This window comes from Cryptomeria japonica, chromosome 1, assembly GCF_030272615.1.
Source record: "Cryptomeria japonica chromosome 1, Sugi_1.0, whole genome shotgun sequence".
In the NCBI taxonomy this organism is placed as follows: Eukaryota; Viridiplantae; Streptophyta; class Pinopsida; order Cupressales; family Cupressaceae; genus Cryptomeria; species Cryptomeria japonica.
The window spans coordinates 400,109,761-400,181,849 of NC_081405.1; positions in this window are offsets into that span (position 1 = coordinate 400,109,761).

Genomic DNA, 72,089 nt, shown 5'->3' on the forward strand with positions numbered 1-72,089 from the left:
CCCTTTAATCCAACCCCCTTTGCCATCCTCCTCCAATTTAACCATTGATATCTTTAGATCAATCTTGACCGTTGATTCTTGCCACATCACCCCTAACCTTGGAAATCCTATAAATAGACCTCATTTTGGAGCACAAAGGGTCCCAAATTTCATATCATGATATGCATCCCATCTCATTCGTATCTTAAACATTGTTACTATACGCATCTAGCTTCTAGTTTATCATTTCTTAGCAATGTTATTATGCTCAATTTTAGCTTAAATCTTAGCTTAATCATGCTAGATCAATCATTCATGTAGCTTAATCATGCTATTTTTGCTAGATCATGCATTTTCATCATTCAAATCCTCCATCTAAGTGTAGTCAAGTCACTGGAATATGCATAATCATATCTAAGAGCATTTTCATACTTGCATTTACTTGCAGGTATAGGTACACTTCACAAAGCACGACATTTTACATGTGGGCAATAGAGACACATAGAAGCTCATTGTCCTTAGTGTGTATCATAGACTATAGGACAATAGAGGGAAGCCCCAACAAAGCCCACTATTGGAGATTCAGGCAAGTCCCACCGAGTATTTGCGGTGATAGATAACCGTCAGGCTAAGCACCAGGCCACTATAGTGGAGACATCAAGTGTGATAGGTGGTATCCTTTGTTCTATGTTATTTGATTCAAGAGAGTAAGATTCATTTATTTCTCCTTATTTAGTAGAGAGATGTGGGCCTGCTACAACAAAGAAGGATGATATGTGATAGGTAGAGCTAGCCACGAGAGCCAGAGCCATAGTGGATTCCCTTGTCTTAGGTGTCCTCTAGTATTGGGAGATTTTCATACCTCAGTGGATGTACGTATTATGCCCTTGGGTTCCTATGATATGGTTCTTGGTATGGATTGGCTTGGGTTACACCAGGCACAGATAGATTGTAGGAGTAAGAGGGTACAGTGTGTAGATGACAATAGGAAGAGTGTGCAGGTTGTAGGTATTCAGAGGCCTATCTCTCTTTGCATGATTTATACCATGTGGATGAAGAGATGTGCTCATAAGGGTTGTCAGCTTTTTACAGTTAGGATGAGGGATATGGATGAGCAGGATAGTACAGAGAAGTTATTGGAGCAGCATCTTATCCTTCAAGAGTTTGCAGATGTGTTCTCGAGTGAGATTCCAAGTATGCCCCCACAATGAGATATAGATTTTAGGATTGATCTTGCATCAGGAGCTGAGCCTAACTCTAGGGCTCCATACAGGATGACCACTCAAAAGTTGAGTGAGCTGAGAGTGTAGCTTAAGGAGTTGTTAGAAAATGGTTTTATCCATCCTAGTGTATCCCTGTGGGGTGCACCGGTGTTATTTTTGAAGAAGAAGGATGGTTCCCTTCGATTGTGCATTGACTATAGGCAGCTGAATAAGGTAATGGTGAAGAACAGGTATCCGTTACCTTGGATAGATGACTTATTTGACCATATTAAGGATACAAAGGTCTTTTCTAAAATAGACCTTTAGTCTGGATATCATCAGTTGAGGATCCATGAGGCAGACATACATTGTACAACTTTTTGCACCAGGTGGGCACGATGAGTTTACAGTCATTTTATTCGGTTCTCACAAATGTACCATGTCTTCATGAGCCTAATCAATGTGTTGGAAACCAATAACACTAAGAGGGGCGTGAATCGGTGTTATATCAGAATAGTAGATTTTATCTTTGACAAAACATTCAGACAACAATCGGTTTACCAGTATAAATAGAATTGAAAGAAGTAAAGAAACCAATAAGCCAAACACATAAATGAGAACCATAACACACAGATTTATACGTGGAAAACCTCAAAGAGGAAAAACCACGATGGGATTTGTGACCCACAATATCAGTCCCTTGGCCATATGAAGATATATTACAATATATGATGGGCCTACGATTGCAGGAAGGCTTACATCCTAGAGCACACTGCTCAATCACAATAGGAGCCTCACTGATTACATAAAATTCTAGACATCAATCCGGAGAGGTATGAACTGCTAAGATAGCATCTTCTATGCCAGAATACAGTTTCGGTTTAAGCTCTGTGTGTTCCGGTCTGAAATGCTAAACTTTTTACCAGAATAACCCTTACAATAAATTCCTTGCCTACATAATCTCTCTGAGTAATTTCACATTAAATTATATTCGCATCATGATCCATTACATCCATATCCTTATTCTATCAAAATGATCTAATCAATCTGACCTATATACCTTATACAAATTTATGCCTTATGTCGGCTTACAAAGATATCTACAATATCAGATTACATGTTGGCTAGATATCACAAATGTATAAACATTAAAACAAATTGCCGATACTGGATCCAAGATATGTTGGCCTCCAATATCAATAACATTTATTATACCATGTTGGCCTGCATTGTCGATGACCAAAGAAATCTTTCTGACTTGTTGGTGCTGGTGTAGAATCTGTGAAGTGCCTATCGGTGCACCATATGAAGTCGGAACACAAAATCATGTTGCCATCAATGACAACATAGTGAAACCAACCAATAGAGTGTCAATTGCCAACAATCTCCCCCTTTGGCATTGATGGCAACACTCATGTGAAAAATGATCAAGGTTTCATCTTGCCCTGCTCCCCTTGAGTTGAATATGCAAAATACTTCATATCTCCAAAAACTCCACAACTCTATAAGTCCCACTAATGTATGCAACTCTTTTATTCTTTTTCACATATATACTACTCCCCCTTTGACATCAATGCCCAAAAAATTGTTAAAATAATGTCAAAGAATAAGAACTGTACACTAAATACCTCCAAAAAAGTCTTATCAGAGCTTGACCAATTTAAAAATTTCTGGATAAGCCTTCCCTAGTAACTCCACATAAGTATCCCAGCTGGTTTTGAATATGCCGAAAATAGATACAAGAGCACTCAATAATCCCTTTTCCTTTCCCTTCAACCGAGGTATCTACATTATCTATCTTTGTCTTTGGTGAAGTAAATAATCCTTCGTGTTCTCCAAAAAGTTAATCCATGCCTTCTAAGTTTCCTTTATTACTTCATTCACTCTCCCTAGCATCATACTAGTTATCCTATGTTTTCTATTGAAGACCTTTATGTCTGCCACCTCAATTGTCTTATCCATTTTATCTGGAGTTATAGTAACACATATAGCTAAGAGTTCTTTCATTTTAATGTGTTTATCCTCTTGCATAGTAGATAATCTTCTAGCATCCAACATGTTATATAACACAACCGATATTTGATTTTCTATCTCTATTAAGGCTTTCTTATAGATATCCAAGTATAGCAGGACTGCTTCCTCTACCTCTCTCTGTTTATCATCCTCTAAGTTTTCATAATAAAATTTAACATTCTTCAACATGTCATCTTTTGTAATTTCATCTACAATTTCTGCACAAGTTTTGGGTGGTATGGTAATTACATTACCAATTTCAAGTGATAAATCAATGTCACTCTTCTTCTTCCTCTTGACAGTACCAAATGTAGCTATAGGTGTGGCTTTAGGTTCTTACTTCTGTGTCGGTAGCTTGATTGTGACCTTCCTAACCAATTGCTTCTTTGCTTCCACTTTTGTTTCCTCCAGTTTCTTCCTAACAACCCTCTTGAATGCTAATGGAGTGTCATCCTCTAATTCAGATTCAGCAGTAACAGTTTCAATATGAACTTTTGGATCCTTCCTCTTCCTACATTTCTCCAAGACAACATCAATTAGTGCTTGAATATCCTTTGAGACCTTTTTTACAAATTTACTTGCTTTTCCTTCTTGTTTCTCCCTTTTCTTCTAGTTGAACTTTGTTTCAACCTCTAGAGTCTTCTATTGTGTAGTTCCATAGGGATTCTTTGCCTCATCTATTGGTGCATCAATTAGCATTTTTGCGTAGGCATCAAGAATCTGTGCATCTACCTCATAGCCCATTTCCTCAATCCAAATCTTCTGGGGCTTAACTGCTTTCATTAGAGTCTCATCCTTCTTTACCATGAAGAAAATGTCGGTAGAATATTTCTCTACTATATGCTTAGGTACCCTTACCCTATACCTCATAGATTTTTGAAATGCCTTGGAATACCCCCATATCTTATCATCTCTTTGGCTTCCTAATGTAGCAATTGACTATTTTAATTGTCTTCCTACAGGAATGTCAAAAGCCCTTTATTTCCTACTAGAACCGAGTGTATCATTCAAAAAATATAGCATCAAGAGACTAACAAATTCCCATACTGGAAAGTGCCCTTCTTCTCACCCTTAATCTTTCCTAAGTTGATTAACAACTCATCAAGCATCCAACCGCAAAGATCTAACTTTACATTGTCTCTCATCATTTTATATGCAACCAAAATGTAGAAACTAGAAACAGAATTCAGTCAATTTGACTGAGTTACCTTATATCCAATAATCATGCTTCCAAATTTGATGTTCATGTCGGTGATGGTGCTCACTTTCATGGATCTCTTGTTAGATGTAGCACTGGTGATCTTCCTCATGAAATCATTTGAAACTTTCTTATTTGGATGTTTCCCTATTGATGACAAACTAGTAATTGCCCGAATGGCTTCCTTAGTGATTTAATAAGGTCTGTTCAACCATATGAATTCCCCATATACTATGCTCAATACATATCTAATTATCTCATCCTCAAACTCCAGAATATCCAGAATGTTTGTAAACCCTAGTTCTTCAATATGTTGATATGTCGATTTAATCTTTCCACATTCTCCCATTAGCTCACTCATATACATTCCCCTGATTTATGAAGTTCCTAAGTCCTCTATATGATAGTGGATGTATACCCTAACATCCTCTGCATACACAACTCCCTCCAGAATGCAAGAAAATGCTCCAACTGAATCTTCCTGGGTAGCCACATGTGGATACCTCTTGAAAATTAGCTTGGGGTGGTCCTTGACCTCCACAACAGTTGGGTTTGCAACAAAAATAGGAATAGAAGTTGATCCCACTTTCATGTTTAAAGATAAATACCTTTTGATTTCTCTCAGTGAAAACCTTCAACAAATTCTTCTAGACACTGGTGAAATCACTCAAGAAGAAGTTTGATTGCCTCTAAATATCCTGAGATCACACTTAGTCACTCCGAATCACTCTGAAATTGCTCTGAATGCAAGATGATTAAAAATGAAGTGTATTAGACCTTTTATCCTTCAAGAGAAAAACCCTAATATTCCATTGACATAAATGACTGCCAGTGAAAGATACTGGATCCCACTCAGGACATATCCATGCTAGATAATCCTCTCCAATATCTAGAACATCTTCCAGAACCTCTTCCCGGGGCATATGCAACATCTTCATGAATTTTTCCTACCCCTAGGGCATCTGCCTTAGTTACCAGATGAGCTCACTGTCGAGGCAGGAGCAACCTTTTCTACCAGATAAGTAACTGGGACATTCCCAATAGATGATTGTTCTTCATTCTTCCTCACCCATCTCTCAGTATGATCTTGCCGGATTTCACTAACCTTATCTTTCCCTTTTTCATTTGATCCTCCATTACTGACCGGTGGATTTCTACTTCTACAAAACTTAGCAATATGTCCAATTTCATTACATGCATAACATGTAACATTGTTCTTTTAAATTTCTTTGCTAAAACCAGTGAAATTGCTTGACCTGCACTGATTAGCCATATGTCCAAATTTTCCACAAGCATAGCATTTAACATTCATTCTGCAATCTTATGTCTTATGACCAATTTTATTGCATTTAGAACAATTATCAAGAGCAGAATCAGGGTTCTGATTTGATCTGTTTCTATATTGCCTAGCCATGTGACCAAATATATTGCAAACAAAACATCTACCATTGAATTTATAAGCATTGAATTGTCTTACCAATGCCTTATGGTTTTTATCTTCATTAGCAGTACTGAAATGTTGTCCTTGCTCAAATTTAAGTCCACTGGAATCTCCAATCTGCCCTGTCTCTTCAGTAACTCATCAAGTTGTGCTGTGTTGATCTTGAATTTTTCTTTATACTCACTTGCAGTAGTTAAATCTTCTCTTAGTATTATCATTTGTCTCTCAAGATCTTCCTCATTACTCTAGGATTGTACCAAATCAGTTCTCAACATATCACTTTCATGAACCAACCTACCACATTCTTCAAAATTGTTCTTTGGGATACAACAAGATTTTCTTCCTTTTTCTTTTTTTCCTCAATCTCCTTAGAAATCCTCATAGTCATAACCATGTTCTCCTAACTCAATTTCTGACATTGTTCCTTAAGTGCATTTTTCTCTTCATCATCCTGATTTTGTAAAAGTTCCTTTCTCCTAGCTTGAATAGATGATAGCCTCTATTTTAGGACAAGAATGAATTCCTTATCATAATTCAATTCATCTTGTAGCTTTAAGTTCTTCAACCTTTCAGCATCATAATATTCAAGTGTCATCTCTAGCTGCTTCTCCAAAGCCATATTCAATGATTCTAGTTTCAGGATCTTCCTCAAGCAATTAAACTTCCTCCAAGGCACAAGGCTCTGATACCAATTATTGGAAACCAATAACACTGAGAGGGGGGGATGAATCAGTGTTATACCAGAATAGTAGATTTTAGCCTTAACAAAACATTCATACACCAACTGGTATACCGATATAAATAGAACTGAAAGAAGTAAAGCAACCAATAAGCCAAACACATAAATGAGAACCATAATATGTGGAAAACCTCAAAGAGGAAAAACCACGATGGGATTTGTGAACCACAATATCAATCCACTGGCCATATGAAGAGATATTACAATATATGATGGGCCTACACTTGCAGGAAGGCTTACAGCCTAGATCACACTACTCAATCACAATAGGAGCCTCACTAACTACATAAAATTCCAGACAACAATCCAGAGAAGTGTGAACTACTAAGATAGCATCTTTTATGCCAAACTATAGTTCTGGTTTAAGATTTGTCTGCTCTAGTTTGAAACCCTAAACCCTTTACCGGAATAACCCTTCCAATAAATTCCTCACATACATGATCTCTCTGAGTAATTTTGCATTACATTACATTTGCATCATGATCCATTACATCCATATCCTTAATCTATCAAAATGATCTAATCAATCTGACCTATATACCCTATATGAATTTATGCCTTATGTCGGCTTACAAAGATATATACAATATTAGATTACATGTCAGCCAGATATCACAAATGTATAAACATTAAAACAAATTGTTGATGTCGGATCCAAGATATGTCAGCCTCCAATACTGATAACCTATACTATATCATGTTGGCCTACATTTCTGGTGACCAAAGAAATCTTTCTGACCTGTCGGTGCTGGTGTATAATCTGTGAAGTGCCTGTCTATACACCATATGAAGCTAGAAGACAAAATCATCTTGTCATCAATGACAACATAGTGAAACTAGCCAATAGAGTGTCAATTGCCAACAGAATGGTGTGTTCAAGACATACTTGGATAGATTTGTACTACTTTTCTTGGATGACATTTTGACTTATTCCAGGTCAGTGGAGGAGCATGATGATGAATACTAAGAGGGGGGGGTGAATTAGTATGCCAAAAATCTTTGCACTTAAACACTTTGCAAGACTAATAGTAAATTGGTAAAACAGTTTAGCAGACAAACTGGTTAATGCACATGCAAACTAAATAGCTAATAATGCATTCACCCACAGAAGAAAAAACACCATAACACAAGAGATTTTGATGTGGAAACCCAAATGGGAAAAACCACAGTGAGATGGAACTCACAAGTAACTATCTGCAGAATAGGAACTAGACCAGTTAAGGTCTTACAATGTTCTTTACCAGAATAGATCCTGTTAGGAATCTCAATCTCTGTTAGGAGATAATTCTGATTAAAGACTACCTTGCTAGAGGGTTTTAGATCCACAGATGTGAATCACCTTGTTAGAGGATTTACAAAAGGCTTTTGGGCCTACTGGTTAAGGGTACAGACTTGTCAAAGATGTGAGTAATCAACAAGTGTTTGATCTAGCTAATAGCACAGACTGCTCGGTTAGATCCTTGATAGCTCGTTCCTAATGCACTCTAGCATTACTTTAGTCTTCTACACATTCATATTCTTTCCAACTCCTCAACCACCTTAAACCCTAGCAACAACATAAACTTTCACTACAACCACATCAACAACCTAAAACCCTAGACATGATGTCCTTATAAAGGAATCTGATTTCATGTCGATCCAATAGGATTACATTACAATGTCCTAGGTTAAATGAACCTGGACATACTTGGTAACACGACACAAAAAGCACCATTAATGTGTCAGCACCATCAAACAATCGGTGGATGGTAACCCATCATAGAGTATAACCGGTTCATACAAAATGTCGGTTGTCGGTTTGACAAAAAATGAAGACTGGTAAAAATGTGTTATGCCGCTTTAATCCCTCATACCGCTTGGGATCCACGAACCACTTGGGGTTAGCATGTCGCTTCAGACCGAGAAACACATTCTGCAAAACATCAATATTCTAAAGACTATAATACAACATACCGATTGGAACAAATACCAGTTGTGCTTTAACTCATACTTATAAAGAGGATCTCAATGCAAGTGTGTGTCCATCAATGACAATCACAACATAAACATCAAAAATGCCAACAATCTCCCCCTTTGGCATTGATGGCAACACTTAGGAAAATAAAATTTTGACATCTAAGTGTTTTACAACAAAATCATGCCATTAGCAAAATTGCTCCCCCTAAGCATATACACTATCCCTTTGGCAATACAATATATGACGATTTTGCATAAAGAGCATAAACATTGAGATATTCAGAGCATATATCAAAATTTAGATTACTAAATACTTCTCCCAAATAGAATTCTTCTCCCCCTTTGCCAACAATGACAAAGTACAGCTGAACTACCCTATTTTCATTTGATATAAAAATAATAAAAGTTTATGACAATAAGGAATAATACTTGTTAAAAATAGATTTAAAGTCTTGCAAGAATTGTTTCATTGACAAAGACCAGGACTCAAGTAGGGAGGTGGCTACTTCTTTTTCTGTCTGCATCTGGGAGACCTCTTCCATGGCATAAATTGTGCTCATCTCCTGTGTAACTGTTAAGGCATCCAGGTTCAGATAGCACTTCTGAAGAATTTACAATCGTGGGAGTAGAACCAGTTGTAGTTCCTGCAAATCTCTTGCTCCATTTTTGTTGACTGGATGTGAAACTGGTGAATGGTTTGCCCATAAGTTGTAAAGGAATCATAAGTTGGCTTGAATGTGCTCATGTAGGACTGCAAGTCCATTTGAAGCTTTTGCTTCTAAGCTAGCACATCATCATAGAATAGATGGGGTTGGCAGATCTTGCTAAGTAGTAGATTCCCCTCATCTAGAGCATCCCTTATATCCTTTTGTTCTTTCTTCAGTTTAGATTGGAGCTCATTCAACTTCTTCACCAGAGCTATATTAAGAGGTTTTTGATGCTCCTTGACATTTGCCTCTACTGCCTCTTCTAGGCTCTACACCTGATCATCCACTACTGTGCATAGGAGCTTAAGTTTAGCTAGTGATGAATTGGTGTTGGGAAGATTTGTACTGGGTATCAAACCGGTAAGAGTTTCCACAGCCGCTTGAATTACATCCTGCTTCTTCTTCCTTTGAATGATTTCAAGGTGCTCTTGAGAAACCTTGATGCTCTGCATTAGTTTTGTTTCACTTGTAGACTAGAGATCTATAGGACTGGTAAGATCAGCTAGTTTGGCTTGACTCTCGGTTGCCTTTAGAGTCTCCATCTAGGTGCTCTTCTCTGTTTCTCTTGCCTTGTCCTCTTCCACTTTCTTCTTCTCCGCTTCTCTCCTCTTCTCCACTTCCTTATCCTCCTCTACTTTTTTCTTCTATGCTTCTTTCCTTTTCTCCTCTTCCTTGTCTTCCTCATCCTTTTTCTTTTCTACTTCCTTTCACTTCTCCTCTTCTTTCTCTTCCTCTTCCTTCTTCTTTTTCTCTGTTTCTCTCCTCTTTTCCTCTGCTTTGTCTTCCTCTGCCTTCTTCCTCTTTGCTTCCTTGTTTTTCTCCTGTTCCTTATCATCCTCTTCTTTCTTTTTTTTTTCATCTTTTTGCTTCTTTTTCTCTTCTTCATCCTTCATCTTTCTTCTCCTCTTCATCCTTTTTCTTCTTCTCTTCTTCATCCTTTTTCTTCTTCTCTTCTTAATCCTTTTTCCTTTTCTTGGTCTGTTCCTTTGTTGCTTCTTGATTGTCCTCAGCTTGCTTGTCAACCTTTTCAGCCTGTTGCTCCTGTCCCGTTGCCTCAGATGGTGTTTCCTGAGTAACATCTTCTATGTCTAGGGCATCGACATCAATAGTGTCGACCGGTTCATCAACCGGGTTTCCTTCATCATCAAATGCTTCATCCGGTTTTGTTATAACTGGTTCTTTCTTAGGTTATCAGTTGGATTCAGCCACTCGATGCATCTTCAAAGCTTGTAGAGCACGAGTGTGTGTATCCTCAAGCACTTCCTTACCCTTCCCTTCCAGTAATAGGAGTCTTCTTCTTCTTATGAAGAAAAGACCTTTGAATTTGTTCATTACATCAAACAGTTCCGAATTTGACACATCAAGAAAATGTTCAGCAAAAACTTTTTCTCTCATTTCCTGTTCCTGCTCTATGGCAATGCGCCATTTATTGTCTAAGGACTTATACAAAGAATCCAGTGTTTCAGATCTAATTTTTGAAGGTGACCGGTCATTAACACATAAATAATGAATTATTTCCTTTTCAATTGCTTCCTTTTCATCATCATTAAAGTCATCAAAATACTCATTTAAATCATGTAGCAATTTTCTCCTAATATTCTTTATTGTTCTTTGACAATGTGTCAAAGGTTTATAGGAGGAGATGTCAATATTTACCGATGCAGATGATGTCGGTTCATTCTTTGTCTATTTTCTTGTCTGTCTCACCTTCTTGGGTTGCTCCTCAAACATCGTTTCTTCTAAGTTTGGTGTATTTATTTTAGTCTTCTTTTTTCTCTCAAAGACTTTAGCCAGTGCTATTTCTGGTTTCTTCTTGGCTGGTGACTGCTTGGTCACTTTTGGAGTTGCAGTAGTAACCGATGTTGATGTTGCAGGCACTGCCTTTGCCTTCTTTACTGCAGGTTCTTTTCCTTTCTTTGTAGAGGGTTCCTCAACCGATGTAACCCTTTCCATATAGGTTTCGGTCCTCTTCGACTTAGGATCAAGAGGTGAGGCAATAAGGGTAGAGGCATACCCTTCCAGCATATCATACATGACCTCATAGCCCATTGGCTCCACTTCTTCCTATCTGGGCTCAACAACCTCCATTATGCATTGATCCACCTTGATGGTGAAACAAATATCATCCTCATATTTCTTGACGATGTCACCTAATATTCTCAATTATTTGGCTCATTTTCCATCTAAACTCATCAAAATACTTGTTCAGAACATCCGGGTAACCGGTTCCAATTGCTTCAATGCTTTCCTTGATTTGCCTGGTTACCAATTGGTCAGCAGACCACTGGACATCTCCTACTCTTGGAAAGCAACCTTGGAAATAGAAGAACAACCTAACCAATAGTTGTTTAAACTTGAACCTTAGTGCATTATCCTGTTTGATCGACTTTAGATTCAACAGGAGTTGTCTCTGCATACCAGTGCACAAGTCAAATGATGCATCCTCCTTTATCATCCAGTAAGTGGCATTTACCACTACAACAAATACAGAGTTAATTCTACTGGCAAAGAATGTCCGGTAGCCTATCACCATACAGGCATACTTAACCAGATCATCCTTGATAGAATTGACTGCCATGCCTCATGAGTCTCTCACTGAACTGGTGAGCTTGAACATTTTAGTTTTTCTTACTGTCCTTAGGGCTGGCACTTCCCCTATGTTGTAGAATCTGGCGACTGCATGAATTGCCTATGGCATGATATCATGTGTTCTCTCTAGGTACATCTTGTCACCATGGACTCTACTAAGAATGATCCTTATATGATCCTCTGTGAAATCCTCCAGAAAGTAAAAAACATTGTGGAGCTTCTTCTTCTCCAAAATATCATACTCCGGTTTGATCTTCTTATCATTTCCACAAAATAAACCTAACTAGGAGTGGATGGATAGAGACCCTAGGTCTTCAATCTTGCAATCTATGTAGTCATAAATTCCCTCTTCTACTATCACACCAGCCGAGACTTGTGATAGGGCATTATACCTAGACTTTCATTGAATAAAACTTGTAGACTCGACAGATGCACTAGAACTGGTATGAGATGCAGAAGCCATGATAGAAATTTTAAGAACTCAAGAAATACCTTTTGAAACATGTGAATTTAGGGCTTGCAGATTCTCCTTCACTTCACACTCCATCGATTGATGAATCACCGCTTTGTGTTCTCCACTTGACCATTTGCAGTTTGAATTTGAATCTCCTTCGCGGTTTCTCAATTTCTCAAAATCTCAGCTCAAATCACCTTTTCGTCGCTCTGCTCTTTGAAAAACTTTTCCTCGCTTGAAAACTGATAGTGAGAAATGATTTGAAAAATCCTTTTAAGCATATTTCTTACCTACCACAATTAATGCTCCTCCATTAGGGCGTAAACCCTAATTTGCCTTTTTATCATTTCTGGTCTTCTGCCAAATGACAGGTATCACATACCGATTAAAGTCTTTTATCGGTGTAAACCAGGGGTTTGAAACATTTTGCCATTTGCTCCCCCTAAGCTTTTCTGAAGCTTAGTTTGCCGGTTCCGTGATTTCCACACTAGGTGTAGAAACTGGTTCCTCTTGTACCACCGCTGGTTTCTTCTTCTAGGTTTTGTTCATGTCCACTTGAACAGTGTCAACATCAATGTTTCCTTCCAGAGTGACTGGTATATTATCAGATATGTCCTTTCTTGATCTACAAAATCTGACAATGTGACCCGATTTGTTGCAGTGATAGCAGACCAATCCAGGTGCTCTCCAAGGTCCATTGTTCATGTTTCCATTCTTCCTTCTGCATGTTGCAGTAGTGTGACCATAACCATGACAGACCATACAGTTAGCTCTCCATCCAGTTGCTTCTTGATAGCCACCACTTCTTTGCTGATGATTGAAGGCATTAAACCAGTTGTGATTCTGATTCACAAAAGGTTTAAGACCAGCTCTTTGGGTCCTCTGAGGATATCTATCAATGTTGTTCATAACTGACCTGCATTTAGATGCTCTATGCCCATACTTGTTGCATGCATAATAGTTACCATTGAATCTAAAGGATCTAGGCTTATCATTTAGGAAATAAGGAAAATTGTTGTAAGCCTTACTCCTACACACATTTGCAGTATGTCCTTCTTTAAGAAAATTGAAGCAAACAGGTTTAAACTTTTGCTTACCTTTATCCTTTGATGTTGATTGTTTCTTTGGCGTTCCAACATTTGTACCAAAGGTCTCACCTTCCTCGTGACTAGAATAACCAAGTCCATTGGTATTCTTGACTGGTTTGGCAGATTCAAGCTTTTGCTCTAGCTTGAGAGTACTCTTGTTGAACTTAGCAAGTATTTCCTTTAACTCAGAGAGTTCTTTGGAAATAGAAGCATTTGTTTCCAATAGGTTTTCATTCTCAGAGATGGCAATGATCAGTTCTCCTTGCATGTCTTCCTTTTCCACTTTGCTTGCATGGATTTGAGCAGTTAGGGCACCGATCTCTTGTTTCAACTTGGAGATCTCATGATCTCTTTCTTTCACTAGATAGTCAGTCCTTCCAACTCCTTTCTCAGGTTGGAGTTTGATTCATTCAACTTATTTAATTCTGCAATTAGGGCTTCCATGTCTGCTTCATCTAAAGAACTATTTTTCAGATAGCTCCATCAACTTTTCTACATGTTCTCTCCTTTTTACTTAAGATGCCTTGTATTTGACCATAAGATCATCATAGGCTTGCTCAGATTGAGTGAGCCAATGAGTAAGTTCCCTTATAGAGTATTCCCCCATATCTCTTTCCAAGTGGTTAAAATTATAGAAAGGTAGGCTCTGATACCAATTGATGAATACTAAGAGGGGGGGTGAATTAGTATGCCAAAAATCTTTGCACTTAAACACTTTGCAAGACTAATAGTAAACCCTTTAAAATAGTTTAGCAGACAAACCGGTTAACACACATGCAAACCAAATAGCTAATAATGCATTCACCCACAGAAGAAAAAACACCATAACACAAGAGATTTTGACGTCGAAACTCAAATGGAAAAAACCACAGTGAGATGGAACTCACAAGTAACTATCTGCAGAATAGGAACCAAACCGGTTAAGGTTAGACCGGTTAAGGTCTTACAATGTTCTTTACCAGAACAGATCCTGTTAGGAATCTCAATCTTTGTTAGGAGATAAGTCTGATTAAAGACTACCTTGCTAGAGGGTTTTAGATCCACATATGTGAATCACCTTGTTAGAGGATTTACAAAAGGCTTTTGGGCCTACCCAGTTAAGGGCTACAGACTTGTCAAAGATGTGAGTAATCAGCAAGTGTTTGATCTAGCTAATAGCATAGACTACTCAGTTAGATCCTTGATAGCTCATTCCTAATGCACTCTAGCATTACTTCAGTCTTCTACACATTCATATTCTTTCCAACTCCTCAACCACCTTAAACCCTAGCAACAATATAAACTTTCGCTACAACCACATCAACAACCTAAACCCTAGATATGATGTCCTTATAAAGGAATCTGATTTCATGTCGGTCCAATAGGATTACATTACAATTTCCTAGGTTTAGTGAACCTAGACATACTTGGTAACACGACACAAAAAACACCGTTAATGTGTCGGCACCATCAAACAATTGGTGGATGATAACTCATCACAAAATGTCGGTTGGTAACTCATCACAGAGTATTACCAGTTCATACAAAATGCTGGTTGCCAGTTTGACAAAAAATGAAGACTGGTAAAAATGTGTTATGCCGCTTTAATCCCTCATACCGCTTGGGATCCACTAACCACTTGGGGTCAATGTGCCGCTTCAAACCGAGAAACACATTCTACAAAACATCAATAGTCTAAAGACTATAATACAACATACCGATTGGAACAAATACCGATTGTGCTTTAACTCATACATATAAAGAGGATCTCAATGCAAGTGTGTGTCCATCAATGACAATCACAACATAAACATCAAAAATGCCAACACATGAGGATCATGTTAGACAGGTCTTGTAGTGTCTTAAGAAGAAGTTGACCAGTGCACCAATTCTTGCAGTTCTAGATCCATTAGGTGACTTTTGGTTTGTATGGATGCTTTGTTGGAAAGTCTAGGAGTAGTATTGATGTAGAATGGTAGGGTGATAGCCTATGAGTCATGGAAACTCAAAGATCATGAGCTAAACTACCCCACTCATGATCTTGAGTTAGTGGCAGTAGTACATGCATTAGTTCCTTGGAGGCATTTATTTTTAAGGCATCGGTTTGAGGTGCACATGGATCACCGCAGCTTATAATGTATATTTACACAATCAAATCTGAATGCTAGGTAGAGGTGTTGGATGAATTTTTTGTGTATGACTTCGAGGTGAAGTACATCCAGGGTAAGGAGAATGTGGTAGCAGATGCACTAAGCCGCAGGAGACATGGGATATCAACAATGACTTTGGAGGTGGGTTTGAGGAGTCACATTCTTAGTGAACTACCAACAGATTCATGGTACCAAGAAGTCAGATCAAAGATAGCATCAAGTAGAGCCTTGGAAGGAAGGTATATAGGATATTTCATGGACATAGATGTCATTCTTAGACACATGGGATGCATTTATGATCTACCATCCAATGGACTTCAAAAATTGATCATGACGGAGGCCCATCGTGCACCTTACTTGGCACATCCTGGTGTCAAGAAGATGCATGCAAACTTTAGATGACTCTACCTTTGGGTAGGAATGATGAGAGACATAGAAGATTTTATGTCATGTTGTCTTGAGTGTTAGCGAGTTAAGGGAGAGCATCAATATCTGATAGGATTTTTGCAGTCACATGCAGTCCTGGAGTGGAAATTGGATATCATTTCCATGGATTTTGTAGTTGGATTACCTATATCTTCTTGTTGACATGATGCCATTATGGTCATCGTTGATCGGTTGACCAAGGTTGCACACTTTTCACTAGTGAGATCCTCTTATACAACAGCCACAATGGCACAAATCTTTGTTAGATACATCATTAGGTTGCATGGTATTCCACATAAGATTATATCAAATAAAGATCTTGTGTTCACTTCTGCATTTTGGATAGCACGATTTAGGGACCCAACTGAACTATAGTACAACATATCACCCAAAAATAGATGGTCAGAGAGAGTGAGTGAACTAGGTTTTGGAGGATATGTTGAGGATGTATGTTATGGATCAGCAGTCCAGGTGGGAGGATTACCTATACTTAGTGGATTTTTCTTATAATAATGGATACCATAGCTCCATTGGTATGTCCCCCTACCAGGCATTATATGGGAGACTGTGTCATACTCCCTTGAGTTGGGACAGGTTAGAGGATAGGGAACACATTGGTTTAGAGATGCTACAGGATATGGAGGAGCAGGTTACCTGAATCAAAGAACATTTGATAGCTGCACAGGATAGATATAAGAATTATGTAGATTCTCATAGGATAGATAGATAGTTCTTTGTTGGAGACATGCTATTTTTGCAAGTTTTCCCACGAAAGAGTCTGATCTGTTATAGAAAGGGCTCTAAGTTGGTGCCTCGGTTTGTAGGACCCTTTGAGATCTTGGAGAGGATTACCCCTATAGCTTATTGCCTTGTATTGTCACCTAGCTTTTCCCGCATCCATGATGTATTTCATGTATCTGTTTTGAGACTATACCATTCTAGCATATCGCATGTTCTCAATTAGAATGCTTTGTAGGTCGTGGATGGGCAACTTTCTTTGGAGCTCGTGTGCATTCTTCAATGCAAAGAGATGCCCCTCAGAGGTTGGGGAATAAAGCACGTAAGGGTCCAGTAGGACACAAATGATGATACATTAGCTACCTAGGAGGATGCAACATGGATTAGAGAGTTGTACCCCTACTTGGTCTTAGGCTTCCAGGAGTAAAACTAGGCAAGGGGGGGAGGATGTAATGCTCACTCTTGAGAAGAATCTTGTTTCATTTTAGATTGACTTGATCGGACCTTCATTTCGTGCGATGGATATGATTTGACTTATATGATGCATGGATATTGATTATGACTACTTACATTTTTAGTTGATGATTTTAATGGTAGACATTACATGATCTTATACTATTGATGTTATTGACTGTACTCATGACTAGATATGATTTCTAGATGGTTAGTAATAGTATTTTGGTTATCATGTGCTTTGATAGATTTCATGGATCATGCCTCATTTTGGAATGGATATACTAGCCCTAGTTTGATTTACTTATGATGTGATGTTACATGATGTGTATGCTCGTTGTATGGATACTATTTCACTATCTTCATGGGGGATCAACGCCACATCACTCATTGCAAGCAGGATGTGTCATTGCAATATCCCTCCATTTGCCTATTGTGTATGTATATATATGCACATGTATCTTTGTTATGGTTGCAGGGTATTAGGTACCTAGACATTCATTCCTCCTAGGCAACTGAGTGCGAACTCCCCTGGCTTTACAGGTGCGAGCATGTCTTTCCTGATGGCAAATATGTGGTTCGAAGATGCCGTTGGTTCCCTACCCACACTCTAGGTCCAGGTTGTCACAAGTCATTGTCGTCAGTCTTGGTGAAGTTCACCATGTCAAGTCGGTTGTCGTAAGTTGTGATTTTGTGGCATGGTGAGTTTGATTGTTTAGTTTATTTAATTTATGATTTATTGACTATAGTAATAGATTAATTATTTAATCTATTTAATCACAATTTTTATTTAGTGATGGATTGATTAGTTAATTTATTTAAATATCAGCGATAAATAATTTATCATAATTATGTGATTATTTAGTAATAAATTATGACTTTTTCTAGTGGTAGTATTATTTTAATTTATTATGATTTAGCGATTTTTGTTTATTTAATTATTTTCCCTATTGAATTTAAACTAATGTTTAATTGAGATCTTATTTAATATTTAATGTTTCAGTTGATTTGAATTGTTGCATTTATTTAATTATTTCGCTTTAATTACTTTATTTATTTAATGTTGATTTTTATTTTTATTTATCTATTATGAATTCATTATTTAATGTTTAAATAATATTTTGATTTGTATGAGATGAGAGCAATATGTTTCTATCTTTGATTTATAATTTTTAAATAGATTTTCGAAATCCCATACAAGAAATGGGAAGTATAGATTATTATATTATATCGTTATAAAGGGAGTAATATTTCAAAATGAAATAATTCTATTGGTCGAATAGAAGGCTAGGGTTTCTCAATTTCTCCTCTGGATTTTTATATGTTGTCATGAATTTCTTTTTGGGGGTTCTTTTGGTTCTTCTTCTTTTTCTTCTCTTTTGCAATTATTTTCTGGGAGCATTTTTGGAGAATTTGGAATTCATGGATTGAAGTTTTTGTGTTGGAAAGGTTTGTGTTGTAGCTGGGAACGGTGGTCAAGATTCTTCATCAGAGGCTCTCTTCCATAACACAGGAAAGAGGTTGTCCTCTTGTTTTCCCTCTTTTCTTTTGTCGTGTTATCTGATCTTATTGTTGTGTGTCTTCATTTTGTTTGAAATTGTTGAATGAGGGAATGAAGATTGTATTTTTACGAAATCTAAATGCTATTAGAGAGAATGCTTGCTGTTTGAAATCCATGATTATATTTATCAGTCTTTCTTTGTTAAAACCCTCTTTATGTATTATGAAATTTACAAATTGGGTGTATTGCCTTTTGTTATCATAGTATTTCTTTTTTATTTCAGAGGCAAATTTATTTACAACAACCTTATTTTGAATGGGTTTCTAGCTATGTGCTACCCCATATCCATTTTTTCTTCCTGCGGCAATTTTCCCTGTCACCCCTTTCTTTTATCTTTTATGTTGTTGTTGTTTTGGTTTCCCCCACATAGTGGGTTTGGTGCCTAGCACCACCCACTATGTGGTGGTGTGTTGTTGCACCATCACCATGTGATGGTGGGTGCTTTGTACCCCCTCACAACATGGAAGGTGTGGAAGCACCAACCATGTCATGGTGGTTCCTAGCACCACTCACGACAGGGTGAGTGTTGCGGCACCTCCCATGTCATGGAGGGTGCAAGCACTAGTCCACGACATGGTGAGTGCAGCTGCACCACCATGTCGTGGTAGGTCTAGCAACACCACCACAACTTGGTGGGTGTAGCAGCACCATCACAACGTGGTGGGTTCTCTACACCATGTTTCATGTGTCGTGTCTAGCAGAGGATGAATGCTTGCTGCTGGGTAATATACTTGCCCAGTCAACAGTGAGTATTTTTTATTTATTTTTTCTATTCTTCTCTATTTGTATTTGTCAAATGAGTTTCCATTCGACACACTTGTAATAAAATTGTTGTTTATCTTATCCCAATTTGATTTTAGAACTATTGAAACAAAACATCAATTTGATGAGTCTGAAAATGAGTTTGCATATTGTAATTTATGCTGCCAGTTTAGTGTGTTTTCAGATTTGTATTGGGCAATAGAAGGTGTTGTGGTTTTAGTGTTGTAGCTATTTGGTGGTTAATTTTGTTGTGTGAATTTACGCATTTTGTTGTCCATGAGTTCTTGATGATCAAATGTTAAGTCTAGTTGTGACTTCGAATGAAGCCTGTGATATATAGCATGGGTGAAGCGTATTGCAAACACTGCCCCATTTTATGTATTTTTTCCTTTGTGAATGCCATATTTTGTAATGTGTTATGTTGCATTTTAATACCAGAGGTTGTTTTGCGTATGTTGCATTTTAGATTGATTTTTATTTCTAGATTTGATGTCATTGCTTGGATGTAAGATTTGAAGGGTTATTTGAATTTGTCTCATGATGTTTTACCATGGGAGTTAATTTGTTATGCTGCTGATTTTTAAGACAGCAAGTGTGAAGACCTTGTTGGATTTTGTTGATTTGGTTGCAGCGGTTTTATGACTTGGTTTATGTACTTTATTTGGTCAAGAGGCTCAACTCTCTTGTATATTGATGTCCATTTATCATGAGTATGTGTCTATACATGATCTGGCATTGTATGATATTGCATTTCATATTTATTTGTGTAACTTAGAGCCTCTTGTGATGCTGATTTTTGGGTCCATGTAAGGGAGTGGGCTCCTTTGCGACACCTGGGGTCACAAGAGATGGACTATCATGAGGTTCCTTGTAAGAATGCATGAAGTCTAGACCTCTTGGGCATAAGGGAGTTTACCTTATTTAATTAAGTGATAATTAATTAATGAATGGGATTGGGTAGTTAGATAATTAAAAATATAATAAATGATGGTGCCTTGAGACTCAGTCCCAGGGAGGATGTTTTAGGATAAGCATGAGAAGATCATGGAGATGGTAAGCTAGTCTCCCTTGGTCTCTCATAGGTTGAGATGGCTTTGCATGCCCTTAGGATAGAGCCTTGTTTTTGTTATGACATGTGATGACACTCCCTTGTACATGAGTTCCCTTGTATTTTTACATTTGCATTTATGCCTTGATGTTTGGTCGGCCTCTAGGAATTTTTTTGATGTTATTTTATTGTTGTTGGTCCATGAGTATGTAATTCTTTCTTGGTGTTAGTCCCTTTGGTATTAACATCAACCTAGGCTTAGTGTGTGTGTTGGGACCTAGCGAAATCTTGTAGCTTGGGAGGTGGTTCCTTGTAGGTTCCATATTGGTCAGGTGGTTGGAGCTTTTTGCCATTGGGGTTTTTCCATTCTTCTTGTTCTTCTTCTTGTGCATGGATTTGGATGTTCTTCGTGATGGATATGAACTCTTTGGAGTAGATTTACGTATAGAACTTCTTGTCATTTTGTAATGCCCCTACCCTAGTTGGCCTTGTAAAACCCATTTGACCTTGGTTGACTTCCTATGTGGCATTCTTGAATGGTTGATTAACCGTGATGTAGTGTTGTAGATTAGATAATATAAATAATTGTGCATACCTATTATTGTGCTTTTGCATCGATTCTTGTGTAAATGTAATTGTTCCCTAATTCTTGTTATAAATCTCAAGCTAACGCCTTCATTGAATATGTATATATATGTATGCTTGCGTGACTCATGGTTGCAGGAGATTGCAGGCACTATACTGCCTAGGTGCGGGGTTCATCTCCATCAAGATTCGCAGGGTTGAGTATACCTCCTTCATCCTTAGAATTCGGATTAGGTGGTCATAAAACTCTCAGCTTGCCTTAGCCATGATCAAGTGAGCGTCATGTGTGGTTTGTCAGACTCTTTTTTCATTTGGGTTGTGTGTCGTGTGATTGGTGGACTTTCTTGGTTTGTGTGCCTTGCGTGTGGTAAATGGAGTATTCTATCCTAAGTATTTAATTTAATTTAATGTGTTCATTTATGCATTAGTAATTGAGAAATCAAAATAAATAGGTTTATTTTAGGTAATTAACCATTAATTAAAAAGATCGCTTTATTTATGTTGTAGCGAATTTAATTTAATGGTTAAATTTTAAATAATGAATTTAATTAGTTTATGCATTTTAAAAAAGGAATATTTAAAGTTATTTGAAATATAATTAATTTAACCTCTTTTGCATTTTAGAAAAGAAAGGTTAATTTTACTTATTTAAGAAAATCATTTTTTATTAGAAAAGCAAGTTTAATTTATAAGTAAAATTGATTTTGGGAATTAATTTAATTAAAATATTTTACCCTTGTCAATATTGTGAAATATAAATGTTGGCTTAATTAATATCTAGAAATTAAAATTAAATAAGAGAGAAGCTTTTTGATTAGAAAATCAAGTTAAATTAATTGAATAGTTGAAAAGAATTATTATTTCCTTTTTATTTAAAAGTGCTTAAATTTCGAAATTAGAAATTACATGAGGGAGAGAAAAGCATTTTAGATTTAGTTAAAACAAAATAAAACAAAATGCTCTTTTATTAAATATTTTATGATTGGAAAATATTTTTGGGGGAAAACCTAGAAAAGTTTAGGTTTCATATATATTTTTCTATTTTATTTTATTTGGGAGTTCACGGGAGGCAGTTTGTGGGAAGAAGAAATTTTGGGCTCTCCTTCAAGATCTTGCCAGGAATGCGAAGAGAGGTAGGATTCTTGGTTATTCTTTTCTATTTCGTTGTTAAAACCAAAAATGATGTTTTGTTTCAGCTTTGAAAAAAAAATGGGTTTCCATTGCTTTGTATTGGGGAAAGTTATTGGGTATATTGAAAACAAATCATGTTCTTGCAATAAAATTTCTCATATTGTTGTTTTAAACATTCTAGAAAAATATATTTCAATGACTGTGAATGAAAGAAAATTTGGGGGTTTTTAGTTTATTATTGTTTTACTTTTATGATGTTTTGATATTAAATCTCAAGATAAACTGAAAATCGAAATTTATTCTCAAAGAATTCTGAGTCTGTGATTGTAGAAGTGGGGTTGTTTTATTTTATATTTTGGAAAGCCATGAGCATTCTGGAAATGTATTTTAAATCTCTGTTTGAATCTGTGTAGAAATAAAAATAATAAAAATAATTCCTTTTGTTTTCGCTACTTTGATCTGTATATTTTTAACAGTGAATGTTTTAAAAAAAAATAAATTAATTTTTAAAGTCTCTGGGAGACTGGCGTTTTTAGACTGTGTTTTACACTGTAAATATTTTAAAATAAAAATTAAAAAAAATAAAAATAAATAAATTAAAAAATTAATATAAAATAAATGGGGGGGGCAGCATGCTACCCTATGGTAACAAAGCTACCAGGCAATATTAAATTGCCTTAATTTTTTTTTTACATGCCTCCAGTATGTGGTGTTTTGTATTTTTAATTTATATATATATATATATATATATATATATATATATATATATATATATATATATATATATATATATATATATATATATATATATATATATATATATATATATATATATATATATATATATATATAGTTTGTTATTTATTTCATTATGTGGGGAAAGGATAAAGTAATATTTTATTTGGAAGATCTTGGAAATAAAAGGATAAGGTAATATTTTATTTGGAAGATCTTGGAAATAAAAGGATAAAGTAATATTTTATTTGGAAGATTTTGGAAATAAAAGGATAAAGTACTTTTTGTTTAAAAAAGTCCATTTTATTTTTAGTGTTAAATATTATTATTATTATATAGCTATTAACAAAGGTTAATAAACATATACTATTTAATATTAAGTTTGAAATCTATGATTTATTCAATTCATTTATTAATATATATATATATATATTAAATGAGATTAATATATATATTTTAATAATAATAATTAAGTGAAAATCGTGTATTATTAAATTATTAATTGATTATATTTTATTATCCAAGGGCTAATAATTATATAATGATTAATATTGAAGTTGGGAACTTGTTTAAATGAGGAAATACTCCTTTGGGAATAATAGAGTAACTCTCTTTCATTGGAGATGTATGAAATAAATCATATTTATTATTCGGAGATGTTTAAATTTAAATATTATCCAAGTGCATATTATTTTTGAATTTAGATGTTATAGGACATATGGGAAATTGTCATAGTTGGTCAAGTCCCTAGTTAGAGTACCGTCTGATAAGAAACCCCTTGTAATTGATTTAGATGTGTTCAGATGGATCCGCTTCTATGAAGGGATCATTTATGTATTTATTGGCTGAAGTGGTCGTTGTATAGTGGTTGTGTTCGCCTATAAGGCTGAGATGTAAATGACATGAACCTTATGTAATCTTAACTTAAATAATTGCCAGAGGGGTCTTGTAGTTGAGCAGACCCAGAGATGTAGCCCTCTAGGGGTGAACTCCGAGATCATATATGTGTTATGTGATGCTTTTGTCTCTCATGTTTCATACTTAGTGCTAGCATGTATGGATGCATTTTGTAAGTGTATAATGGGGATTTAATGAAGTTAATTTTTGAATGCATAAATATAGTCATCTTGTTAAATGCAATAAATGGATCAGGAAGGAATGAACTCTGTTAATGTTAATGAAAATATGTATGCATGAAAAGACCTCCTAGTTATGATGATGTTAATAGAGAATTTTGGGACAAGGTGCATGAAATGAGTTTAATACAAAATTGAACTTAATGAATGGCTTAAAAGTTATTGGATGAACTCTTCACATCACCTAAATTGTATTTCTAATGGATGAACTTCATGTTGTTTTCTACATTTTAATCTTAATAAAAGTACATCTTAATAGTTATATTTTACTAAATAGGATGGATTCATTTATTTATTTACGTTTTATTCTAAATAAATGATCTTCATCAAATTAGCTTCATTTTAACTATAATTGGATGAACTCAATTGGTTATCCATATTGTAACCTTAATAAATGAACCTCATCATATGAACTTTATTTTAGCTTTAACGAGGACTCATCAAGTAGTTATGTTTGATCCTACTGGATGAACTTCATTATGATAATTACATTTTAACCTTAAGGAATGAATTTTCATCCTATTAACTATATTTTAACTATAATGGATGAACACTTTGGTTAGGTACATTTGAACCTTAATAATGAATTTCATTATATTAGCTATATTGTAACTAAAATGGATGGACTCGCCATGTTAACCATATTTAAACCTTAATGGGTTAATTCTTAAGCTATCTATGTTTTAAATTCATTGGGCAAATATCCTCATGTTAGCCTCATCTTCAACCATAATAGATGAATGCTTCCTAATCCCTTTAATGTTAATTCACTGAACAAATTTTATCCATGTTCCAAGTAATAACATGTAATTAAGATATCTCGTTAAATTGGATCAAGATGTTGCGAGTTGAGTTAGGTGTTAAGCTACGTAATCACATTGGGAAAACTCCTTAGGTTCGTTTAGTCTTCCACTGTGTTATCTAAGCTTTAGATAACTCCAAAGTATCTTAATGTCATGTCTTATTAAAACTCCTTAAAAAAAATATATTTACACTCCGTTGAGTGTTTTAGCTTAATCCCTTCGGGGTTTCCTGGCGGAGCATTACACATTTGAACTGTAATAATTTGTAATAGTGTAGGAATCAGTTGTAAGGCTGAGTAAGCCTCATGTACATATATGATTATGTAATAATAGCATGTAGGTTTATATTTATCATTATCTAGAAATTGTCATGCCATCTTTTGGGAAGCATTGTAATTATGTGAAAGAGTATAGAATTTTGGATGTTTCATTATTAGATCAGCGTATTGAAGTGTGTATAGAGATCCAATACTTATGCTGTAAATTTCCATATGTTGTATTATATTCAACAAGTTGTATGTATGTATTCATTATGAAAATAGATTTGGGTAGCAAGTTAAATATTTATGTGGTATTATCTTGAAGTGTAATGGACACTTGTATATGTAGATAGATCTATGTTGTAATGTAGAAAGATGTAATGGTGTACTTTCATGTATATGTGAATGCAATGTAGTTAATTGTAGAATTCTGAAAATGTATAGACCACACTTGATTAAGAACTCATGAGTATCATGGTTGTAACAAACAATTGATGCATGGTTGGTACTATAATCATTAAAGAGTATAAGTGGATTTTGTATACATTATGTGGAAGGGCAGCAATAGTATAGTTGTCATCATAATAGCTCAGGGTTATATGTCATTTAAGTGTTGCATTCTTGTTTGAGGGTAGCAATAGGAACATTATATTCATGGTAGTAGCAACTCATCCTTAGTATGTAAGGATCAAGTATCTTGTAGCATGTAAGCATGTAGATTTGTAGGATTGTTGGTTTGGACTTCTAGATGGAGCTAGTGTATAAGAGGTTTACTTCCTCTTTTAGCTAGGTAGTTGCTCAACATTGTGAATATAATGTATGGATTAAGAATCATAAAGTTAGTAAGTATTTGGTGACATCAATATACCCTAGGGAGATTTATGAGACTTTGTAAACATGTTTCCACTTGTGTCAAAAACATAATTGGATATTAAATGTAAGATTCAACTAAGATAAATTAATTATATTAATTTGTACTCTCACTGCCTAGATAAGATTAAATTAAAACTTATTAGTTAAACAAAAAAAAAATTACTCCATTTCTAAGTTGTTAGTGTGAGTTCCCTGGGGTTGTTGGTGGGCACGTCACACGATTACTAACTTGGGATTTTTTGTGGACACCATCTATGATGCATTGGTTAAAATTCAACAAGGTGGCACCACTATAACTTTAAAGTGGGTATTCCTTATTGATGCACATGTTATTATGTCAGGGACAACAATATAATATGTGGGGGTCTGAGCTCCATGTAAAGGTTCTTGACCCCAATGGCATTAAGAAGCTAGTCCAACTATGGACTTCAATTTGGGAATATAGATATGACTATTCTCAACCCCCTTTCTTTGAGAAACATTTTTTTAAAAGGTGTTATGTTGCATGTGGTATAGAGCTCCCGAGGCTACCAAAACAAGTGATGAATTTCTTAAGGACAAAGGGAAAGGAGTGGGAACTCAAAGTCAATATTGACCACAACTGGGTAGACTGGTATGTGGCTAAGGATTACACATATATCAGAGGTTATGGCTTTAGTGGGAAGACCCATTTATTACCTTTTATTGTGCCAAATAGGTTGGCTACTCTGGAGATAGATTGGAAAATGTTTGAATCTTTTGCCCCCTTTAGGATTCGGGAGAAAGGGTCTTTTATTATGTATTTGGATATTGGTGACTACACATGGTAAATACTACAAAAAGCTATGAGTAGGCTGGTGAACTGCTAAAATCTTTCCATATACTAGTAGGGTTAACAACAAGGCAATTTGACTCGGAGGGGTACTATTATGTTGCTAAAAGGGCAATTACATTAGGAAATTATGAGCATGAGTTTTTGTTGGGTGAATAACTAATGAGGAACTACCACTCTTATGAAGAAGTGTAGGTGAGAAGGTCTGCCTATTTTAAAGTGTAGAAGATTTAAAGCAAAAGAAGGTTGGAGGTTCCATCCTACCATGGTATATTTCTAAATGAATTTGATGGAGTCAAAAAGGTGAATTTGTTCATTCAAAATGCCCCAAATATTTTGGCTAACTTTTTCATTCCTCCACCTCCATCCCCAAGTCCTTCAGCATTTGCAATAGGAGGGCCAGTGGTAGACCCACCATTAGCTGAAATGTCTTTAGCCCCACCTTTCAATGTTGCAATATCACAATGGATTGATGAAAGAGTAGAGAAACAAGAAGGAGAGGAGGTGGAACAAGAGGTGAGGTTTCAATTGTATATACCCCCTAGTGATCAAAATGATGACATTGTTGAAATAAGTAATTACTTGGTTGAAGATGTAAGAAGAAAGGCTTCATAAGAATTTTTATTTGATGATGAGTTTATTCATTCCAAGGAATTCAAATTATTTTTATACAAGAGGAAAGGGAGAGAGTTAATTGGAAAACAAGTTGACATCCCTATAGAGAAACGTAAATAATACAATAGAAAATTTAATGAAGGTGTAAAAGAAGAGTTCAAGAACATGATACATGAGAAGGGGAGAGAATTGTTAAAGGAAGTTGGTTGTTTAATGATTCCAGGGATGAATATTTCTTCTTGTATTGTTTTTGATAATTTTAAAAGAAGCCAAGGAATTTATTACCACCTTATAGATGAAGGACTAGACAAATTATGGTTGGATCGAAGTTCAGGCCCTCAAGCAAAAATCTATCAATGTGGTCCTTATATCTAGAAGGAAAGAGACAAACAAAAATCACTGACCCACAACAAATCTTGGGGAAATTTATATTTTATAGACTAAAATATATTTTAGCTACTAAGATTGTAGAGTTGAATGTGAATACAACTCTTTTCAACAAGGCAAAAGTGGAAGAGCAGGATGAAATAATTGCATAACTCATGAAGGAGAATAATGACTTGAGAAAGATATTGGGAGTGTCTTTAGGTAAAGGCCTTTTATTGGCAACAAAGGCTACAACCTTAAAACTACAAATATATGTTATCCTTAAGAAGGGTAAAAGGGAAGAAGAAGAGAGACAGTTTGTAAAGGTGCAACAAGAAGTTGTATCCTTGAAGAGAGAGCTTAAGATGAATAAATTTAAGCTGGTTCAAAATCTCATTAAAAATAAAAATGAAAGAATGTTACCTCATTTGTAGATATTATGGACAAGGCATCAAGAGATTCACCCATTTATTGAAAAATAAATAAAAAATTAAAATTTATTTGAAGCTTGTAATGAAACACTTGTCTAAGAAGCAGCAATTGCTCTACTATCTACACAAGTCTTTTGAAAATGTTGAAGATGAAATGGAGAGGCCACAGGAATATATGGCTAATGGATTGGAAATCACAATGTTATAAATGGACAAGTTGCTAACAAAGAACCACAGGTTTCATGGATAGATAGAAAAGGCTCTAGGCAAGTTTGATAAATTGTAGGGTACTACTGCCCCACCATTTATGAAAGACAATGGAGAGTACAAAACTAAAAAATGAGTGGAGGGTAGCGATTGGAAAATTTATTTTGCATAATGTGCTTAATAAAATCATAGATGATGGTAATAATATATAAGAGAATTTGCAAAAGCAACTGGATGGGTTTTATGAATGTGACTACAGTTAAAATTTTTAAATAGACACAATGTAGCCATTGTGAATCCTACATATAGCGCTCAACTTGACTCTTGTAATCAGTTTTTGATGAAGGAGAAACGAAGAATAAAGAAGAGGAAAATTCCAGTGCCTTGCTCATTCTAGCCAAAGAAATTTTGTCCTATTCACATATCATCTCTAGGATGACTTGCAAATGCTAACTTAACATCAAATTTGATTTCTTTTCCAACTTGACAGAAAAATATATCAACCAAGGAATCTTTTTAGGAGTAATTATTATAAGCCATGAGATGAGTTGTCTCCTTTCATGTTTTTTTGAGTCATGTATTATTCTCTAAATATTTTTTAGTTAGGAAGTAAAACTTTGACGTATGGCAGAATAACCGAAGGCTTGTTGCTCCCTTGTTTTTTATAAAAGGGAATTCAAGTTTATTTTGAGGGTGTTCTGAAAATTTTGTATGAGAGAGAAAAACTAGAAAATTCCTTGAGTATTGAATCATATAGAGTTTGCTTTCTGAATGAATTGTATGTTTGTAGACCAAACAAATTAATGAAAACACCATCATGGATTGTCTCTAATGTTATTCTCTTTTTATTGTATGATTTCATTTATCGAGGACATGTGAATTTGTCTTTATGATTTTTTCATGAATGTGTGATGAATAAATTTGGTTTTCTTCAAGAAATAAATGAAATATTGTTTATGTATTACAACACTCTAAGAGGATAATGAAAATTTGATAAGAATGATCTAGGTGTGTGGTAATAGAGTGCAATTTGTAAGGCATTTGTATCTAGTATTATTTATGCAGTTTCATGCTATATTCATAAAGTATATAGCTATGTTCCAATAGACAAGACATTGGTCTCACTATATACATTTTCAGTACCTAATTCAGGATTAAAGCATCATTTTTTATTAGTTTAGTAAGTTAGTTTTTTAGTAGGTAGTTTCACTCTCGGGGATGAATGTAATGATCTAAACCTAGAATAAAGCCTATTTTGAATGAATTTATACATATTTTATATTATTCTATTGGGATTCATCTATTTACAAGAAATATGTGTTATTATGTGGTCTATATTTAATAATATTGCAAAGGTTTACCCATATGGGTCATGCAGAGCCCAAAGAGTAGAAGAATTACTTATATAATAAGTTTCTGGTTAATTGGCCACTTCTCTCAGATTCCTATTGATAGAAGAAGGCAGATTCTTAAGAAAATTTAATGAAGCAAGTGGAGGAACCATAAAAAATGGTGACTTTGCTGAGGTATGCATCTTAATTTGGTTTTTGTTTTTAAATTTGAAGGTTTTTTGTTCTCCTTTCTGAATCATGTATCACATTTTGTAACTAGTGGTTTTTCTTGGCTACTAAGAGTTTTATTTGTATACATTGTCTATTAAGAGATATTATGCGAGAATGTGCATGATTAACACTATTTGAAAAGGTTTCTCTTATTTGTAACTATTCCCTTGAAAGGTTGGCAACTCTAATAAATTCTGAATTAGTTCTGAGTTGTGTATCACTAGAGAAAAGGTGGTGTGAAAGCCTACATCAACAAGTTTCAGAACTAGAAGATTATAGTTCTCCATTGAAAGATCTCAGAGTAAGATGCACGAGAGAAGATATTTGCATTAGGGGCATCCAAATTCACCTCTTTGAGAAGGCAACCAACATTGGAAGCCAAAAGGCAATAGAGGTAATCATACTTCTTCCTCAAATAATTTGTCCTCAATAGATTTGAATATAGATATGATTGATGTTAGACAATGTTCTTTTACCCTATTAATGTCTAATCATCAAAGGTCATCTTTAAATGAGCAATCCCCTAGATCTCATAAGTACTACTCTGAAATTCCTAAAAGAACTGGGCATTATTACTATAATTGTTAGGATTCCCAAAGATATTGAGAGGGGGGGTGAATTAGTATCTAACTGGTTATAAGATTTTCTTAACTTAAAACATGTAAAGCATATCAATACTGTATACCGATAAACAAGAAATAATGCAATAAACAGAGATAACATCAACCACATGAAAAACACACCATAACACAGTAGTTTAACGAGGAAACCCAGTGTGGGAAAAACCTCAGTGGGATTTGTGACCCACAATATTCACTTATTGGCCAATAAGAGAATATTACTGCTACAAGAGGGGCCTACACATGCAGAAAGGCCAAGTGCCTAGAGCTCACTGCTCAATTACAAAACGGGAAGTCTCACTAACTTACAAAAATGGATTATATAAATCCAATGTCTTGTACTGCTTCAAAATAGCATCTACTATGCCAGATCCAATACCAGTTTAAGCTCTGCTTTATACATAAACCCTTAACCTATAATTCGCATAATAGGTCTGCCTTATTTCGCCTATCTTCTTCCTTACAAAATGTTCTATAGTGATCTCATACATATATGAGTCATTTTACAACTTGCCAAGTCGGCTTATAATGATTTTACAATTAATTACAAAATATATTATAAACAAAATTTTTGTCGACTTTTGTGCCAGTATACTTCCTTTCATTGTCGGTGATATGTGTGCTTGTGTAGAGTTTGACCTTGCTGGGCCGGTAAATTGTCTTGCCGGTGTCATAGGATTGTAAGGTTGCCATCAATGACAAAACCTTCAATCACCTACAATATGTCATTGGAGTGTGCATTTGCCAACAATCTCCCCCTTTGGCATTGATGTCAACACTCATGAGAAAAATACAATAAGTGTCATCAAAAAGAGTCTGCTAGAGTTGTCTTACCAAAAATTGTGTACCAAAAAAAATGTGTGCTCCCCCTAAGCTGATGATCCATTTGCTGATTATTTTTCTCATTACCACTACTCCCCCTTTGGCATCAATGACAAAGATTGTCAAAGTGTCAACTGAGTGTGGTTTCCAACTTTATCCTTGTAACCGGTTGGTTACAATCTGAAAAAGGTCTGCCAATAATAGATTCAGGCTCTTAGTGAACCGTTTGCTATCTTTTAATGCGACCTCTATCCTCTGAATTGTACCGGTGAGGTGTTGCATTTGCTCTACTGGTGTTTTCTATCCTTGAATTAAAGCATCAGATATTTCTTTTCTTTAGGAGGCGAGGTAGTCTGATTTTGGATTTAGTCTCCATTTTAGATCTTTAGCCTTTCCTTTTATTCTCTCCTTTTCTCTTTCCAACTTTAGAAGTTCCTCCTCGAAACCTGTTATTTTCTGCTCAAAAACTGATAATGGTTCAGATGAATTAATGAAATTATCAGCTAGTTGATTTATTTCTTCCTGTATCTTGTTGATCTTTCGGTCTATATCTACTGTCAAAAAGTTAGTTTTACATGTATCTTTGTACAAATTTTTAAATTCTTTTAGTGTACAACATAGTGCCGGTAAAAGAGTGTCAAATTGTCTCATGCACTTTTTTATTTCTTCTTCAAAGAATTTGTGTTTTTCCTTCTCTAGTTTCTCCTTTAATGCTTCCTCATTTATTTGTTCAACTGTCACAGTGTTGTCAGTAATATACTTAGACAATGTGTCAAGTTGATTCAAAGAATCTTTATTATCTATATTACACTTGGGTGCTATCATTTTCAAAATTGGAATTGTGTCATCAATTGCTTTGTATGCTTGTGAACTACACTATGTTATCTTCTTGATAGAATCCAAAAGAACTTCTGTCACACTTGTCAGTTTGAATTCTGCATTTGAAGAGTCAACAATCTGTATTCCACCTGTGGGAAAAATTTCTTTGCTTGTGGTGACCTCGGGTAGGTCAGTTTGTGTTTGCATCTATTTAAACAAAGGTTTGGATTTCTCAGTTGTTGCCAGTGGCACTGTCTCTGCATGAACCTGTTTACTTTCTGTGCTATCTATTGCCGGTGGCTCATTTTCTATATCTGTATTCCCTGTTGAATCCTTATCTACCATAATATTGACTTTCTGAGTATCAATGTTCATTGTATATAACACCTCAGAATCTAGATTTGTGTCCTCATGTGATACATCCATACTCTCACTAGTCGGTTGATTGACAGTGGTAACTATCGGTGGAGTATCTAGAGGTGGTGGGGATAAGTTATTTGTTATTTTTATGTTGGGTGGACCACCAACCTTACCTTTTCCCTTATCCTTATCTTTTTGGTATACTTTGATGGGTTTAGGGTTTCGATATTCTTCCTATTTTTCCTTCTCTACAAGGAATATGTTCCATGCATTAGCTATTTCCTCTGCAACCTCATTCACTCTACAAACCATAAGTGCTACATGTCAGTGTACAGTTGAAAATACTAACTGGTTAGCCTTAGAGATCAAATCATCTATCTCTTTTGGTGAGTTGACTGGATATATAGAAAGTAGTTTTTCAATTTTTATTTTCTTATCAAGCTCTACAACAGCTTGCCTTCTAGCTTCAAGTCTTTTGAACAATTCTGCAGGTAATTCATCCACAACTTGTATCAAAAATTTCTTGTAAATATCCAAGTGTAGGATTACACTATTTTCAACTTTTTCCTTGTCATCAGTTGATAATGAGTCATATAATTTGTTGATGTTTTTCAGCTTTCCATCCTCTGTTATTTCATTGAGAAGTTTGTCAATTGGAGCAATGGTTTGTTGAGTCTTCTTCTTTTTTCTTGTAATGATAATATTTTCTTGAAGTTCTTGAATAATATCCTGTGCAGCCTTTAGATCATCTTCAAGTTTGATATTTTTTAACTTTTCTGCATCATAGTCTAAGAGAGCTACTTCTAATTGCTTCATCAAGTTTTCCATCTCTACCGGTGTCAAGATCTTCCTCAAGTTGTTAGGCTTCTAAAAATAGAGGGCAAAGCTCTGATACCAATTGTTAGGATTCCCATAGATACTTAGAGCGTGGGTGAATCAGTATCGAACCGGTTATAAGATTTTCTTAACTTAAAACATGTAAAGCATATCAATAATGTATATCGGTAAACAAGAAATAATGCAATAAATGGAGATAACAACAACCACATGAAAACCACACCATAACACAGTAGTTTAACGAGGAAACCCGGTGTGGGAAAAACCTTGGTGGGATTTGTGACCCACAATATTCACTTACTAGCCAATAAGAGAATATTACTACTACAAGAGGGGCCTGCACATGCAGGAAGGCCAAGTGCCTAGAGCTCACTGCTCAATTACAAAATGGGAAGTCTCACTGACTTACAAAAATGGATTATATAAATCCAATGTCTTGTACTGCTTCAAAATAGCATCTACTATGCCAGATATAGTATCGGTTTAAGCTCTGCTTTATACATAAACCCTTAACCTATAATTCGCATAATAGGTCTGCCTTATTTTGCCTATCTTCTTCCTTACAAAATGTTCTATAGTGATCTCATACATATATGAGTCATTTTACAACTTTCCAAGTCGGCTTATAATGATTTTACAATTAATTATAAAATATATTATAAACAAAATTCATGTCGGCTTCTGTGCCAGTATACTTCCTTTCACTGTCGGTGGTCTGTGTGCTGGTGTAGAGTCTGACCTTGTTGGTGCCAGTAAATTGTCTTGACGGTGTCATAGGATTGTAAGGTTGCCATCAATGAAAAAACCTTCAATCACCTACAATATCTCATTGGAGTGTGCATTTGCCAACAATAATAGTAATGGGGATCAGATCTATTATGATGAAGAGGGGGGTATCAATATCACATCCTATAGTGAACCTCCTAAAGGATAATTCAAAGGTCAAGATAGATAGGATGATAGTGTACAGGAATTAAATGCTAGACTAGAAAAAATGGCAAAAGAGTTCCAAGTAGAACTTGAAGAGGAAATACATAAAGGTCAATTAGCAAGAGAATTTGAAGAAAAGCAGAAGCAGGAGGATGATCTCTTTGCTAGGATGTTTATAAATACTAACATTAAATATATTTATTCAATAGATCCTTTGGTGAATGTTTCGTTACCCCAAGACAAGAATAAGGCAATTCTAATTGATGAAAATGTATGATCTACTTCAAAAGTGATGTCTAGAGAACTCACTGACCAATAATTGTGAGAAGAAATCGAGGAGTTGAAATAAAATTAAACTAGTCAAGAAATATTGATAAGAAAATCTGAATTGCTTAGGAGGTTACAAGATCTAGACAGTTTATCACGTAAGAGTTGAAACTTCACGGTTGCCAAGTGTGCCAAAGCCCAACTTAAATAATTTTAATAGCTCCCCTGTTATTGATCTATTAACTAGTGGTGAAAGCAAATAGCCTTCAAATGTGACTCATGTGACTACATGTGCATCTACATTTATTGCATATCCTTCTATTAGCATTCCCATTTTTCTATACCTTTGAGTCGGTCAATATCTCACATGGGCAATAAAAATACTTTGGTAATGAGGCAAAACCACCCAATTGTCAATTCTATAGTTTTTAAAAATTTCATAAGTGTCTCAGTTCCTCAAATACCCCAACCCTTAATACCTCCTCAAATGAATGTCCAACAAAATCAACTCTTTCAACAATTATTATAACAATAACAACAATATCAATAGATATTGCAGCAATTTCAAAATCTACAATTTCAACAATGAAATGCATCTGTTAATCGACAAGATCCAAATGCTATTGTTAATCCCACAACCAAATGCTGCTAATGTACCATAGAACATCCTAGCTCCATAACCCCATGTTTCTCCAAATGTGAGGGAATTCCCTTTGCTAGACCCCCACTCCATATGGACAAATATAGGTAATTGGATTTTATTGGTAATCTTGGATACCCAAATCCAATGAACAATGACATAAGGTTAAAATTACCAAAGTTTTTAGGAAGCAATGGGATGCTAAGATATGATCATATTAAAGATTTCATGAATGTCATGGATAACTTTGAAGTTAAACGTGAAGATGTATTGATGAAGTTGTTTATGCAGTCATTAGTAGATGATGCAAGAGATTGGTATAGGAATCTTCCAAATACACACATTGCTAGTTGTCATGATTTTGAAAGGGGTTTTAGGGAGAAATATGGAGATCACATTGATGCAAGATTCAAATTAGGAGAAATAACCACAATCAAAAGAATCGGAATGAGATGGTTGCTTACTTCAATGCAAGATTTATCAAGATCTTAAATATGATACCACACAATTTGAGGCCAAATGATCAAATGTGTTTGATCTTTTATATGAAGGCATGTGACCCTAAATTTGGGTATGAGTTGAGTTCAAGAGAACCCCCTACTCTCAGAGATGCCTTTAAAGTTATAACTAGGAATTTGGGGGGGAGATTCATAACATAAAATAAGCTAACCATGAAAGCCTAAATGTTATGAAAAGACTCCTAATTCAATCAATATAAGAATGAAAGACAAAATATCAAAAGAAAATGCAAACCAAAAAACAAATGTTGCCCCCATTGACCTCCATTGTTATTCTTTCACCTTCAAATGTGATGTTTGTGGATCTCCTTACAAGTGAAAATGCAAGTGGAGAGAAAGATTGCAAAGTTAAATTCACAACATAAAGATACTAGAAGTATGGTTGAAAATCATTGATAAAGGGGCTCAATTTATAAATAAATAGATTAGGGCATAAAATTGGAATGAGAAAATCAAAACAGGCAATCGAATTCGAAATTGGCAATGATTATGACAAAATTATGACAAATTTCTATGTTGAATTTATGACAAATTGCTATGCAACAACTATGAAAAATTGTTATGCAAGGAATTATGACAAAATGAGTGAAAAGTGGAGGGAAATTTGCCATTTGAAAATGAGGAAAATGGAAGGCTAGAAAAGAGGAGGGGAAGATAGAAAAGAGGAGGGAAGCTAAAAAAAGAGGAGGAGAAGCTAAAAAAGAGGACGAGAAGTTGGGGATAAATTAATAATATTTTTTTATTCATTTCTCCCACAAATCTCATAATTAGGCAGCTAAATAAATAATATTTAATTACAAAATAGGGAAAAGGGAATTATGATAGTGAACTAATTCATAAATCCTAAAACAAATTAGTTAGGATAAAGGGATAAATAATTGAAGAATTATTAAACCCTAGATAGGAAAAGAGATAAAAGGGAGAAATAATTAAAGAATTATTAAACTTGAAGTAGAATGCAAAAATGAATTAGGTTAAATGATGCCATGATAGGATTGACTTGATTAACAATGATGATAATGAACATGATCAACAAAACAATTGATAAGGACTAAAAATCAACCAAATTGATAATGATAGGGACTGATGACAAATCGACCAAAATTGACAAGGATTGATGAAAATTGACAAATATTGATAATGAGGAATGATATTTTATAATTGATAGGGATCGATGATGAATCAATAAATATTGATAGAAATTGATAATGATTAAAATGATAAATGATGCTTGATTAACATTAAAAGTTGGTCATGGTCATGAAACAACAATTGAGATTGACATCAAGAAGAACTAAATCAAATTTGAGAAAATGGGTTTGAATAGGAAGAGAATGTAGGACACGATATTAACAGATGATAAAGATCAAATGTGTAACATAGAAGAAATGTTAGTAAGATGTGAAAAACTAAAAGAAGGTAACATGAACATGTTAAAGTATGACACCACAAGCGTTAACCATTTTTTAGTGTCCACATTTTGCCTATCTTTAAGACAATGCAATTCTAAGTGTTATTTCAAAGAACGATCAAGAATAATGCCCCAAACAACAATAAGGTATAAGGATGCCCCCTTGAGAAATTGGCCATAACAATCTAGAAAAGAGGCCAATTGATTGACAATAATTCCAGAATTAGACCAACATGATTGCAAGGACTAACAGAAGAAATGCTAGTAGGATGTGAAAATTAGACACTAGTACATTTGGGGCTGATTTTCAATGGCCTATCGTTAGAATTTTGATTATTTTTTGTCAGATTGCTGACAAATTAAGTCATCAAAAACTCATCGTCAGGAATTCTGACAGTGCCATCTAATGTTGGAATTCTGATGATAATCTGAACTCTTCCGACGGTGACCATGATTGCTCATCCAGCCAAAGAATGTTGTCATGTGTAAAGCATCCTCATCGGATGGACGTCAAAATTCTGACGCTTACCAGGAATTTGCAATGACGATGACTACAACGAGCATCCAACAATAAAGTGTCATCGGACATACAACATCCTCATCGGATGTTTCTTCAATTGGTGTCAAAATTCTAACGCTTGCCAGGAACTATGCATCGATGAGGATGTTGTTTGTCTGATGGTTTGGCCGTCGATGCAAAGTTGGGTTGATGTCGGAATTCTGACGATAATTTATTTATAAAAAAAAAGAATACGCATGCCAATTACAATGGTGCTTGTTGGTTCCCTTTTAGCATGTAGGGTATGATTCAGGCCTTGACCTCAATTTTGAGGCCTCGGGTATTAGAGGCTATTAAGCCTATTAGATGGGGTCTTCAACCTACCCATTCCCAAACAACTCACCTTCTATTGTTTTTGGTACAAGTTGATAAGCATTGGGTCTATCTGGCGTGTATGCATCTCTAAATAACCAACATGGTGTACTCTCATCTCCAAAAGGTCTATGCTACAAATGTGAAGTGGATGTCGATGCCTTGTGAGACCGCATACCCATAAAAACCTTTTCTATATATGCTGGAGTTGAACGAGCATCATCACAAACCTACAACATGTGCCATTATATCCAATATGCCAAAAAATGAATAAATAAATACTGTCAATAGGATGATTTATCATTCTTGAATGGGGGTTGGAAGATAATGAAATACACATTAAACTATACAATAGATAACACAGGAAAAATGTGTTGACTTACATTTCCAGTAATAGAGGGAGACAATGCATCAGAAAACAAGCCATTGCCACAAGAATGGTTATCTTTCTCTTCCCTTGCCTTCTTCCTCTCATCTTGCTATCTCTAAGTCTTTGCAAATTGCACTCTATTTGGTTCATTTCTACCATTAAGGTCTTCTCTCATTTTTACATCATAGTTTTCCATCCCAGGAGAATTATCTACAACTCATGACTATAATAAACCTATCAAGCGATTGAACTTCTCCCTGAATATTACAAAATCAAGTCCTTGTCAATAACATTTTCAAAAATATCCATGGAACATAACAAAAATCCTAGCTGTTAATATATGCAATATGCCTCCTCCAATGACGAGCTAGCATTTCTTACGCTCAATAAGCCTAAAGTAGTTCAGCAACCTCCCTCCTAAGGCATTAATTTTTTTGTTTGCTAAATTAGCTAAGAGTAATCCTTGGCTTGCTGGAAGAAGAGAGGAGTTTCAGGACTCAAATGGGCAAACAATCTTAAATCTCTACAGATCTAGAAACTTAACCAATTATCTAATTGATGACTAGTTTTGATCAAAGTTCTCTAAATTGTGATTGAGGATTGGAAAAACATTTCTTGAGAAAGTGACTCCCAAACCATTACCAATACCATGAAAGATGGTTGAATTAAAGCTTGGAAGAAGGTGAAGGTGGATGTTGAAGAGACTAAGTTGATTTCATCCAAATTTTAATCAGTTGTAGTCTCACATGAGAATCATAAAGGTATTAGCAACAAACAAAAAGGTTGATATCCAGTCATTCAGACACCATTCGTAAGATTTGCAAAAAATACAACATTTGCAAAATGATTAGAAATTTAGAACTAGTCCCATGTAACATGAATGACAATAACTTCTTAGTTCTTACCTAATGATGAGTGTATTAGTGAAGCTCAAAACATTGGGAAAAAGTTATTGTGCAGTTGGATCCAAAAATCCATCCTACAGTGTAATTTTACTTTCCATGGAAATGCAACACTGTGACTCACTATGAAGTTAACATAGACAAGAGAAGTGAATCATAGATAAAATTTATATTTTGCATTTTAGATTTAAACTTATTTAAACATACAATTGAAACTGAGATTGTATTAAAGTGATTCACCTCCTTTCCATTATAACTACATTGATAAAAGTTGCAAAAAGAAAAAACAATGAGTGAAAAGAAACAATCAAATAAGCATGATAATGGAAGATAGAAAAGAATGAACCTTATGAAGATTTACTAGAATAAAACAAACTTAAAACAATAAAAATTGTATTAAAAATAATTGCCCACCTCAAGAGTGTTTTATTTTTCAAGAGCTGCTCAAGTCCAGCAATTTCAGACTCATTTCTTTGACTTTCCACTGGGCTGACTTCTCCCTCTTTATCAATCAAATTTGTTAGCACATCATTTTGCAGACATATAACAATTAATCAAACCAATTAAGAATGAAATACAATGAAAAACAAACTCAGAAAATATAATTTCATTGCAAACCATTCCAGTACTCTAGCCAATAGTATTGTAATTGACAACTCATCTAATGCTGAAGTGTTGTAGCTGTATGGGATGCTACTCTAAAAGTTGAACATCAGAGTTGATTGGATTACAGAATTGAATAATACCTTCCAGTTGAATAAGACATTACTTTACACAAGCTCCAATATTACAATTTATTGCTTTACAAAGTTGAGTAAGACCCTCCAGCTTCCAAAACTGCAGACAGTCAACTATACATGATGTTGTCCAATTAAAGGATTCAATATTTTAAGTGAGTTGGGGAGCTATGCCAATAAAATTTTCAAACCAACCTCAACAAATGAAATTTTGGCACCATGCAAATTTAGTTACATTGTCAACCACTCTCCCATTCAAGTTGATCTTGAGAAAATCAAGGTGACATGATACTAGCATACCCATGCAAACTCAAATAATTGCACAGCAACATGAGTATGCATTAGGGAGGACCATACATCCATGAAGTAATCATGTTGAAAGCACAACAACATGAGTCAACCCCGTAAAGGATGAAGTATTTACATAAAGTATGAAATATACCTTTGACACATATAGTGCGCAAGACACATGAATACACATAAGATATCGATCAAACGTAAATCTTGGATCATACCAATAAAGAAGTACATATAAATACATGAATATATTTAAGGCATGATTTGAATAAGGATCATACATGTGAATATATGTATCTTATAAAGCATGGGATGTTCATTGTAACACGTAGAGTGTCCATGAATTCACTTAAGCACACATGTTGTGCATGGAGCATGAAGAATACACTCAAAACATGAGGAATACAAATGAATACACATGAGTCATAAGGCATACAAATGAATAACTTGAAGCATGAAGCATACAATGAGCACTTAAAGAATGGAGCATACAAACGAATACACTTGAATTATGAAGCATAGAATGAATACTTAAATCATGAAGCATACTCGTGAATATACTTAACGCATAAAGAATGAGGCATCTAGATGAATCCACTAAAGTCATAAATCATACACTTGAATATAAGTCGAGCATTAATTCTCTTAAGTCATGAAACATACATATTGTTACACACAAGGCAGGAGCATGAAGCATCCATGCAAGACATGAAGTAATACACACAAATACCCCCTAAGATACAATGCATATATGAAAAAGTACATGTATAAATCATACAATGAGGAAATCATGTTGAAGACACAACAGACACATTAATATCCATAATTTATCATGTATCTATACATAGAACATGCATTTAAGAGAAATATACATGAGGCACATGGATGCACTTTAAGCATGAAGTATGCACATAAAACATAAAGAATTAATATAGAGAATACACATGAATATACTATTCGCATATGAACACTCCAATGAGACATTGTAGGTGATTGAAGGTTTTGTCATTGATGGAAACCTTACAATCCTATGGCACCGGTAAGGCATTACACCAGCAAGGCATTACACTGGCACGATAGTTCACCGGCATCAATGATCAGACTCTACACTGGCACTCAGGACACTGGAACTGGCATAAAGAAAGGAAATATATTGGCACAAAGGCCAACAAGATTTTGTTATATTATATTTTGTTTATTATTGTAAAAACTTTGTAAGCCAACTTTGCATGATGTAAAATGACTCTTATATATAAGAGAGATCATTGTAGACATTTTTAAAAAGTTAAGAAAGTGATGTAAGCGAAAAGGAAAAATATTAAGGCAGACCTATTATGCGAAATATAGGTTAAAGGGTTTATGTAAGAAGCAGAGCAGCAACCGGTACTGGATCAGGCATTATAGATGTTATTGTAAAGTAGTACAAGATATTGGATTTGTATAAATCCACATTGTAAGTCAGTGAGACTTCCCATTGAGTAGTGAGCTCTAGGTAGTTGGCCTTCTTGCATATGCAGGCCGCTCTTGTAAGTAATATTCTCTTATTGGCCAGTAAGTGGATATTATGGGTCACAAATCCCACCGAGGTTTTTCCTACACCAAATTTCCTTGTTAAATCCTTGTGTCATGGTGTACTTTTCATGTGGATGTTTTTAATTCTGTTTATTGCATTATTTCTTGCATACCGGTACACTGTTGTAATATGTTCTCCATGTTTTAAGATAAGAAATTCTACTCACTGGTTAGATACTAATTCACCCGCCCTCTCAGTATCTGTGGGAATCCTAACAATTGGTATCAGAGCTTGGTCCTCTATTTTCATAAGCCTAACAGCTTGAGGAAGATCTTGACACCGGTAAAGATGGAAAATCTGATGAAGCAACTTGAAGCAGCTCTCTCAGACTATGATACAAAAAAATTGAAAAATATCAAACTAGAAGATGTTGTAAAGGCAGCTCAGGATATCATTCAGGCACTTTGAGAGAATCTTACTATTGTAAGAAATAAGAGAAGAGAACTTTGTGAAAAGATGCAAAATGAGGATGATGAAAAGGAATCACTTAATGATATGTTAAGCAAGCTGAAACTGGAGAACATAACTACAAAGAATGAGATGCAAGATATGACTATGAGATTTTGTAAAGAGATTGAAGATAGGAAGAAGAATGAAGAAGAATTGACCAGAAGACTAAGTGATGCAGCAAATGAGAACACAAGACTTAGCTATGAAAATGATTTATTGAAGACAGATCTGATGCACAATCAGAATGACTCCAATGAACTGATGAGGTAGAAAGATTTCTTAGAAAGAGAACTAGAAACTGCAAATCAACATAAAGAAAAATTCAAGAAAAGCTCAGAGGAACTTGGCACCTTGCTTAAGAATCAAAAACCTAAAGGTGACACTTCTGGAATTGGCTTTGAAGTTGGTGAAAGCTCCGGTATTGCAAATACTCAAGATCACAACAAACCAGTAAGACAACCTAATACTTATAAATTCAGTGGAAAATGCTTTAACTGTAATAAGTATGGTCATAGAGCAAATGAATGTAGATCTAGAAATTATCAAAATATCAACACACCCACCGGTCAATGTTCTAAATGCAACAAAGTTGGTCACAACTCTGAAAATTGTAGAATGAATGTGAGATGTTATGTTTGTGGAAGATTTGGACATTTATCTAATCAATGCAGAACACAAACTGGCATAGGTTATGGGAAAGCTATTCAGAAGAATAATGTAACTTGTTATGCATGTAACAAGATTGGGCATATTGCAAAATTCTGGAGAAGTAAAGGATCACTGGCAGACAACAAAAGTTCTAGCTTGAAGGGTAAAGAAAAAGTTGAAGAGGTTAAGCAAGAATTCTCAAAACAATGGATTAGAAAAGTTGATCTAAATATTGGGAATACTCCTCCACCGGTAGAACTAGTCAATGCTTCACTGGTAGGACAGTGTGATGCTTCACCGATAGGACAAAGTAGTGCTCCATCGATAGGAAGTTCTTCATCAAATTGAAGAAAGTTTCCTTGAGGGTTTGGCAATCTAATGACACATGTGCTATTATTCCCTCGGTTAGAGACGAGAAGTTGGAAATTACTTTATTACCGGCAGACAATGTTAAGTAACTACTTAACCGACATACATTTAATATGGTAGATGGCAAAAAGACACTATAAATTTGAGGTTTTGGCTCCATTTCATTTCACTGAGATTTCAAACCTACAAAGAGCGCGAAGATTTTGAGCTAAGGCATTTTCGAGCAAGAGGCAAGAACACTTCAAGCAACCATCCATCCTAAAGGTAGTAAAAGGTATATCAGAAAGAAAGAGACAAGGGTAAAGGTAAAGTTGGTGGACCACCCAGTATCAAGGTTAAAGACAACTTACCCCCACCTCCTTTGATTACTCCACCGGTGACAACAACAGCTACAAAAGATCAACTGATAGTTGAAAGTATGGATATAGAGGATGTCAATCCTAATCCTGAAGTCTTATATACAGTGGATGTTGATACTCAAAAGATCAACATTGTGGTAGACAAAGATATAGCTGATAAGACTAAAATGACTACTGAGCCACCGGTAGCTGAGCAAACTAATAACACACAGGAGAAACCGACAGATGACAAAGAGCAATAGGTAGAAACTCAGACTCAAACTGAGACAATGCAACAAATAGAGAAACAAATAGAGCAAAAGGATCCTAAATAGGAACAACAATAGAAATAGGAATAGGTTCATAAGGAAACAGTGCCACCGGCAACTGGAGAAATAGAAAAACCATTGCTTAAGGAAATGCAAACACAAACAGACCTACCAGAGGTCAATACAAGCTTGGTTGCTTCCACTGGCGGTACTTAGAATGTAGGTTCATCATTAGGCTAAAAATCAACTAATGTGACTGAAGTATTATTAGATTCAATTAAAAAGATAACAGATTGCAACTCACAAACTTATAAGGCAATAGATGACACAATACCAATTTTGAAGGTGATTGCTCCTAACTGTAATATAGACAATAAAGATTCTTTAGGACAACTTGATACCTTTTGTAAATATATCACAAAAAACATTGAGAAATTAAAGGAAGAGACATTGAAGGACAAATTGGAAATTAAAAAGAAAAGATTCTTTGATGAGCAGATAAAGAACTATACGAGAGATTTTGACACACTTCTACCAGAACTGTGTAATTTATTGAAAGAGTACAAAACTCTATACAAAGACACCTGTAAGACAAACTTTTTGATTGTAGATATAGATAAGAAGATGAGCAAGGTACAGGATGAAATCAACAAACTTGCTGATAATTTTGTTAACTCGCCTGATACATTATCAGTTTTTGAATAAAAGAACAAATTTTGAAGAAGAATTACTTAAATTGGAAAGAGAAAATGAGAGAATAGTGAATAAGGCAAAGCATGCGAGATTAAAACTAAGTCCAAGATTGGACTATCTAGCATCATTACGGAAGGAAATATTTGAGGCACTAATACAGGGACAGAAAACACCGACAAAGCATTTGCAGCATCTCACTGGTACAGTTAAAAGAATAGAGACAACAATAAGAGATAGTAAAAAGTTTATGGAGAGTATAAACTTGATTTTGGTGGATCTATTTCAAATTGTAACTACCCAGTTACAAGGTTGAAACTACAAACTCTACTGACATCTTGACAACCTTTGTCATTGATGCCAAAGGGGGAGTAGTGGGATGAGAAAATTCAACATCACAGGAATCATATGCTTAGGGGGAGCACACACATTTTTGGTAACATTTTTTTGGACTTCACATTTTTGGATACACTTTTGAAATTTCTCATGAGTGTTGCCATCAATGCCAAAGGGGGAGATTGTTGGCATATGCACACTCCCATGAGACATTGTAGGTGATTGAAGGTTTTGTCATTGATGGCAACCTTACAATCCTATGGCACCAGCAAGGCATTACACCAGCAAAGCATTACACCGGCATCAATGATCAAACTCTACACTGGCACTCAGGACATCGACACCAGCACAAAGAAAGGAAGTATAACAGCACAGAGGCCGACATAATTTTGTTATATTATATTTTGTATATTATTGTAAGAACTTTGTAAGCCAACTTGGCATGTTGTAAAATGACTCTTATATATAAGAGAGATCATTGTAGACATTTTAAAAAAGTTAAGAAAGTGATGTAAGCGAAAAGGAAAAATATTAAGGCAGACCTATTATGTGAAATATAGGTTAAAGGGTTTATGTAAGAAGCAGAGCAACAACCGGTATTGGATCAGGCATTATAGATGCTAATGTAAAGTAGTACAAGATATTGGATTTGTATAAATCCACATTTTAAGTCAGTGAGACTTCCCATTGAGCAGTGAGCTCTAGGCAGTTGGCCTTCCTGCATGTGCAGGCCCCTCTTGTAAGTAGTATTCTCTTATTGGCCAGAAAGTGGATATTGTGGGTCACAAATCCCACCGAGGTTTTTCCCACACTAGGTTTCCTCGTTAAATCCTTGTGTCATGGTATGATTTTCATGTGGATGTTTTTAATTCTGTTTATTGCATTATTTCTTGCATACCGGTACACTATTATAATATGTTTTGCATGTTTTAAGATAAGAAATTCTACTCATCAATTAGATACTGATTCACCGCCCCCTCTCAATATCTATGGGAATCCTAACATATACTTGGGACAAGAAGCATTAATACAAAACATAGAGTGTACACATAAGGCACAAATACATGTAAAGCATGAAGTGTACGCATCAATTCACTTAAGACATGCAACATACACGTAGCATAAAGTATACATAAATACCATAAGATATGCATACACGTAGCATAAAGTATACATAAATATCATAAGATGTGAAGTGTACACATAAGGCATAAGATAATGGATACATGTAAGCAAAGAATCAACATACATGAATATATGCAAGGCATGAAGTAATGCACATAAGGCATGAAGGAGCTATGTAAAGGAAAAACCATACATATGAATACATCCAAGGCATGAATCATACATGTAAACCATGAAGTAATACATAAATACACATAAGTTAGAAGCATATATGAAAAAGGTTTCTCATGGAGTGGACATGCTGAAGACACATCGATCATGAAGCATACAAGAGAGAGGTATTCATGGAATAGACATCTGAAAACATCTCATTCATAAAGTAACACAAATACACATATGATATAAAACACATATGTCAAACACATAACAGACATGGTGCAAGCACAAGGTATACATGAGGGAAGTATACATATAAAACACCCATGGAGTAGGCATGCTTCAAAACATATTAGACACTTAGCAGTTAAAGGCATACTCATAAGAATGCAATGCTGGCTAGATCAATTCAATTTTTGATTTATTTAAGAAGAGGGATGAATCATTAGTTCTAACTGAGTAGTTGTTAAAGCAGGTTCATCCAATAGGCTAGCAGAATCATGCTCTGAATATTGTCAAGTACATTTGACAATATAATTTTCATGCTTTGCATCACAATGCTCTAATGTTGACCTTATCTAATTCTTTATTGCTCATTTAAGATTACACAAATGCTACTAAGGATGTCATGGGAGCCATCTTGTTATAAGATGGTAAAATAGTATGCTACTATTCAAAGGTTTTCTTTTGAACAATGAGGGACTATCTAGCTTATGATAGAACTTTATGCATTAGTCTAGGTGATGAGAAAGCGTATAAAAAATAGTATTAGAAAGACTCAAATTATGGGGAATACAAATAGCAAGAAAATACATGATCATCGACAGAAAATCTAATATTGGTTGACAAATATAAGATAGAAACCATGCAGATCATACAACAGTGATAAGGAGAATGCCTAAATAATAGTCCATATGAATCACCAAGTAATAACAACATATAGTCATAATAATCCTCACACAGAGCAACCATGGAGTCAAGTAATAAAAACTAGAACAATGAATTCCATATAAAAGTGGTTAGACTTAAAATGATAAGGAAAATTTAAAAATGCTAAAGAAAATGTCAAGTAATAAAAAAACTTACAAGGATGAGGTATATTCATAACTTTTGTAGTCTCGCCATGGATATCAACACTAGAAGCAACTCATACTATTAGTGTACATACAAGACAATATGGGAGTTCATTATACCCAACAACTTGTGGTGTTGATGTTCGTGTTGGCTCTTTGGACCCTGCAATTAATATTCAATATACATTATTCAATAAGATTAACTGTGCAACATAATAAATTATTAAAAAGTGTGTTATCTTATTGAACTTCTGTTGGTTTTGAGAATAGTTTAATATTCTCTACTTAATAGGGCCAACCACGTGAAGGTGGAAGCTCATTTGGCACCTCCTCCCCGCCTAACATCACTCTAAATTCCTCATTAACATCTAACATTCATTCATTCTTTCTACCATTAATAAAATATAACATTCATTCAGTAATATCACATAACATTCATTAACACATAACATTGATTAACATTAATTAACACACAACATTCATCATTATTAATTAATACATATCATTCATATCCATTCATTAGCACATAATTACATTAATTAACACATAAACAGAAGTCATTATCAAATAAGGTAGATTACAATCATTTATTTTTTGTTTTTTCTTTGAAGCTATGAAAAGACTAAGTGGAGCATCATTTTCTTCATCATTTCCCCCCTCTTCAGTTGTTCTGCCCTTTTCTCGTGATCTCAATGTATGCCTAGTCCTATACTGAGGACGAGGACACTGAAGCAAAGGGGGGTCCTCTGCAATAACAAAGAAATGGGTTAAATTAAAAAAAATATTATTATTGTTACAAGTATTTCATTAATTTAGAGAACATAATTGTTGCGCTCTTTACCTGATGGGGCCACATCATTTTGTCTAGCCTCAACCTCAACATGTTGAACACCCTCTAGATCCTCTGGAGTTGAAATACTAAAGGTTACATTAATTCTAAACACCAATTGCAATTAAATTTGTTTAAAGGAATAACAGTGGTCCTATTTACCTGATTGGGGAACATCACATTCCTAATGTTGTGTACTTGGATCATGCTCCACTTGGTCACCACCGACTACATGCTCTAAAATATTAATAAAAAAGGTTACATTAATTACTACTCTAATTACAAATTAAGATGTTTAATTATATTAATAATTACATAAATAAATTTGAATAGCAAATGAATACCTCCACTATTGGGATGCACATTTGGACCTTCATGTGCAGGTTGTGTTTCACGATTAGCAGGTTGCATTCCAATGTCATGCACATTGTTATCATTTCTTGCTTATTTAAAAAAAATATAGTCACTTTATGTTCGAGCTCAACATCAATTAGATTATTGCAGGTAGAGTATTCAATTTGAAACAATTTTCATTTAGCTTATTTACCTATGTGACGAATGCACCAGAATCTTGTGTTTACCCACTCAATTCTTGTAGCCGATCAGCCATGGCTATATAGCCTTACTGGTAGGCAATTCTCTTGTCATATTCTGTGGGCGCTCCATTGAATTCAGAGCCTTGCATTTTTTTCTTTGTGTCGTGAATTTTGCTTTCATTGTTTGATCAAAAAAAAAAGTGCAATTTATAAATATTTTGATGTGATATTTCATTTACAGATACAATTCATGCAGCAAGTTTCATATAACCACTAGAGTCGAGTTTGTTGTGCTCGTGCTTTACTTGTCTTGCCTTGGTTGCCTTTGATGTGTCACTCAGTCTATGAAAATTTTGAAATATGTTAGATTATATAAATATAAAGAGTAATTAATTAGTACATAATTACATTCTTAATATTATCTCATACCTTCTTTTGGTGTCTGGTGGTGTATTTCCTTTTTTCCTTTCAATTATCTCCTTGGCATTCAAAATTAGGTCCTTCCACTCCCTCTCTGGAATCACGGGGGAACGCTCGTACTTTAAGTTCTTCTCTAAATGGGTCTTGTATTGGTCCCTCACATGCTTTAGATATGTGCCATCTTTTTCAAGGAGCTTGGTTTTGTCGAATGTGTCATTTCCAAACCACTCAACCATATGGTTTGTCAATTCATATTTTAACCTTTTTTCTTGGTCATTCCACCTTTTAAAGAAAAAACAAACCTGTTAGATTCAGAAATGAGCTGGAGCTACATTTATTATAGTTCAAGAAATGGATCAAAGGAAAAATATTCTATCAATGATATGAAATCAAAATAGTGGATTAGGGTTAGTTCACATATGATGTTCCACCTTTTACGTATGGTGGGCCCAAATATCTGCAATGCAATGTCATTAAGATTTTTATAAAAAATATGATTTCTTGCAAAAAATTCATGCAATCATTAATCCAAAACGAGTGATCAGAAAGTAAATTACAATTAGACTATATATAATAATAATTTTAAAGTACCTAGAACCTTCTATATCTTTAAGGGAATCATTTCTTCATCGCTCACCACCAATGTGGCTTGCAACATTCCCATACTAGCAATACGAGAAGATCCAAGAAGTGATGGTATGTTATCAACAGTAGTCACCTCTAGCACATCCTCATGTGCATCTCCTATTGCAGAAAATGAATCCACTATGAAATGTCCCCAAGAAAGAACGCTTGAAGGGAAATAAACACATAACAAAAGAGAGAGAAAAAGAGGGATCTACCAACAGTGGGCGGGCCAATATGATGTGCAGTAGAGGATGTTTGCATGTTGCGTGTTGCCGACATTGCAGTCGGCAATACAAGTGGGGCTAACCTCTGATGGGGCACCGATGACATTTTTATAGGAACATTGACAACACCTGAAGAATAATACATTAAATATATGAAAAGTGCAAGAATTGTAAACAAGGATGAACCTTTATTATGAACATTGACAGTATCAATTATGATGTATTTTGGGTACTCAAAGTGATAGGCCAAGCAAGTGATAAGCCAAGAAAATCCTCATCACCTAAACTACCTGTAATACCCTAATCATGGCCACCAGGTTGATGAGGACACATAAATTGTTGTAAAAACAACACGTACATATTTTAGTTAATGACATAAAAGAGTATAAAATATAAATCATTATTGAACTTTTATTATAATTGAAGCTTTCATTACTAATTACTTGCAAGTTTTATGTTGTTCGAATCAATTTTTGCACCTTCTCTCATATTTCATCAGTCTGAGGCTCCACGGATGCCAAAGAAACAATCTCTCTACTAATTTTTCTAATAGACTTTTTTATCAATTCCATAGGGTTTGTGGAATTTGCGGGGTCATCATCACTTAATCTTGTTAAGTCCACATCCCTAGAGAGGTGCTCAGGTACTGCAACTCCCTTTCCATTTCCCCGAACATCCATCTGTGACAAGAATATCATTAACAATTACAAATTACTCTAAAACACTCAAAAAAAGAACATAATAATGTAACAGTTTGCTTCTATCTAATTTGTACAATTACAATGAGGTTTACCTACTCGATAGAAGTGTTGCAACCTACATCCTTGTCTATGCTATGTGATGGATCCATGTCACCCTGTTACAAAGAAAAAATATAAAAATGTTAGCGAAATGAAACCAATAGACTTAGAAAAAAAACTTCTTAATAAAATGGTATATTGGAGTCATTAATTGGAGGTTATTTAATATAAATGGTATATAGTACGTACCACCCCCATGATAGTAACTTTATTGGTATCTATACGATTCAAATTGTAATCGATTAGTAGCTCTTCCCCTACATTTATTGATTTTATCGCACATACGAATATATAATTTCCATCACGTGCCTCAAATATGCAATTGGGTTGTTTATTAGTTGACCCAGGTCACGTACTATTTATAAACCCTACAATATTCCCTGTTGCTTTTGGCCTTCCATCATTGTATACAGCCACTCGTTTACTTTGATCATTATCTTTCTGTTGTATATAATTTGTTGGTAGTGCATACCTAAGGATACTTTTTTTATATCGAACAATCTGCATCCAATTATTGTAATTGTAACAAGGTCTGACAAACTCCATCAATTTAGCAACTTGGTTGTAACAAACCTTTATGTCATCCATGGAAAATAGGCCCAAACCATGTAACAACGAAGGTGCTATGTGATATATCCTATCTTTAACACACAAATTGGTGTTTATTGGAGGAAGTTCCTTAGGTACCCATTGTTTCTGTAAGTGTTTGTACCTCAAGGGCACCTCAATGTCGCCTTTGGTCTCATCATCATAAGAACATGACCCCCATTGAGCAAGGAAAAAATTCATGCATTTATTGAATTTTCTTCTAATCTTTTGACCTCTAGTTTATCTCCCTATTGTAGACCTACTACATGTCTCACTTTCATTTTCTATTACAACATTTCCCTCACTTGAGGAAGACACATCTGACAAATACCTATTTGGTGGTACCTACACTCCATTGAATGAGAGAGTTAGTTGGTAATGAGAGAGACATTTTGCAAATGAGGGTAATGTTGATGAAGAAGTCGACCTTAAAGTTGATGTTGAGATTAAAATTTGAATAAGTCCAACTGGGGCCTCAAGTGTTGATAACTGTATTAGATTTGCTGCTAATGTCGAGGTTTGAAAAACTGTGGAAGTTTGTTTTCCAAGTAATTTTAAAAAATTAAACTGTTTCTATAGGGTGTATTGACTTATACTTATCGATCCATGAGACTGTGCAGGATCCTCATCAAAGGGGTTTTAGGTTGCTGCACATGTAATTCAATTATCTTATGTTAGCCAAAAAATCACATAGTACACAACATGAACAACATTAAATTTGTAGACAAAAAGAGTATTAAATAAAAAAAATATGTTGTCATCATAATCATTGTAAATTTTTTAATTCCTTACCTTTACTTTATGTAGACTATGCAGGATCCTCAACTAAAGGGTTGATGATGTCTATAGTCAATGACCTGTTCCCACCAAGGGTGACAACATTAAAATATATAAATGAAATCAACGCCATCAATTGAGCATCATAAGCATTACATTTGTAAGTTGATAAACAATAAATACATATGTATCATAAGCATCATAAGCATCACATATGTATCATCATATATGTAATTGAGCATCATAAGCTTCACATATGTGTCATCATAAACATGTAATCCATCACATATGTATCATAAATCACCATCCATCATATAGGTAATAAACAATCCACATTCTATAAATAAACACAAAGTTCAAAAAATGTCACATTTATCATCATAAACATGTAATCCATCACATATGTATTTTAAATCAACATCCATCATATAGCTAATAAACAATCCAAATTCCATAAATAAACACAGTTTAAAAAATGTCACATAAATAGTCACTCTCCCTATCTCCATCTCCTCAGGGTGGCATAATATACTAATCGCATACCTCATATATTTCATTCATCATCATGACTATCATCATCATCATCACCATCATCATCATCATCATCATCATCATCATCATCATCATCACCATCACCATCATCATCATCAGCATCATCATCATCATCATCATCATCATCATCATCATCATCATCATCATCACCACCACCACCATCGTCTTATCATTTTGATACATAAGGATATCAGACATTTCATGACATCATCGCACGCGCAAACTTCCCCATATGTCCCTGTAAGTCTAATATATTAAATACATTTCACGTAGCATTATCTGGTACAGATTCTTGTGTCCTATCCATATAGGATGTTTGCACACCACACTATCATCCTTGACTCATGTGTGTGATGTAGAGGTAGGGGCATGTATAATGGTTTCAACATACAAAGTCAATGATCATACAGTCCATTCTTCTAGATACCCTTGGATACATTAATTGGCTTCTAGGCTTTGGAAAACTAATATGAAAGAGGTAGAAACTAAAGGCATTCGAGACCTCCCAAGGTCTATTTTTTGTGTCACAACGATGCAAGATAACTAAGTGTTCATGTTTTTTGGACAACTAAGATAACTACGGTTTTTATTCACCAAAGGGACCATGATAAATTGGGATGTTGTTTGGACAATGGGTGTTGATTGTGAAGATGAATATGGGGCTGTCATTTTCCTTTATTTCCTTTGGATCTAGTGATGGGTCCAAACTCTAATAATTTTCCTTTGTTGGGAGCTAATCTTAGAACCCTCTTGAACTTCTCAAGAGAGAACAATGGCATACGCTCCAGCTTGTTCTTTCCCTCCCTCTAGAGTCAATTTTGTTGATGGGTCTTTTGACACACTCAACATAGACTAAGTATCACCACTTAATCTCTCTTATAAAATAATAGAAACTAAAGGTATTCTAGACCTCCCAAGGTAACAATGATACAAGATAACAAAGTGTTCATGTGGCCAGTTTGTTCAAGGGGAAAATGTCACTAATCAAGTTGAAATGTCGATTTCTCAATCTGCCTAGGCTAAAAGGTTAAAACAAATTGCAAAAGATAGAACAAGGTTATGAGAAAATGAATCATCAGTATTACCTAAACCCACATTATCAACAAAATCTAGAAATAACGTTGTATGTAAATATTTAATCATGCCAAAATTGCCAATTCTAACATGAAAATGAGACCAAGGAAAACTCTAGAACAACTATTACTATTCATTCATATGTCTATTATTAACCTCAATCACCATGAAAGATGCACAAATTGATTATAACAAAGAAGATGTTTCATAAATATAAATATTAATTCAGGACTAAGGAAAATGAAAGAAATAGAAGAATACCAAGCAATTAAAAATGACTACCAATACCGTTGCAAACTATGAACTTCATTTCCATTAATTCTTCAAAATATACTAGCTAAGCACAAGTATTCAATCTACAACCTCTTGCTAAATGTATTTTGAAATAAAACAAACTAAGTAATGTTACTAAACTTGGACCTTAAATAATCAATTCTTAGACCCTCAAAATGAATTTTGAAATTACATTTATAGGGAAACTTTTTCCTCAAAATTAGAGATTAAAATTTACCCAAAACCTTATCAAACTAAGAGGTACAATCAACACACGAGATACTAGCCTATAACTGAATTAAGAACTATAAGTTGACTCATGAAAATGAAATATAAGTCAGAAGGAACTTAGAATATGGAGTTGTCAAGCGTTGGGAATTGATAGTTATAACTGAAACTATTGAGAATGAGCACTTTGGACCTTTAGTTGAATTAAGACTTTTGACTCCTTATGCCTTGGAAGAAACATCCTATTTTTTGGTTAAAGAACAATTCCTTGTGTTGAACTACAAATCATTGTGAAGTTGATGACACAACTATTATGTTAGGTAGAGTTCACCAAATCAAAACTGAAGTTTACTTGTCTCCATTTTATCACTTGTAGCCACCAAACCAATTAAATGAAAGAATACTTGAAAAAATAAAGAATATACTTTGGGATTTGAATTCAAAAATTATTTTATTGCTTATGCTTCTTCTTATATTCTCTATAGCTTACCAAGAAATAATCTAATGATTCTTTATAGGGCCCATCTACCCACTTTATCCTAAAAAATTTCATCCTTAAAGCTTCTTTTAATTTATTTAAGGTGTCTTCCAAGGTTGTGGCCATTTGTGTTTCTTGTTCTGCTAAAATAATCAATTCCAAGAAATCATTCAAAACTTATTCATTAAATTTCCTATTGGGGTTGAACTTAGTCTCAACCAATTTGTCCCAATGAGATAGTATAATCTCTTTTCCTTCTAAGTGACCAACTCCTTCCTATGCAAATCATCTCAAAGGATACTCATTACAAAACCCTTATAATTTTGATGCTCTTGATAAATTGGTGGATGTTGCTTTATCCACTAGTACATGTTTCTTCATCCTTTACTCATGTGTGTGATACAGAGATAGGGGCATGTATAATGGTTTCAACATACAAAGTCAATGATCATATAGTCCATTCTTCTAGACACCCTTGGATATATTAATTGGCTTCTAGGCTTGGGAAAACTAATATTAATTGAGCCAACAACATGAGGATAGGGTCAAGTATCATGGCAACCGATCATAATTTATGAAGACAAGGTTCACACTCATTGATGGTAATTTTGCAACTCACCTTGAGTCTACATGAGCTGCAAAAGCTTTTGATAAGTATGGATGATTGTCTCCTTCCAATATGTAGTCCTTTCATATTTTAGGTGCCTACACACTATTTTGTTGTTAAGTATTGATGTAGTCTTAATACATCTCATGACTCCATTACATGTCCACTCTTGGGTTTACAAACACAACTCTATCAAAAGAAAATAATATCACTAGTAAAACTATGACTGTGACAATTAATACCCTTAGGAAAGTCATAGAAATTTAATCTATTTCATTTGGTTTTGATCCACAAACCCTTCCGAAGGTTGCATAGGGTCCCCTCACCCCTCTCTCTATCATCAACCACTTCAAAATATCAATTTCTTGGTCTTCCCACCAAATTCTTCACTCTTACTGCCTTTTACTGTCTGATACATAGAGATATCAGACTGTCCTCATGCCCAAACATGTACCAAATCTAATTTGGAGCCCTGCACACAACATAATATGATACATATCATGATACCCAAGTTAGCATGATACACCTATGGTTACTCCTACCCAAGTGCAAACACAAGAAGCAACAAAAATGGGTGTGGACCAAGACAACTCAAGAATTATCATGACAATAGAAGACCAATTAAATTTATTTTCAGAGCCTAAGGCCAAACAAAATGAAGAGAGAAGAAACATGAAGTCATAGAAGCATGGAGAACAAGAAAAAGAGGATCTATCTAGGCCTCCACCCCCAAGATGACTCCTCCAAAATTTTAAACTTAGGTGCACAAGAAACAAGATGAAGAACAAAGGCCAAAGTAGGTTGTAACTACCATGAACCCATCCATCCAAAGTGATGAGAATCTAGATGTTCCTAAGTAGCTACAATTCATCTTTGAAAGGATAAAGAAGAGAGTATTGAAGAAAGTAAGTTTGCAAAAGATGATTGTTGAGGTTGAGGCCGCAAGGAAGCCAAAGAAGGTAATGACCTTGTATGCCACCTAAAACTATGGAAAAGGAGAGATAGTTGAAAACATCACTATCCCAATGCCAAATAAGGATGACTGATAAATGGATCCTTTTGATCATTAGGGAACTCGAGTGAAATTTAGAAAATAAACTAAATGGGGAGAAGTAGCAACTTTAGATGCAACTACTGAGACTATAAAGGTAAGGATGCAAAAATGATACCAATCTAAACAAGGAAGGTTATTTAGTATCATAGTACATGAACAACTCTTTAAGATCTTGATGCCCCTTGAGCTTCTCAAGTTTCAGGGATACTGATGCCTACTTTTCTTCCTAAAAAAGAAATGGAATATTTGTATGCTATGAAGGGTGTTGGGAGTATTTAAAACTGAGTCAAGTTTATAGGCCCATTTCAAAATTTTGCCCTGCATTTCCAAATGATTAAAATAAGTTAGTTTGAATGGCCTAGTTAGCAAGGGGGTAAAATGGAGCCAGTTGATTTTCAGAGGGTAAGGCTCGGGATTCATGTCCCACACCTTTCATTTGGCCTATTCAGTGATGTGCAACTTTCAGAATTCATTTTGGATAAGTTTATGAGGTACCCATTTTGAGGGGTGAGTTGGAAGTGCATTTTAGGCACAAATGCAGATTTTATGGAGTAGCCTTCTTTGAGCGATTACATCTTTTGCCCTGTTGATCATCATGAAAAAATTAAAAATGGATTCAATTGTATGCATTAATGTGAGTCACCCTGCAAAATTTCAGGTCTTGACGAATCCATTTGCTTAGTTTTCAAAACCGAATCCGTTTGCAGTTTGTGTGTTTTGGCAAGTCCCTGTTTCCACAGCTAGTCGGAGCCCTATTTTGCACAATTGTAAAACTTGCCTCAGTAAGCATCATGCCAAAGTGTTTCTTCTAGGTTGATGTCAGTATAAATGGTGAGCTACGTTTCAAATTTCAAGTCCTTATGAATCCGTTTGTAGTTTGTGATGTTTGCACAAGTGTAAAAATGTTCCGGTGAGCGTCATGTCAGAATGTTTGTTCCGGGCTAATGTTGGTATAAATGGTGAGCTACATTTCAAATTTCAAGCTTTTATCAATCCGTTTGATCGGTTTTCAAAAGGACTCATTTTGCCATCAAATTCAGTTATCCGCACTTCCAGTATTAGATCAATTAATGTAGCTGTTTTGGTGAGCGCGCCATTTGCATCCTGTCAGTCAGGTGATCGAACTGAGAATTCAAAGATTTAATATGTACTTAAAGGTACCTATGTTCCGAATTTGAGAGCCTACGGAGGTTGTTTGATATTTTTGAGAAAGGCATCATGTGTTGCCAGAACATTGACTTCATCAGGTCCGCAGTGTCGACAAAGCCAGTTGGCTGTTTTCAGAAATTAATATCTCTTCGCTCGGGACTCATCTTGAGAAACCGTTTGGTAGATGTCATCCTTGTATATAAAAGTACATTCCTGTCAGATGGCAAGCTCCAGAAAGGTGTTTTGACAGGTTTGAAAATTACGTCTTCGCGATTAAATGTGAAAAATGTGGCGTAATTGCCTAAAAGTTGCAAAATGCAATTTTATGATCCGAAAATGGTGTCGATCGATTCCAGAGGTATGTTTGAGGTTCCTAAGATATTCTAGAGGCCAGTAGCTTGAAAACGAAAAATTTTTTAGTCAGACCCACTTTGGGGCCTGACCTGGCTCATGCCCGCACATTAATTTTGTGACAGAATGTTTTCATTTCATGACATTTCAACCCCTAGACATAATCGAAGAAGTGATTAATGGTATTGTCTTATTCAAGGTTGAATGTTCTACATTGGCATATCAAAGGTTCCAACCTTTTTTTTTTAAAAAAAAAAAACTTATGCAATGGCTGGCAAGAGCCAAATTCCACAATTTTGCCAATTTCCCCCTTTTGCTGTGCGTGGATTTTCGAGTGGTGCAGAGCATGTTGAAGAGGGAATAAAATCATACAAATGAAATAGATAGCATCCTCCCTTGCTCGTGTGGTGATGAAGAAGGGGGCAGCAAACAAAATGCCCATTCTCCTTGTTGTACATGATCTCCCCAATTCATCTTGTTGTGAGTGGTTTGTAAAAAAAAACAGCAGCAGCTTCATTGCCGAGTATAAATGGCAGCCCAGGGTGGAACATGGATTTGAAAAAAGTTGCAAAAGCTTTCAAGTAAATTGTCATTGGTCTCTGGAATGAAAGAGTATTAAACTCCAAACAAATGCAATGCATAATATTTCCCCTCAACGTGGAGTTTGTTCAGCATAGAAAACTCAAGCAAAATGTGATTGGCAGGTGTAGTGCCAAATGCCATAACCTGTGACATCTTCCTTGCTGCGTGGAGATTAGAGAGGGGTTTTATAATGCAAAGCAAACAGTAGCAACTTCCTCCCTCACGTGGCCTGTGAAAAGGGGGTTGAAACTCACAAACAAATGCAAATGGCAAGTGTTTTGTCCCTAATCCTCCTTGCTGTGCGTGGTTTCTAAGCAGTAGCTTTAATGTTTAAAGAGTTTGCAAGCTATTTTAAAATCAACACCCCCCTCTTTCACATGGAACATGAAGCACAGGCTCACGTGATAGCTGAAGAAGGTAGATGAACTTGCAATTCAAATTCCATTGGAAATTTTGCCAAGTTTAATGCATTTTTCCTGTGCGTGGTAAATAAAATTAGCAGCATTTAAATCATGAAGGTAATGAAAAGGGCTTTAGAAATCTTTTAAACAAATGCATCTGCCGGCATCTTTTCCCTATGCGTGGTGGGTAATGGAATGGTTTAAAATCGAATTCCAAGCAAATGCAAAAGAAAGAGGCCATTAAAGTTCTCAAGCAAAACCTTAAAAACACAGTCTGAGGAAAAACACTTTATCCCACATTCACTATGGAAGGGACTTTTTTGATGTTTAAATACAAAAACGCACTATACTATAATGTCTAAGCCATAAAGGCTTTTGACACAAGGTGCCCATGGGCGCCCAAGGCGGGCCCATGCGTGAGCACACTTCCCAAGGCAAAGGAGGAGTTGACTGGATGAAGATCAAGTGGACCCCATGTAGGCACACTTCCCAAGGTAGACAGGCAAACCTTTGCAGACGAAGGCCAGGTTAACGAGGGAGCAAGTTCGAGAGAGATCAATGGCTCGCGCTATTTCGCGAAGGAAGATGCACGAAGTTTAAACCCCGCGAAATAGCGAAAGTGAACGAGAGCCGTCCACATGGCACGTAGGTGGCGGGTACAGTCAGCGGTCCAGCAGGTGGGTCCCGGTGAGGTGGCACATAGTTGGTGCACAAGTGGCAGTCCAGTGGCGATGACGTGGCGGCCAAGTGGCAGTGACGAAGCAGATGACGTGGCGATGATGAGGTGTCATCCCAGGTGGCGTCCGATCAACCCCATCGACCAATCAGAGGCCACCACGTGGCAAGGCATCAGAGCACAAATGGAGGCAAAAATCAAATTTAAAATGATTAAATGATATAGTTTAAACTATAGAGAAATTCGAAAAATTTAAATGATGGGTCCGTGTTGAGGATTAATTCGCCCAGGGCTCAATTTTTTGCCAAAGTATAAAGTGTTATATGTTTTCGGAAAGCTCTCGGAGTGAGGAATATGAATATGAGGTTAATTTTGTCAAATGTGGGATATTTTGGATGCAGTTTTCATGGGAACAAAATTCAGTTAGAGAAGGGACACTTGGCAATTCAGTTACAGATTTGATTTGGTTCCCTCTCTCTTTTAGTTCCGAATTCTTCTCAGTTGTAAGGGTTCCAGAATTCTGTGAGGAAGTGCTCTAGTTTTCATGGCTTCCATTTTCTGAAATTCTTGACCCAAACTTGTAAAGTTCTATGGATCTATTCAGGGTATAGAGGCTACATTGCAGGATGACAGATTGTTTTCTAGTTGCAGGTCTTACTTGTGTCAGGCATGAGTAAATTTCCCATGATATTGTCTTTGTGATATATTTTTTCATTATTATGAATTCGATCCTCAAGGAGGATGAAATTTGTCATCTCAAGGAGATTGTGTGACTGTTGTAGGTATCCTTCAAGGAAGGTTTTAAATTCTATAGTCAGTCATAAATGATGAAATATATTTCCAGATCTGATAAAATTGTGAATGAATCAAATAGTGCATTAATATAAGGTATTGATGCATGAATATCTTGTTTAAGGAAAATAAGCTTGCATCTATGATTCATATTTGTAGTTATGTCTGTGACTCTGTTGCCCAATGAACAAGGCACTGGTCTTGCAAGTTTGGGGATGTTTTCAGATATACATTTTAAAAGATAAATCTATTTTCCCTTCATGTTTAGGGGTGTTTGTGTTCCATTCTTTCCAAACTCTGTTTCATCCTATTGTTTGTACAGATCTAGCCAATCTGTAATGTTTCCTAACCTATTGAGCTTGTGAAATGATCTATCTGCTTAATGTCGATGCAGTCATGTGTCTGTAATTGTTGTATTTAGTGCATCAAAAGGGTGTCCCCCCCTAGGTCTAGCAGAACCTGAAGTGCAGGAGGATCAATTAGGGTCCTATGTTATGTTGTCCAAGCCCTGATGTGGTTTGTAGACTGAAATTGGCCATTTCATAGAAAGATTTGCAGGTGTTCTTGGGTTATCACTTTTGGTGAACAACAAAGGGTAAAGCTACAATGATGGATACATGGGTTATGGAGCAAATGAATCACATCAGATCCTTCTTTGCTAATATCTATAATGTTTATGATGAAGCTAGTAAGTTGGAATTAATAATGTTAGCCTGTGCTAATCAATGGGAGAAAGATGCGAGGAAGTGAAATTAAAACATTGAGTCAAAATAAAATCAAAGAAGTTGATGTATTGAGAGATGAAGATAATGGCTTCATTCAAAGTAGTCTAGATGAGCTAATATTCAAGCTAGAAATCACATAAGGAAAAATAACTAAGATGGTAAAGTGCCATTATCCCATGTTAACTAAGCATCGAGCTTATGATGAATACATAAAAATCAATTTGGGGGCTCATCCCTTTAGATCAGATAAGGATTGGTTGGACACTATATAAGTTATTTTGTCTAAATGGGATAAGAAGGCGGAAGGGAAGTTTGGTCCAAATAGTAAATTTGATGAACAAGTCTTGAATGGATTTATGGGGTTAATTGTGGCTACATCTCATGCTGCCAATGTGGTGAAAGCCTTAGAGAATTCCATTACCAAACTAAATAAAGTTGTTAGAGTTGTTGACTTCTGAATCAAATGGATAGATGGGCCAAATGAAAGATCTTTAGGCTAATATTTGTATAATTATAAGGAGTATAAGGAAAGGCAAAAGAAGGCTTCCTCCACAAGAAATCCAAGTCCGAATTGATTTGTTTCAAATTTTGATCAAGTAGATGGAAAATAATGGATTCTTAGTTAATTCAAAGTGATGACCTAGCAAGCTTATCTTTATTTAAGTAAGGGCCCATCCAAATACTATTAGTGAACTGCACCCAAATTAGAAAGTTTCCTTCTTTCTAAAAGAATTTAAACTTCTTCCTCTACATACATGAAATCCAACTTCAATGTACACAAAGTATAAAGGAAAGTGTTAGTTGTCCACTCTAGTTCGGGCTAGTAATTACTCACTTTCTCTTATTTGGCATATCATACTTACTATTCTGGGGTTATTGGACTAGAATGAAAAAAGTTAGCAACTTGCATGTTGGCTGGACTTCCTAGAGGTTAAGTAATTTTGGGCAAGTTATTTCATAGAATTAAGGAGGTTTCCTCCTATAAAATGATGATTTGAGGCCTCTAGCATAGTTTATTTCAGTTTTTGCGGCTCTTTATTCTCTTTGTTTCATGATACATTTTATGAAGACAGTGGACTCAAGTGCTAGTGATTTGCTAGTACATGGTTAAGATATCAAGTTGTTGTCGATTCATTGTCTCATTGAGTTTTTGGTATTTTTCTAGTGTCTACATCTTCCATTATTTAAGAATGATCTAAAAATAATTTTTTCAAGCTTATTTACTTCAAAAATCACTTTATTTATGCTAACATTTGGTGTTTGAGGTTAGGGTAAATTTATGGAAAAGGGAAGGGTAATATGCGGTTACTTCATTTATTTGCTAGATTTGATTAATTTAGCATGTCAAATGGATTTTAAAACTAACCATGGAGATAATGTATGCTTAGAATATGTGCTAGTAATTTGTTTTCTCTTGCTCCCTACTTTATCTTTCTTGTTAGAGTATAGTTGAGAGGCCACCACTACCTCAATATGTTTTTTATTTTTTCTAAGTAAATGATAGTTTCTTCCTAATAGAATTAACATGAATCATTCAATCACCTTCTATTTGCAGATTCTGCACTCATTTGATTCTCAAGTGTTCACAAGTTTGTAGGTCGAGAAATAGTGTATGTGCTTCTGCTTCATTGATAGTTACTGGTGCTAATATCTTTGAGGCAACTCCAACCATATTTCTACTAAGGTCCTCTGCGCGACTATATTTCCACTATGATCCCTAAATCTGTAACTAGTTTATGAGATTATAGGGTGTCCCCTTGACACTTCAAATTAAGTTTGAACCAGCCTTTGGGGCCAGATAGACCAACCTATTCCCTTTCTTGGATTTTTCAAGGGATTAATCCCTCCATCCCCATTATCAAGGGTTTATTTACTACATATATTATTTTATCTATAGTATTTTATCCCTACTCTATTTGTTTTCCCTTGCTTCCTACTCTATATTATGCAAATATTATGCAAATCCAAAGTTCCTCATGCAAATATTATGTAAATCCGAAGATCCAATAAATGAATTAAGGTGAAGATTCAACAATTCCTCATTATGCAAATCCAAAAGTAAGGTGAAGAGTCTACCTCGAATGGTGAGTGTGCTGTTTGATCTTGCCAGGGGTTGAAGTCGATGCGAAATCCTGCATGGGATTGAATGCACAAATGACTTGCCCTCTTTTTTTTGTTTTAAGTAATGCTCATTGTCGTCGAAATTTTGACGAACACAGGCACTTTTTTGAAAAATAAAATAAAAATTCATTGCTAATGCCTTCTCCATCGAAACCAAATATGAAATTAACGTCGAAATTCCAATGAATTCAGACATTTTTTCAAAAAAAAATTAAATTTGGTCATAATATACCTTCTCCATCGAAAACCTCCATCGAAAATCTAGACCAAATGTATTAGTGAGACGAAGAAAAGATGAAGAAATATTGTTTTCATAAATGCACAATGTAGGTCAGAGCATTTATTTGATACAGAAAAATAGATGTGTCGCACCATGGCAATGGAGGTTATGGTGATAATGCAATCCCTTTGCGTAAAACAAATACATCACAGACAAGGAATGCATCAAAACATCCTAAGACATGAAGTGTGTCAAGGTTCAAGGTATGTGAGATAACCACAATGTGAATGTGCCAACACAAACACCCAAGACATACTTGCCCTAGAATGCTTTGAAACAATCCACAAATAGAAGACAAAAACAAAGGACCATGAGCCATCCCAATCACTCTAAATAACTCAATGACATCATCGAGCAACATAGGAACATGATCAAAGATAAATCAATGAAAATATAACTCGCAAACTCAAAAAATTCAAGCAACCATTTTGATCTTTGTTGTCAAAGTGAAAGTGTTATGATGAAAGGACGATCATGTAGTCTGGTTTTAGGGAATGCAGTACCCCCTCTAAGATGGGACTCGGTTTGGTTTCAAATATACCATACCTTGTATAGGACCCATGATAATGTTGACAAAAGGACTTATAATATTGATTTTGTTTGAATGATACACTAACTTTGATTAGTGTGAATGCTTGCTTGGTTGAACACTTCATCTGTTGTTGTGTGATTTGTTAAGTGTAGTATTTAATATGTTTTTGTTTTGTTGTCCACTCAAATGTATGTCTATGTACAAAAGAGACAATTTATTGATGGAATGAGAACGATTGTTTTTAGATTTTGATGTCAAATTTTTAGGGTTTTTGAATTTTAAAATATTTTTGGTACTTTTTTAGGACATTTTACAAATGTTTTTGGATTATTTCAGGATATTTTACTATTTATGAGATTTTTTTCAAGACATTTTGTAATTTTTAAGATTTTTTCAGGACTATTTGATTTTTTAGGACTTTATGCATTAATTTTCCCCTAGTGTTTAGCAAGACAAGAAATATGATGAATGGATAAATAAGCTTGTTTTAATGTTGGTGGATAAGGGACTAGATATGACAATGTAAAGCAATGAAATGACATGAGAGACATGTCAAGAGGTTTTTGAAACCATGTTTTGCATTTTACGTCCTTATGTTGAATCAAGATCAAGGGACGAAAAAAGAGTGTATGGACGGTGATAAGATATGGATAGGATAAGAAAGATCAAAAATGGATATGGGATATAGGTTGTGATAGGATAAGGGATAGTGACTAAAGGTTGCAATAAGCCAAGGAATATGGATGAAAGGTTGTAGTAAGCCAATGGATAAAGACCAAATCTATGATAGACTGAAAGTTGCAAACATGATGCATGTTTGCCAAGTTTTTATCATGGTACTTTTCAAAGGCACCTATTTGCTAGGTTTTCACTAGTGGATGAATTATTTTTCTTTACTTATTTTTTCTCATATTTTTTTTGGTTTCACACAAGGAACTTGTTTACTAGGTTTTCACCAAGGTGATGATTTTTTTTACTTCTCAAATTTTTTATTTTTTTTAACTTTTTGTAATAAAATGGACACATGATAGGATATTAAAAAGGAGTGAAACGTCTCATTGTCTAGATAGCAGCCTTGAATAATGGACCATGACTATTAAAAGTATGCTCAAAGACATTGGTAGGATAATGACATGGGACTAAGATGGGACTAAGGTCATGATTTATGAAAAAGATTGGATCAGAGGGATGGAAGGATAGAGAACATGCATTGGATAATGGATAGGGTATTGGAAGAATTGAGCTTGATTGGGTGGAAATGTTGGCAAGATCAACATTGGTACACACCTTGAGGGGTGGTAGACTAATGGAAGAAAAGTGGATTTTAGATTTTGAGATTTGGATGGAGGAAAGGATAGGAGTTCTAGGATATAAAGACCCAAAATGGATGAAGGAGGTGATGAAGGAATATATTTGAAAGGTCTAGATGGAGGAATAGCAATTGTGGATGCCAATTTGGATTTTTCTTTAGACTGTTGTGCTTCAAGGATCCACTTAGGAATCAACATTGTTTTTAATTTTTCATGCACTTTTAGTTCCTTGGAATGCTTTTCTTGCACAAGTGATTTAGGAACCCATATAGATTTTGACTTTTCTTTATTTTTCTTAGTGGCCCTTTGTAGCCTTTTGGAACATATTTTTCTTTGTTTTTGTTAGGATAACTGGTGAACAACTGAGAGGAGGGGTGAATCAATTTTTAAAAGATTATAACTTTTTATCCACAATACAACCTTAAACAAATCAAGTACCGGTAAAGAACATACAGATGCAAGTAGGAATAGATACTGGTAAATAATATAATTTACCAATTAACCAGATAATCAATGCAAAGCAACCATACCACATAAAACCATGATTTATACGTGGAAAACCCGGAAAGGGAAAAACCACGGTGGGAAGCCTACTCACAGTTAGATGATACTTCTGCAGAAAGTATGTGTTACAATGAGGGGCCTGCACTTGCAGGAAGGCACACTGCCTAGAGCATACTGCTCATTACAAAAGAGTCTCACTGACTACAGAGAGGCTACAACTATCTCAAGATAAATGGACAATAATCCAATAGACTGAACTGCCAGAGATAGCATCTACCATGCCTGATTACAGTCTGGGTTAAGCTCAGTGCCGAAGGACTAAATCCTCTTCTGAATCTAATCTGATCACCAATGATAGACCAACTCCTCTTCCTGAATGATATTACAATATTCGCACATTACATTCCTTGACCATGACATTTTCAATAACCATGATACACTAAAAAGAATTTCCAACTCTTATTTATACAAGCCCTAAGGCCTAAACTAATTAGGTCAACCACCTAAAAAAGATCATTACATAATTCCTTATTACAATGATATGCCATGTCATCTTAAGACTAAAACAACAATAAAAAATCCATAAATCCTCTCCAAACATCCTGATAATGTGTAGAGTATACATTATCATGATACTGGTCCATAACCTAGATAGGTACCAGACCTATTTTGGGTTCACCATGCCAAAGCATTGTCTTCAAGCAGTTCAATCACAATCAAAGAACATCTTCAACATCCTAAAATCCATGAAGAAGTTGCACCAACACCAATTATGCATCCTGTCATGATTCCTTAATGAAAGCTCTGTCGATAAAGCCTTAAACCAATGTCGGTAAGGGTTTACCAGAGTATATGCTAGCATCTGATTACCAAACCAATACCAACTAACCAAAACATTCTCCTAGAGAATATAATACATTAAATCAAACATACTTCACTAATCCAAACATGTCGGAAGTGTCCAATAGATAGTCTCTTCTGTCGGTAACACTAGATCTTCTACTGGTAACCAAAACCTGTCTGTCAGTAACCAATCATAATAGTTAGTTTTGACATCAATGACAAAACATCAATGCAACACATAATCAATTCATCTATAATGCCAAAAATCTCCCCCTTTGGCATTAATGGCAACACTAGATGTGAAAAACATCTAAGTAGCAAGAAGTGCCAAAGAAGTCTCCCCCTATGGAAGACAACCAACAATCTCCTGAATATCAATAGCTCTCCACCTGTGAATGATATCTATGTAAGGTTATGAATGATTTTCACATTACTATCACTCCCCCTTTAACATCAATGCCAGAAATCTGACAAAAATATCAAAGCAATGATATAAATCTCTGAATCTCAAAGTTGACAACTCCCCTGAGTAGTAGCACCACTCATTAGTGCCAGAATGAATAATGTCTCAGATAATGCATGTTGGACTGATGACAAACTTCATCAATCAAGTCTCTGCCAGAGGGGTAGAAACCCCTACTCTGTCTCCAAATACTCAAATGATTCCTTAGATAGTGGTTTAGTGAATATATCTACAATCTGTTCTTTAGTGTTCACATAAACCAATTTGACTTCCTTTGCTTCTACCTTGTCCTTCAGAAAGTTATACTTTATTGAAATATGCTTAGTCTTAGAGTGAAATACCAGATTCTTAGACATGTCAATAGATGTAGAGTTATCACAGTAGATAACTACTAGTTCACTACGATTTACCCTGATATCCTTCAACATTTGCTTCATCCACAAGACTTGAGTGCAATTAGTTGTTTCTACAACATACTCAGCTTCTACAATAGACAAAGAAATGCATGATTAGTTTTTGCTGATCCATGAAACCAGTTTCTTTCTAAGGATGAAATCTCCACCAGAAGTGCTCTTCCTGTCATCGATATCTCCTGCCCAATCTGAGTCAGTATATGCACATAAAGTGAAATCATCATTTTTAGAATACCATAAACCATATTTTGTTGTTCCTTGCAAATACCGGAATATCCTCTTTACTGCACATTCATGATTTTCTTTATGATTACTTTGATATCTTGAAAAAATACTTACTGCATTCATAATATCAGGTCTAGTCTGAGTTAGATATAACAGACTACCAATAATAGACTTATACCTTGTCAGATTTACTAGTGTAGAAGTATCCTTGATAGATAATTTCTCACTTGTCGCCATAGGAGTACTTACCGGTTTGGAATTATCCATACCAAACTTCTTCAACAATTCCATCGGATACTTAGTTTCATAGATAAAAATGCCTTTGTTAGTTTGAGTAATATGGAAACCTAAGAAAAATTTCATCTCACCAATCATGGACATTTCAAATTCATTTTTCATGTTGTTAGCAAATTCCATGCACAATTTATCTTCTCCTCCAAAAATGATGTCATCAACAAATACTTCAATAATCAGAATATCATTATCAGTGATCTTATAATATAGATTACTATCAACACTTCCTTTAGTAAAACCAAGCTTCAAAAGATATTTATCCAACCTTGCATACCAAGCTCTAGGAGCCTGTTTCAAACCATATAAAGCTTTCTTCAATCTACAAACCATATATTTATCATTTGTCAGTTAAAATCCATCAAGTTGCTCAATGTAAACTTCTTCCTCAATCTAACCATTCAAAAATGCACATTTAACATCCATTTGATAAACCTTATAGTTTTTATAAGCTACATAGGTAAGAAATAGTCTAACAACTTCAATTCTAGCTACAGGTACAAATGTCTCACCATAATCAATTCCTTCCATTTGACGATATCCTTTACAAACCAATCCAGCCTTATTCCTTACAACTTGACCATCCTCATTCAGTTTATTCCTAAAAACCCATTGAGTTCCAATAACATTCTTATTTTTAGGTTGGGGAACTAAAGACCGGGTCTCATTTTTCTCTATCTAATCTAATTCATTTTCCATAGCCTTTAACTAATGTTTATCCTTACAAGCTTCAATAACAGTTGCCGATTCAACTTGAGAAATAAGACATACCTCTTCATTTGCCAGTTTTCTTCTTGTCATAACTCCCTTGTTCCTATCTCCAATAATTTGATCTTCAGAATGATTTAATCTTACATACCTTGGTGTCTTGAACTTCAGGTTCACTGCTCTGATCATCAGTCATAGTTGAATTTTCTGATTGTGCCAGTGTAACTGTCTCAGCTTCATGTACTGGTTGAGGCATTGTCGATTCAGTTATGATAGTTTCCACTATCGGTTCCCTGTCGTATGATATAGAATGAATTTTGTACTATTCATCCACTTTCACATTAGCACTCTCCACAATTTTCTGCAATATTTTGTTATAACATCTATATGCTTTGCTCTGAATTGAATAACCAAGAAATATCCCTTCATCACATCTAGGATCAAACTTTCCAACTGAATCATCTCTTTTGATATAGCATTTACTTCCAAAAATTCTAAAATATTTAACAGTAGGTGTATGTCCAATTCATAGTTCATAAGGGGTCTTATCGGTTTCACCTTTGATGTGAACTTTGTTGAATGTGTAGATTGTTGTACTCACTACTTCTCTCCAGTAGATATGAGGCAATTTGTCTTCCATAATCATAGATCTTGCTGCATCCAAAATGGTTCTATTCTTTCTTTCCACTACTCCATTTTGCTAAGGAGTCCTAGGTGTAGATAGTTGTCTCTTGATTCCATTTGTCTCACAATAACTATTAAATTCATGAGAAGTGAACTCACTGCCATGATCCGATCTTAGACATTTGATCTTCAAACTAAGTTCAGTTTCAACCTTCACTTTAAAGACCTTTAATTTCTTAAAATCTTCAGACTTCTCCCTTAGAAAAATCACCCACATCATTCTAGAATAGTCATCAATAATCAGCATGAAATACTATCACCTTGAAAGCTTCTAGTCCTTTCTGCATCACATAAGTCAGTGTGAATCAAATCAAGTACATCATTATATTTATCATGTATGCTCTTAAAAGAACTTCTGAATTGCTTACCCAATTGACATTCCTTATATATTGGATTATGAGGCTTTATAATCTTAGGTATATATCTGACTGCCTTAGTTGAACTGATCTTAACAATACAATCAAAATTAACATGACACAACCTCTTATGCCATAGCCAACTCTCATAAATATGGGCAATTAAACATGTCTTATTACCAATGTTCAAGTGAAAGATATTACTTCCTGTCTGAATACCGGTTGCAATCTCCAAACTAGTCTTGTTAATGATTTTGCATTTTTATTTTTAAACTGAAGTTGGAAAACCTTATCAACCAATTGACCAACACTCAAAAGATTATGCTTTAAACCTTCTACATAATAGACATTATCAGTATTATGCTTGCCATCCAAAGAAATAATACCTCTACCTTTGATCATACATGCCTTGTCATCTCCAAATCTGACTTGATTGCCATTATATTCTTGTAGGGACAGAAATTTCCCTTTATCTCCAGTCATATGATGTGATCATCCACTATCAATTACCCATTCATCCTTATCTTCAACTTTTGTTGCCAGGGCCTTTTCTTCATTTTTGATAGCTGGTTCTAATTCATCCTTCCTTCAAAGCATAGAAAATCCAATCTTTTCCATTTCTAGATCCACTAGTGGAGTCTTCTATCGATTCATCTCCAGAGTCATCAATTACTCCTTCCTCATCTGCTATGTAGCATTGTTTACTTTTCTTGAATCTATATCTAATCTAGTTAGGCTTAAAAGATTTCTTAACTCTTTCCTCAAACCTTGCATTCCTTTCAGGACATCTAGATGCAAAATGACCAATCTTATTGCATGCAAAACATTTAAAAGGTGTTTTTCCTTCATACTTACTTCCAATTGGTCCTTTAGGTACTCTTCTAGAAAATAAGGCTTCAAGTTGCTGAAATTCTTCATCTTCTTTCCTCTTGTCTTCCAATTATTTTTCATATAGGGCTTTCCAATCACTTTTGTTGGTAGATGTTGATGATGATGATAATGCATGAAAATCAGATTTAGATCTTACAGCTCTAGAAGATCCAAATTCTTCAAGCTCAAAAGTAGATAATTTCCCAATCAGAATGTCTCTGTTAACTAAAGTGTTTACCATTGTTCTTAATTCATTAATTGTAGTTGTCTTCATCTTGTAAGCCGATGGAAGGGCTCTCAAGACTTTGGAAACTATTTCATCTTCACTTAGAAATCCTCCAAAACATTGAATTCCCATAACAATCTCATTTACTCTTTCCATAAACACAGTAATTCTTTCATTATCTTCCATTTTCAAGTTTTCATATCTTACCTGGTAACCATCAAGTTTAGCAATTTTGAAAGTAGGATCACCTTCATTTGAAAATTTTGAAATTTGTCCCACATAACCTTAGTCGATGATTTATCAGTTAATCCCATGATTTGTTGATTAGTAAGTGCACACAAGAGGGCTTCTCTAGCTCTACAATCATTTTCAATATTCTTATCCAAGTCTATAGGAGCAGGATTGCTAGATACTGGATCATAAGGTGTGTATCCTTTCTCAGTGATCTCCCAAATGTCCTTGCCAAGACATCTAAGATGAGTCTCCATTTGAATTTTTCATATCCCGTAATTTATTCCATCAAGCTTAGGGATTTCTCTTCTGAAAATAGTTGTCGGTGGATTAGAGGTGTTAGTTGCCATAGGATCTACCTCAAGCGGTTAAGATTCTACAAAAGAGGACCAAGGCTCTGATACCAATTGTTAGGATAATTGATGAACAACTGAGAGGGGGGGGGGGGGTTGAATCAGTTGTTAACAGATTATAACTTTTAATCTACAATACAACCTTAAACAAATCAAGTACCAGTAAAGCACATACAGATGCCCGTAGGAACAGATACCAATAAACAATACAATTTAACAAATAACCAGATAATCAATGCAAATAAACCATTCCACATAACACCATGATTTATACATGGAAAACCCGGAAAGGGAAAAACCATGGTGGGAAGCCTACCCATAGTCAGATGATACTTCTATAGAAAGTATGTGTTACAATGAGGGGCTTGCACTTGCAGGAAGGCACACTGCCTAGAGCATACTGCTCATTACAAAAGAGTCTCACTGAATACAAAGAGGCTACAACCATCTCAAGATAAATGGACAACAATCCAATAGAGTGAACTGCTAGAGATAGCATCTACCATGCTT